Below are 72,089 nucleotides of genomic sequence, written 5' to 3'. Positions count from 1 at the left end.
ATCTTGTTCTTCTTATTAGTATTCTTGTTTTTCTTCTTATTATACTTGTTTTTCTTCCTATTGTACTTGTTCTTCTTCTTTTTCTACTTCTTCCCCTTCTTCTTTTTTGTTCTTCTTGTTTTTCTTCTTGTTCCTCTTCTTCATCTTTTTCTTTTTGTACCTCTTGTTTTTTTATTCTTGGTCTTCCTCCTCTCCTTCTTCTTCTCGTTCTCGTTTTTTTTCTTATTTTTATTTTTCTCATGTTTTTTTCTCATGTTTTTCTTCTTGTTCTTCTCATTCTTCTTCCTTTTGTTCTTATTCTTGTTCTCGTTCTTCTTCCTTTTTCTTGTTCTTTTTTTCTTTTACATCTTGTTTTTCTACTTCTTGTTTTAGTTCTCCCTCTTGTTTTTATTGTTATTCTTCTTGTTCTTCCTTATTTTCTTATTCTTCATGTTCTTGTTCTTCTTGTAGTTCTTCTTTTTGTTATTCTTGTTGTTTTTCTTTGTCTTATTCTTCTTTTTTTTCCCAATTTTCTTCATCTTCTTCTTTTTGTTCTTGTTCATTTCGTTGTTCTTGTAGTTTTTCTTTCTTTTTCTTGCTCTTTTACTTCTTATTTTTGTTTAATTTTTTTTCTTCTTGTTTTTGTTCTCTTTTTTGTTTTTCTTGTTTTTCTTCTTGTACTTGTTTTTGTGGTTGTTGTTCTTCTTTTTGTTTGTCTTCTTCACGTTATTTTTGTTCTTATAGTTCTTGCCATTTGTGCTTTGAATGTAATCTCAAAGTAGAACAGTAAGAGTTTTGATTGTTGTAGTATACCCACCCAATCCATCCATTTCCTACCGCTTGTCCCTCAGTCTCAAATTATAAAACTGCATTTTGACTCGAAATGTGTGTTTCAGGGGAAAAAAGGAGGCCTCGCTGGCATCTTCAAAAGATCATGGAGCATTGAAAACCTGTTGGATGAGGTCAGTATTCAGCCTGTGCATCAAAGTCCGTCAGAATGTAATTAAAAAAAACACAAGTGAGGCTAATTATGATTTAATGTGTTAGGGTTTATGTAGATTACACACTTGTTCAGCTTCAAGGCTTTTATTGTCAGATGTTCAACAGTAGAGGAGTTGCATGTCTGAAATGTTTCGTTCGCATGTTTTCCCCCTCAAGACGAAAGGTGGACTTAAGAAAACTCCAAAAACATCTGGAGATGACGAGACTGCAAGAGTGAGTTTGAATCGAATGGAATTGAATCTTTGCGGGGGGTTTTTTGGAAGAGAAATTGTCCTTCAACCAAAACATCACAAACTCTTTTTTGCAGGAGAAGGAGAAGTCGTCCAGTAATGACAATCTGTTTGAAACGGCCAACAAGGTACTGTTGTTTATTTATACATTTGACTAGATTTTCTTTAAACTTGTAAATTGAAAAACATTTAGTTTATAATGTTATTGTATTTTACTTTTTAAAGTAAATTACATTACATTTTAGTTACCGTATTTTTCGGACTATAAATCGCTCCGGAGTATAAGTCGCACCGGCCGAAAATGCATAATAAAGAAGGAAAAAAACATATATAAGTCGCATTTTTGGGGGAAATGTATTTAATAAAAGCCAACACCAAGAATAGACATTTGAAAGGCAATTTAAAATAAATAAAGAATAGTGAACAACAGGCTGAATAAGTGTACGTTATATGAGGCATAAATAACCAACTGAGAAGGTGCCTGGTATGTTAACGTAACATATTATGGTAAGAGTCATTCAAATAACTATAACATATAGAACATGCTATACGTTTACCAAACAATCTGTCACTCCTAATCGATGAAATCTTATACGTCTAGTCTCTTACGTGAATGAGCTAAATAATATTATTTGATATTTTACGGTAATGTGTTAATAATATCACACATAAGTCACTCCTGAGTATAAGTCGCACCCCCGGCCAAACTATGAAATAAACTGCGACTTATAGTCCGAAAAATACGGTAATTGCTTTGAATTGTATTTTATTTAAAAAAATATGATTGCATTTATTTTTTAATATTGTATTTATAGTATACATTTTGATGTAATGTAATTTATTCATAAACACAGTCTTTTTTTCCCTTTTTTAAATTTATGGTGTTTGTGCATTTTTTAAATTTATTTTGAGGAAATTCATATCCAACAATAACCTCAATAAGTGCATTGTTTTCCAGGATAAAAGCATTTTCAGTACCATGTTCAAGAAAGCTCCAAAAGTAGCCGACGAGGGCGCTGCTGAGGAGGTGCGTTCACCACGTTTGTGGCGACTCGTCATTTCCATTTTGGTTACTATAGTTTTGACTGTGCAGGAGGAAAACGCAGACAAGGAGAAGACGTTATCAATCAGCAATGAAAACCTGACCGACCAAAACACACCAAAGGTACAAATTCTGTTCTTTGTTTCTGTTACCTTTTTGTGACTCAGTCTTTGAATGTTTTGTTCTCAGGAAAAGAGCGGGGGGCTTGCTGGGTTTTTTAAAAAGTCGCCTAAACCATCACCGCGCTCCGTGTCTACCAAGGTGACGTCATCTGTTGGTGTTTTTTGCTCAATAAATCCTAAAAATAAACATTTAATCGCCTAATAGATACAGTACTAGCCCACAGACATGAATATCATCTTTTGCTTCCAGGATCCTCTCAGTGACGCCATGGATGTATCTGACAACCTCACAGTAAGTGTAAAGTTGTTTATTTAACCCATTTTCAATGTGTGCAAATCAAGATTAAAATGTATTAAATTACTATTTTGGTGTTTTTTTCCCCCTTTAAAGGGCGACATGTCAGGAGACGAACTATTAGGCAGCAATGAAAATCTTTTAGAAGTTGGAACCACCACAAAGGTGAGAGTACGCATTCACAACATTAACCAGTATCATCCCATTGCGGCCACAAATGGGTGTTCTTGTGCCTGTGGGAGTTCCCGTTTTTGCAAACTGAAACACCCCCTTTTTAACATCCATCTACAGTTTCAAAAACAAGATTCTGTAGTCCCTATGGCAGGGGTCACCAACGCGGTGCCCGCGGGCACCAGGTAGCCCGTAAGGACCAGGGGCCGTACTTATCAAGCTTCTTAGAGTGCCATTTTACACTTAAGTCCTGAGAATTTGCGAAATTTAGTCCTACTCTCAAACTTAAGAATAAAAGCTTTTTATCAACGTTCTTAAGTCTAAGTGCCTGAATTGTTCATAACATGTTCATTGGACAATTCTCTCTGTGGCTCTGCCCTCGATATGTAATACGTGTTCTCATTAGATGGCAGTCACTTATTAGGGATACGTGTAGACTTAAGGTTGCTATAAGAAGCAGAAGTGTGTATTTGCCGACATTTAATAAACATGGCTAGCTCAGACTAGCATGAACAGACACAACTTTGGTGTTATACGTACAAACGCCGTTTCCATATGAGTTGGGAAATTGTGTTAGATGTAAATATAAACGGAATACAATGATTTGCAAATCCTTTTCAAGCCATATTCAATTGAATGCACTACAAAGACAACATATTTGATGTTCAAACTCATAAACTATTGAGTGCTGTTTCACTATTTGCTCACGCAGTTGTGGACAAAGGGGTTTCTTGTTTCTTGTGAAAGACTGAGCATTTTTGGGGAAGCTGTTTTTATACCCAATCATGGCACCCACCTGTTCCCAATTAGCCTGCACACCTGTGGGATGTTCCAAATAAGTGTTTGATGAGCATTCCTCAACTTTATCAGTATTTATTGCCACCTTTCCCAACTTCTTTGTCACGTGTTGCTGCCATCAAATTCTAAAGTCTTTATTTAAAGTTAGTATTATTTGCGGATGATACAACAGCGTTTTGTTCAGGAGAGAACACACAGGAGATAATACGAATAATAACAGAAGAAATTAACAAATTAAAAAGATGGTTTGACAAAAACAGACTATCGTTGAATCTCAGTAAAACTAAAATAATGCTATTTGGTAACAGTAGAAGGGAAAGTCAAACACAAATACAAATAGACGGAATAGAAATTGAAAGAGTAAATGAAACCAAATTTCTAGGTATAATGATTGATGATAAATTGAACTGGAAATCTCACGTAAAAAATATACAACATAAAGTTGCAAGAAACACGTCAATAATGAATAAAGCAAAACATGTTCTAGACCAAAAATCCCTTCATATTCTCTACTGCTCACTAGTGTTACCATATCTGAGCTACTGTGTAGAAATATGGGGAAATAATTACAAAAGTACACTTCATTCATTAACGGTGTTACAAAAAAGATCAGTTAGAATAATACATAATGTTGGATATAGAGAACATACAAACCCTTTATTTATTTAATCAAAGATACTGAAATTCCACGACATAGTGAATTTGCAAACAGCTAAAATGATGCACAAAGCGAACTATAACCTGCTACCCAAGAATATACAACAATTCTTCTCAACAAAAGAGGAGAAATATAATCTTAGAGAAAAACGTAATTTAAAACATTTGTTTGCACGTACAACACTTAAGACCTTCAGTATATCAATATGTGGAATTAAATGATGGAATGGATTAAGCAAAGCAATCAAACAATGTACTAATATGATCCACTTCAAGAAACTCTTCAAACTTAAAGTGTTTACAAAGTACAAAGAAGAAGAACCATGACAAACATTTTCAATTTATTTCATCCATCCATTCATTCATTCTTAAAGTAATCTTACTTATCTCATCATATGAAATATGACTTACTTCACCAATTATTATTATCGAATTCTTACTATTATTTATTTATTTATTGTGATTACTTATGGAGTTTATTGTGAATAAATTGAGAACAGGAAGTGAACAAAAAGTTTTGCAACTGTTATGTAAAAGAAAAGGGGTAGGATTAAATAAGCTCTGCTTCTTCCTACTCCTTTTCGAACATGTTGAAAAGAGAAACTGGAAATTGTGATGTATCACGTTGTACGGGGACGGCGTGGCGAAGTTGGTAGAGTGGCCGGGCCAGCAATCGGAGGGTTGCTGGTTGCTGGGGTTCAATCCCCACCTTCTACCATCCTAGTCACGTCCGTTGTGTCCTTGGGCAAGACACTTTCACCCTTGCTCCTGATGGCTGCTGGTTAGCGCCTTGCATGGCAGCTCCCGCCATCAGTGTGTGCATGTGTGTGTGAATGGGTGAATGTGGAAATACTGTCTAAGCGCTTTGAGTACCTTGAAGGTAGAAAAGTGCTATACAAGTATAACCCATTTATTTATCATTTATGCTTGCATGTTCGAAATAAACTCAAACTCAAAGTTAATGATTATTTGCACACAAAAAAAATGTTTATCAGTTTGAACATCAAATATGTTGTCTTTGTAGCACATTCAACTGAATATGGGTTGAAAATGATTTGCAAATCATTGTATTCCGTTTATATTTACATCTAACACAATTTCCCAACTCATATGGAAACGGGGTTTGTAGATGAATAGAACATTAAACAAGTGAGTTGCTTGAAATAAAGGAAATTGCTCAAAGCAGTTGTCTAAGAATATACCTAAATTGAATAATAAATACATTAAAAAAAAAAGCCTGTGACATGAAAGTGGCAATATGGAAAGAGAAATGACACCATCTGGTCGATGCTATCCAGCAACACCCATTGGGCGTTCTTGTGTCACGACGGAAATGCCCAGGCCGCAGCTGGACCTTTCTCCCATCATCTCGTGAGGGCTAATACGAGAACTCTAAAGATTGTTATGAATGACTTGTTTTGTGTTTGTGTTGTTAGAAAAAAGGAGGCTTTGCTGGGAAGTTCAAGTGGACACCTAAAGCCGCTGACAAACAGGTCTGGTTGTCATTAAGAAATGTTAATAAGAGATGCTAACAAATTGTTGTACTGAAAACATTCCTAACAATGTTGTTGATGCTAAATAATCTTTATTATAACAAGCGTAACATGAATATCAAGTTACACTGAACCAAAATATAAACCCGAGACTTTTGTTTTTGCTCCAATTTTTCACAAGTTGAATTTAAAGAACTACATTTTTTTACGATATACACAAAAGACCTATTCCTCTCAAATATTGTTCACGAATCTGTCTAAACCTGCGTTAGTGAGAACTTCTTGTTTGCCAAGATAATCCATCTTACAGGTGTGGCATATCAATATGCTGATTAAACAGCATGATTATTGCACAGGTGCCCACAATAAAAGCCCACTCTGAAATGTGCAGTTTTATCACACAGCACAATGCCACAGATGTTCATTTCTCTACCATAAGCCGTCTCCAAAGGCGTTTCAGAGAATTTGGCAGTACATCCAACCGGCCTCACAACTGCAGACCACGTGTAACCACACCAGCCCAGGACCTCCACATCAGCCACCCGGACAGCTGCTGCAACAATCGGTTTGCACAACCAAAGGATTTCTGCACAAACTGTTAGAAACCGTCTCAGGGAAGCTCATCTGCGTGCTCGTCGACCTCATCGGGGTCTTGACCTGACTGCAGTTTGTTGTCGTAACCGAATTGAGTGGGCAAATGCTCACATTAATTAGTCTTCATGGATAATTCTCGGTTTTCACTGTTCAGTGCAGATGGCAGACAGTGTGTGGTGTAGTGTGGGAAAGCGATTTGCTGATGTCAACGTTGTAAATCAAGTGGCCCGTGGTGGGGGTGGGGTTATGGTATGTGCAGGCGTATGTTGCGGACAACGAACGCAAGTGCATTTTATTGATGGCATTTTGAATGCACAGAGATACCGTGACGAGATGCTGAGGCCCATTGCTGTGTCACTCACCCGAGACCATCACCTCATGTTGCAGCATGACAATGCACGGCCCCATGTTGCAAGGATCTGTACACAATTCCCCGAATCTGAAAACATACCAGTTCTTGCATGGCCAGCATACTCCGACTAGACATGTCACCCATTGAGTATGTTTGGGATGCCGTGGATCAGAGGATACGACCGCGTGTTCCAGTTCCTGCCAATATCCAGCAACTTGGCACAGCCATTGAGAGGAGTGGACTAGAGATGCTTTAAATGCTTTAAAATGTAATATCGGAAATGATCGGTATCGGTTCGGAAATTATCAGTATCGGTTTCAAAAAGTAAAATGTATGACTTTTTAAAACACCGCTGTGTACACGGACGTAGGGAGAAGTACAGAGCGCCAATAAACCTTAAAGGCACTGCCTTTGCGTGCCGGCCCAGTCACATAATATCTACGGCTTTTCACACACACAAGTGAATGCAAGGCATACTTGGTCAACAGCCATACAGGTCACACTGAGGGTGTGACCGTATAAACAACTTTAACACTGTTACAAATATGCGCCACACTGTGAACCCACACCAAACAAGAATGACAAACACATTTCGGGAGAACATCCGCACCGTAACACAACATAAACACAACAGAACAAATACCCAGAACCCCTTGCAGCACTAACTCTTCCGGGACGCTACAATATACACCCCCCCCCCCGCTAACCCCTACCCCCTCCCCCTCAACCCCGCCCACCAAAAACCTCCTCATGCTCTCTCAGGGAGAGCATGTCCCAAATTCCAAGCTGCTGTTTAGAGGCATGTTAAAAAAAAAAAAAAGCACTTTGTGACTTCAATAATAAATATGGCAGTGCCATGTTGGCATTTTTTGCCATAACTTGAGTTGATTTATTTTCGGAAAACCTTGTTACGTTGTTTAATGCATCCAGCGGGGGCACCACAACAAAATTAGACATAATAATGTGTTACCGTATTTTCCGCACTATAAGGCGCACTTAAAAACCTCCAATTTTCTCAAAAGCTGACAGTGCGCCTTATAATCCGCTGCGCCTTATATATGGACCGATATTGAGCCACAACAGGTCTCGCAACCCCAGCCTCTACTGTAGCGTCAATTCTATGCGCCTTATAATGTGGTTCGCCTTATAATGCGGTGCGCCTTATATATGAACAAAGTTTTAAAATAAGCCATTCATTGAAGGTGCGCCTTATAATGCGGTTCGCCTTATAATGCGGTGCGCCTTATATATGAACAAAGTTTTAAAATAGGCCATTCATTGAAGGTGCGCCTTATATTGCGGTTCGCCTTATAATGCGGTGCGCCTTATATATGAACAAAGTTTTAAAATAGGTCATTCATTGAAGGTGCGCCTTATAATGCGGTTCGCCTTATAATGCGGTGCGCCTTATATATGAACAAAGTTTTAAAATAGGCCATTCATTGAAGGTGCGCCTTATAATGGCGGCATGGCGTAGTGGGTAGAGCGGCCTTGCCAGAAACCTGAGGGTTGCAGGTTCGCTCCCCGCCTCTTACCATCCAAAAATCGCTGCCGTTGTGTCCTTGGGCAGGACACTTCACCCTTGCCCCCGGTGCCGCTCACACCGGAGAATGAATGATGAATGAATGAGTTGTAAAAATGAATGATGGGTTCTCTGTGAAGCGCTTTGAGTGTCTAGAAAAGCGCTATATAAATCTAATCCATTATTATTATAATGCGGTTCGCCTTATAATGCGGTGCGCCTTATATATGAACAAAGTTTTAAAATAGGCCATTCATTGAAGGTGCGCCTTATAATGCGGTTCGCCTTATAATGCGGTGCGCCTTATATATGAACAAAGTTTTAAAATAGGCCATTCATTGAAGGTGCGCCTTATAATGCGGTTCGCCTTATAATGCGGTGCGCCTTATATATGAACGAAGTTTTAAAATAGGCCATTCATTGAAGGTGCGCCTTATAATGCGGTTCGCCTTATAATGCGGTGCGCCTTATATATGAACAAAGTTTTAAAATAGGCCATTCATTGAAGGTGCGCCTTATAATGCGGTGCGCCTTATATATGAACAAAGTTTTAAAATAGGCCATTCGTTGAAGGTGCGCCTTATAATGCGGTTCGCCTTATAATGCGGTGCGCCTTATATATGAACAAAGTTTTAAAATAGGCCATTCGTTGAAGGTGCGCCTTATAATGCGGTTCGCCTTATAATGCGGTGCGCCTTATATATGAACAAAGTTTTAAAATAGGCCATTCATTGAAGGTGCGCCTTATAATGCGGTTCGCCTTATAATGCGGTGCGCCTTATATATGAACAAAGTTTTAAAATAGGCCATTCATTGAAGGTGCGCCTTATAATGCGGTGCGCCTTATATATGAACAAAGTTTTAAAATAGGCCATTCATTGAAGGTGCGCCTTATAATGCGGTTCGCCTTATAATGCGGTGCGCCTTGTATATGAACAAAGTTTTAAAATAGGCCATTCATTGAAGGTGCGCCTTACAATGCGGTTCGCCTTATAATGCGGTGCGCCTTATATATGAACAAAGTTTTAAAATAGGCCATTCATTGAAGGTGCGCCTTATAATGCGGTTCGCCTTATAATGCGGTGCGCCTTATATATGAACAAAGTTTTAAAATAGGCCATTCATTAAAGGTGCGCCTTATAATGCGGTTCGCCTTATAATGCGGTGCGCCTTATATATGAACAAAGTTTTAAAATAGGCCATTCATTGAAGGTGCGCCTTATAATGCGGTGCGCCTTATATATGAACAAAGTTTTAAAATAGGCCATTCATTGAAGGTGCGCCTTATAATGCGGTTCGCCTTATAATGCAGTGCGCCTTATATATGAACAAAGTTTTAAAATAGGCCATTCATTAAAGGTGCGCCTTATAATGCGGTTCGCTTTATAATGCGGTGCGCCTTATATTTGAACAAAGTTTTAAAATAGGCCATTCATTAAAGGTGCGCCTTATAATTCGGTGCGCCTAATGTGCGGAAAATACGGTAATTCCACTACTGTATATGTCGTATCGGTTGATATCGGAATCGGTAATTAAGAGTTGGACAATATCGGAATATCGGATATCGGCAAAAAAAAGCCATTATCGGACATCTCTAGAGTGGACCAACATTCCACAAGCCACAATCAACAACCTGATCAACTCTATGCGAAGGAGATTTGTTGCACTGCGTAAGGTAAATGGTGGTCACAGCTGATACTGACTGCTTTTCTGACCCGCCCAGATAAAGCAAAACTGCACATTTCAGATTGTGGCCTTCAATTGTGGGCAGTCTAAGACACACCTGCGCAATAATCATGCAATTAGTTATCAGCATCTTAATATTATCTTGGCAAAGAAAGAATCGCTCACTAAAACAGATTTAGACAGATTTGTGAACCATATTTGAGAGGAATAGTTTTTTGTGTGTGTATCTAGTAAAAGTTTTAGATTCTTGACTTCAACTCATGAAAAATGGGAGCAAAGACGAAAACGTTGTGTTTGTATTTTTGTTCAGTTTATTTTAACAATGTTGTTCATGCTAACAGAGTTGTTATGCTTACAAAGTCGGTTGTGGTAACAAAGTTGTCACGCTAACAAAGTTGTTATGCTAACAAAGCTGTTAATGCTAACAACATTGTTTACGCTAAAAGAGATGTCATGCTAACAACGTTGTTGATGCTAACAGAGTTGTTATGCTCACAAAGTCGGTTGTGGTAACAAAGTTGTCACGCTAACAAAGTTGTTGATGCTAACTAGTTGTTCTGCTAACAAAGCTGTTAATGCTAACAACATTGTTTACGCTAAAAGAGATGTCATGCTAACAACGTTGTTGATGCTAACAGAGTTGTTATGCTCACAAAGTCGGTTGTGGTAACAAAGTTGTCACGCTAACAAAGTTGTTGATGCTAACTAGTTGTTCTGCTAACAAAGCTGTTAATGCTAACAACATTGTTTACGCTAAAAGAGATGTCATGCTAACAACGTTGTTGATGCTAACAAAGTTGTTATGCTTACAAGTTACATTGGTCATGGTAACAACGTTGTTGATGGCAACAAGTTGTTATGCTAACAAAGGTTTTGAATAGAGATGTCGATAAAGGCTTTAAAATGTAATATCGGAAATTATCTGTATCGTTTTTTTTATTATCGGTATCGGTTATTTTTTTATTTTTTTTATTTAATCAACATAAAAAACACAAGATACACTTTTAATTAGTGCACCAACCCAAAAAACCTCCCCCATTTACACTCATTCACACAAAAGGGTTGTTTCTTTCTGTTATTAATATTCTGGTTCCTACATTATATATCAATATATATCAATACAGTCTGCAAGGGATACAGTCCGTAAGCACACATGATTGTGCGTGCTGCTGCTCCACTAATAGTACTAACCTTTAACACTTAATTTTACTCATTTTCATTCATTACTAGTTTCTATGTAACTGATTTTATATTGTTGTACTTTCTTTTTTATTCAAGAAAATGTTTTTAATTTATTTATCTTATTTTATTTTATTAATTTAAAAAAAAAAAGGACTTTATCTTCACCATACCTGGTTGTCCAAATTAGGCATAATAATGTGTTAATTCCACGACTGTATATATCGGTATCGGTTGATATCGGTATCGGTAATTAAAGAGTTGGACAATATCGGATATCGGCAAAAAGCCATTGTCGGACATCTCTAGTTTTGATGCTAACAAAGTTGTCATGCTTACAGTGTTGTTGATGCTAACAAGGTGGTTGATGCTTGCAGGACAACGAAGGGGCAGAGCCACCACTAGGGGGCGGGCTGAAACGCAGGAGGACCATCAAAAAGAAAAGAAGAGTGAGTGTTCGCTCCTACAGATTGACCAAAGAGTTCTCTGACGGATGGATGTCACTGTCGTTCTAACGCCCCCTTCAGGTCACATCGTTCCGAGTCAAAACGACTCTTCCCAGGATACCCAAACTTACCGCGTCATCACAGGTAGACACTCCCTTGTCATCATCAAAGATGAACGTTGATGTCTTCTTTAAAAATGCTTGAGGTCTACAACATTAATTTTTGTTATTTTGTTTTTGCTTTTGCGCCACAGGCCGAAGAAAAGATGCCCATCATTGAGGAGAGTATGGAGCTGCAGGAGATGACCCCGGCCCAGGTTAGCAAGAGTAACTGTTCCCATGGAAACCAATGGAAACACATTTAAAGGGGTCATTTTATGATTTTTTTTCCCCACATTCAAAACACCTCCTTATGGTCTACATCTGTGTTTTTCAACCTTTTTTTAACCAAGGCACATTTTTTGCGTTGAAAAACTCCGGAGGCACACCACCAGCAGAAATCATAAACTCAGTTGACAGTTAAAAGTCATTGTCGCAATTGTTGCATATGACTTTACCATAACCAAGCATGCATCACTATAGCCCTTGTCTCAAAGTAGGTGTACTGTCACCACCTGTCACATCACACCCTGACTTATTAGGGTCCGCCCTGTAACCAGTACAAAGGACTCCCTCAGGGAGTCCTTTGTACTGGTTACAAAGGAACCTATTGTTATTGTACATGCAGACCCTAATAAACCTTACAATAACAATAGGTTCCTTTGTACAGGTACAAAGGAACCTATTGCAATTGTAAGGTTGATTATTATTCCGCAGCTTTGCGCACTACGTTGCCCCCCTTAACATGCTTCAAAACTCACCAAATTTTATACACACATAGAAAAACTGGGACAGCACACTTTAGTAAAAAAACCAAACCCCAAAAATCAAAATTGCGCTCTAGTGCCCCCTAGGAAAAAAAAAAAAAAAACTGCCTGTAACTCCCACTAAAAAGGTCGTAAAGACATGAAACAAAAACCTGTACGTAGGTCTCACTTAGACCTACAATTCATAATTTCACATCCTCGGGCAAAAACCAACAGGAAGTTGGCAATTTCCCCTTCAAGACAAAAAATGACTAAAAACACTAATTTTTGCCTCTTTGAGCTGTAATTTGACCCCCTTAAAATACTTCAAAACTCACCAAAATTTTTACACACATCGGGACTGGTGGGAATTGCGATCTAAATAAAAAACCGAACCCTAAAACTCAAAAATGCGCTCTAGCGCAATTTTTGAATAAAACAGAGACAAAACTGCTTCTCAGAGGAAAACACAGACAAAACTGCTTGTAAATTCCGGTAGGAACGTCTTAGAGACATGAAATAAAAACCTCTACGTAGGTCTCACTTAGACCTACATTTCATAGATTGACATCCTTCAGAAAAAATCAACAGGAAGTTTGCTATCCCTCCTTCAAAACAAACTTTTCTTAAAACCGGTCACCAAACATCAAACATTATCTCCTCCGAGCGCGTTTGTCGTTTCGGCTTCAAACTTCTACAGAAGAGAGATTGAAACCTTCTGATTAAAAGTTGGCAAAAGCGTTGTAATAAGTGCTACGGTTTTGATTTTACGAGCCTTCAAAGAAAACAACCACTGTGCCGCAGCACCTAGGAAAAAAACACAGACACAACTTCCTCTAACTCCCAGTACGAATATTGTAGAGACATGCAACAAAAACCTCTATGTAGGTCTGACTTAGAGCTACATTTCATACACTGACATCCTTCAGCAAAAATCAACAGGAAGTTGGCAATCACCCCTTCAAAACAAAAGTTTAATAAAAACACTCATTTGTGCCTCTTTGCGCTGTAATTTGACCCCCTTAAAATACTTCAAAACTCACCAAACTTTTTACACACATCAGGACTGGCGGAAATTGCCATCTAATTAGGACTAGCACCTGCCAAAATGCGGACCCGACCAACGCTGCTTGCAGCTTTAATTATTATTCTTCTACCGGCCGCCTCTTCGAGCAGCAATTTGACCCACTTAACATGCTCCAAAACTCACCAAATTTGACACACAAATCAGGACCTGCGAAAATTGCAAGTTAATAACAAAACCAAACCCCAAAAATAAAAATTGCGCTCTAGCGCCCCCTAAGAAAAAATAAAAACAAATTGCCTGTAACTCCCACTATGTAGGTCAGACTTAGACCTACATTTCATAATTTTACATCCTCGGGCAAAAACCAACAGGAAGTTGGCAATTTCCCCTTCAAGACAAATTTGTACTAAAAAAACTCGTTTTTGCCTCCTTGAGCTGTAATTTGACCCCCTTAAAATACTTCAAAACTCACCAAACTTCTCACACACATCGGGACTGCTAGAAATTGCGATCTCAAAAAATAACCGAACCCCGAAACTCAAAATTGTGCTCTAGAGCAATTTTTTAATAAAACAGAGAAAAAACTGCTTTTTAGAGGAAAACTCAGACAAAACTGCTTATAACTTCCGGTAGGAACGTCTTAGAGACATGAAACAAATACCTCTATGTAGGTCTCGCCTAGACCTACATTTCATAGATTGACATCTTTCAGCGAAAATCAACAGGAAGTTAGCTATTCCTCCTTCAAAACAAAATTTTTGTTACAACCGGTCACCAAACATCAAACGTTATCTCCTCTGAGCCCGTTTGTCGTTTCGGCTTCAACATCTACATCAACATCATCTTTGATATCATCGTACATCATACATCATCATCATCATACATCATACATCGTACATCATGATGTACATCATACATCATCATCATCATACATCATACATCGTACATCATGATGTACATCATACATCATCATCATCATACATCATACATCGTACATCATGATGTACATCATACATCATCATCATCATACATCATACATCGTACATCAGCATCATCATACATCAACATCATCTACAGGAGAGAGATTGAACCCTTCTGATTAAAAGTTGACGAAAGAGTTGTGATTAGTGCTACCGTTTTGATTTTACGAGCCTTCAAAGACCCGCAGCACTGATGCTGCTCCGGTGCCAAAAATGACAACGAAAATGTGATTACTCCTTTCTTTGTCCTCAATACACACAATAGCCTATAATGACAATGTGAACTCAGACACAACTTCCTCTAACTCCCAGTACGAATATCGTAGAGACACGAAACAAAACCTCTATGTAGGTCTCACTCAGGACTACCACTGGACAAAAGTATTGGGACACCTAGGACTAGCACCTGCCAAAAAGCGGACCCGTCCAATGCTGCTTGCAGCTTTAATTTTGACTGTTTTGCTGTTTTCCTGTGTGTAGTGTTTTAGTTCTTGTCTTGCGCTCCTATTTTGGTGGCTTTTTCTCTTTTTTTTTGGTATTTTCCTGTAGCAGTTTCATGTCTTCCTTTGAGCGATATTTCCCGCATCTACTTTGTTTTAGCAATCAAGAATATTTCAGTTGTTTTTATCCTTCTTTGTGGGGACATTGTTGATTGTCATGTCATGTTCGGACGTACATTGTGGACGCCGTCTTTGCTCCGCAGTAAGTCTTTGCTGTCGTCCAGCATCCTGTTTTTGTTTACTTTGTAGCCAGTTCAATTTTAATTTTGTTCTGCGTAGCCTTCCCTAAGCTTCAATGCCTTTTGTTAGGGGCACTTACCTTTTGTTTACTTTTGGTTTTAGCATCACACTCCTTTTTACCTGCATTTACAAAGCAATTAGCCACCGGCTGCCACCTACTGAGATGGAAGAGTATTACACGGTTACTCTGCCGAGCTCTAGACAGCACCGACACTCAACAACAACACATCATTTGTAGACTATAAATACTGGTTTTTAACCCAAATAGGTGAAATTAGATAATCTCCCACGGCACACCAGACTGTATCTCACGGCACACTGGTGTGCCGCGGCACAGTGGTTGAAAAACACTGGTCTACATAACATGTAATGGTGGTTCTTTGGTTGAAATGTTGCATAGATTATGTTTTACAGACCTACACAGTTGCCTAGTGGTTAGATTGTCCGCCCTGAGATGGGTAGGTTGTGAGTTCAAACCCCGGCCGAGTCATACCAAAGACTATAAAAATGGGACCCATTACCTCCCTGCTTGGCACTCAGCATCAAGGGTTGGGGGTTAAAACACCAAAAATGATTCCCGGGCGCGGCAACGCTGCTGCCCACTGCTCCCCTCACCTCCTAGGGGGTGATCAAGGGGATGGGTCAAATGCAGAGGACAAATTTCACCACAATCATTGGTACTTTAACTTAACTTTTTCGAACCTCAGTCTTATCGTCTCTTCAGGATGTGCCTTTTTGTAGGTGGTCTTATTTCATACTTGCCAACTTTGAGACCTCCGAATTTGAGTTTGAGTTTATTTCGAACATGCAAGCATACAACATGATACATCACATAATTTCCAGTTTCTCTTTTCAACATGTTCGAAAAGGAGTAGGAAGAAGCAGAGCTGATTTAATCCTACCCCTTTTCTTTTACATAACAGTTGCTAAAACTTTTGTTCACTTCCTGTTCTCAATTTATTCACAATATACTACTTTGGGAGCTGGGGGGTGGGGGGGGGGTTTGGGAGGGGGCGGGGTTTGGTGGTAGCGGGGGGTGTATATTGTAGCGTCCCGGAAGAGTTAGTGCTGCAAGGGGTTCTGGGTATTTGTTCTGTTGTGTTTATGTTGTGTTACAGTGCGGATGTTCTCCCGAAATGTGTTTGTCATTCTTGTTTGGTGTGGGTTCACAGTGTGGCGCATATTCGTAACAGTGTTAAAGTTGTTTATCCGGACACCCTCAGTGTGACCTGTATGGCTGTTGATCAAGTATGCCTTGCATTCACTTATGTGTGTGTAAAAGCAGCATATATTATGTGAGTGGGCCGGCACGCTGTTTGTATGGAGGAAAAGCGGACGTGACGACAGGTTGTAGAGGACGCTAAAGGCAACGCCCCCAATATTGTTGTCCGTGTGGAAATTGGGAGAAATTCGGGAGAATGGTTGCCCCGGGAGATTTTTGGGAGGGGTATTGAAATTCGGGAGTCTCCCAATCCAATCCACTTTATTTATATAGCACATTTACACAACAAGAATGTTTCCAAAGTGCTGCACAGCCATGTTAAAAACAATATTATGCTCCACCAATGACTGAATAAAAACAACAAATAAATGAATAGAAAACCAATATAAAAAATAAATGATTAAAAAAACGATTTCAACAGTAAAATAGAAATCAAAATGTATTTAAAAAAAACACAGAGGACAACAGAGGACAGAAGACCACACAACTCACGTAGTGTTAAAAGCCAAAGAATAAAAGTGGGTCTTAAGACGAGACTTAAAACACTCCACTGTGGAAGCAGTTTGAACATGGAGGGGCAGAGTGTTCCAGAGCTTAGGGCCGACCACAACATCGTTTCACTGTGCCGCCCTCGATATGTAGAAATATCTTGGCTTTACCCTAACACCTTTTCTTGATCAAACACTCTGAAAAACGTCTTCTTGTCCCCAGGTTTATCGACCCTAAAAAGGGTAAAACTGAAAGCATACAAGCAGAAAGGATGCTTACATTACAGACATGCACACACAGCCTTATTACACACACACAATCCCATTACGATAAAACGTGCATTATGCTGTGTATTGAACTTAAATGGACAAATAAATGCCACAAAATATGTAATATAAGTGCTTTATAGCAAACTAGCTTACTATGCTAACATTCACTTCACTGTATGAATTCCGAAAATTAGCATGACTGACTTTTGGCCATAAAACGTCCCAAATTACATCACAACCAACAAATAATACAACTCAATCAAATATTAGCATACTACTCAACAATACATACCGATGATACTTTGTTTGGCATGAGATTCGAGCAGATGAAAACGTTTGCGATCGTCACTGAACTAGCTTAAAGTCTACTTGAGAGGAACTCCTTGTTGTGCCCTGCTATCATGGACATTACTGTAAACTAGGCAATGCTGCCTCCTGCTGTCTAAAGGAGGAAGTGCACCTCACTGTTGAATTCCAAAGTGAACTTAAACACTGGTTTTACATATATTATTAATAAATTCAACAAACAAGACAGAACAGACCTGTCTCCCCTGGTTTTAAGTCTCGTCCTGGGCACCACGAGCTGGGAAAATCGGGAGTGTTGGCAAGTATGTCTTATTTACGTGACTCCGGTTTGACAGCGTCTTCTCCCCGCCATCCATTTTATAGTTTTTAGAGTTTCCATATTGAGAGTACTGACAGATACAAGTTAGAAATATACGCTACTTTGAATTAGAAATGGCCACAGTGGAGGATGCATGTGCATGTACGAGCCCCGCTACAGGAGGACAGATAAAAAGATGGAACTTATTGACTACAGCATCGGACCACAACAGCGGACTCGCGCAAAGCTCTTCGGATAAATCTCTACCATATGTAGAGATATCCGCTCACGTCACACTTGAGAAAAACGTCACAATGTGGCCGAATTTAAATGGTTTGTTTGTACACCGCAAAAAGTCGGTGTTCAAAAACAAGAAAAAAAATACAAAAATGAGGGGTATTTTATTTGAACTAAGCAAAATTATCTGCCAATAGAACAAGAAAATTCGGCTTGTCAAGACTTTCCAAAACAAGTCAAATTAGCTAACCTCATTGAACCCAAAAATACCTTAAAATAAGTATATTCTCACTAATAACAAGTGCACTTTTCTTGGTAGAAGAAAAAAAAGGGACCTTTTTGCTCAATATGTTGAAAAATGTTCTTAAATTAAGTAAATGCTAGTGCCATTATCTTGACATAATGGTATGCGCTCGGAATCATGATTTTTTTTTTTCATGCTTGAAATAAGAAATTATTACTTTAAAAAAGTAGTTTTATACTTGTGAGTGTTGATGACACAGCTTTGCAACAGTTGATATTCTAGTTTCAAGCATGTTTTACTCAATATACACTACCATTCAAAAGTTTGGGGTCACATTGAAATGTCCTTATTTTTGAAGGAAAAGCACTGTACTTTTCAATGAAGATAACTTTAAACTAGTCTTAACTTGAAAGAAATACACTCTATACATTGCTAATGTGGTAAATGACTATTCTAGCTGCAAATGTCTGGTTTTTGCTGCAATATCTACATAGGTGTATAGAGGCCCATTTCCAGCAACTATCACTCCAGTGTTCTAATGGTACAATGTGTTTGCTCATTGGCTCAGAAGGCTAATTGAGGATTAGAAAACCCTTGTGCAACCATGTTCACACATCTGAAAACAGTTTAGCTCGTTACAGAAGCTACAAAACTGACCTGCCTTTGAGCAGCTTGAGTTTCTGGAGCATCACATTTGTGGGGTCAATTAAACGCTCAAAATGGCCAGAAAAAGAGAACTTTCATCTGAAACTCGACAGTCTATTCTTGTTCTTAGAAATGAAGGCTATTCCACTAAATTGTTTGGGTGACCCAAACTTTTGAACGGTAGTGTAGGTCATAGCATCTCAGCAACAAGCTGTACTGACATAATTTAGGACCAAAACCCTTAAAACAAGTAAAACACTACCATAAAATCTGCTTAGTGAGGGGAATTATCTTATCAGACAGAAAATAAGCAAATATCACCCTTATTTGAGATATTTACTAACTTAGATTTCAGTTTTTGCAGTGTAGGAAGTATAAAGGAAGGCAAGATAGTTTTATAAATGTCTCCATGGTTTAATTTCACATTTTCAGGACTTGCGGAGATCCCAAATACACAAAAAACAGGTACCGTTAGGTATAAAAAGTTGGTTTTGCATAACTGGTTCCCTTTAAAGGTCACATATGGAAGTTGAAGCTGCTTATGTCGGTCCCGCTTTTGTTGACAACCACTCATGTGGAAGCAAGTCAGGCATAAACGTGTTCCACTCTAGAGTACTTTTTAATCCTATTCCACTTTTGATGTATCTTTAGGAGAGCACAGTGGAGGTCCAGCCGGTGGAGATGGCAGCGTTCCCGACTGATGGCAGCCTGCTCGAATCAGGGGTGTGTGTGTGTGTGTGTGTGTGTGTGTGTGTGTGTGTGTGTGTGTGTGTGTGTGTGTGTGTGTGTGTGTGTGTGTGTGTGTGTGTGTGTGTGTGTGTGTGTGTGTGTGTGTGTGTGTGTGTGTGTGTGTGTGTGTGTGTGTGTGTGTGTGCACATTGCAATATACCTGTGTGTGTTTAGACTGCCATGTTTTCCCTGCAGGAGAGCAACGGCCTGTTGGATTGGTGGAAGAACGTTGAAGGTGAAGTTTGACATCACAGGCTTTAATTGTAAAACCTCTGTCTGGTGCGCCTGACATCTATTCCCTGTCCTCCAGGCTGGTCCACATGGAACGAGACAGCCAATTTCCAAGAGGACGAGGAGCAGATGTACGTGGATTGCAAACCCCGTTTCCATATGAGTTGGGAAATTGTGTTAGATGTAAATATAAACGGAATACAATGATTTGCGAATCATTGTCAACCCATATTCAGTTGAATATGCTACAAAGACAACATATTTGATGTTCAAACTCATAAACTTTTTTTTTTTTTGCAAATAATCATTAACTTTACAATTTGATGGCAGCAACACGTGACAAAGAAGTTGGGAAATGTGGCAATAAATACTGATAAAGTTGAGGAATGCTCATCAAACACTTATTTGGAACATCCCACAGGTGTGCAGGCTAATTGGGAACAGGTGGGTGCCATGATTGAGTATAAAAGAAGCTTCCATGAAATGCTCAGTCATTCACAAACAAGGATGGGGCGAGGGTCACCACTTTGTCAACAAATGCCTGAGCAAATTGTTGAACAGTTTAAGAAAAACCTTTCTCAACCAGCTATTGCAAGGAATTTAGGGATTTCACCATCTACGCTCCGTAATATCATCAAAGGGTTCAGAGAATCTGGAGAAATCACTGCAGGTAAGCAGCTAAGCCCGTGACCTTCCATCCCTCAGGCTGTACTGCATCAACAAGCGACATCAGTGTGTAAAGGATATCACCACATGGGCTCAGGAACACTTCAGAAACCCACTGTCAGTAACTACAGTTGGTCGCTACATCTGTAAATGCAAGTTAAAACTCTCCTATGCAAGGCCAAAACCGTTTATCAACAACACCCAGAAACGCCGTCGGCTTAAGATGGACTGATACAAAGTGGAAAAGTGTTCTGTGGTCTGAAGAGTCCACATTTCAAATTTTTTTTGGAAACTGTGGACGTCGTGTCCTCCGGACCAAAGAGGAAAAGAACCACCCGGATTGTTCTAGGCGCAAAGTGTAAAAGCCAGCATGTGTGATGGTATGGGGGTGTATTAGTGGCCAAGACATGGGTAACTTACACATCTGTGAAGGCGCCATTAATGCTGAAAGGTACATACAGCTTTTGGAGCAACATATGTTGCCATCCAAGCAACGTTACCATGGACGCCCCTGCTTATTTCAGCAAGACAATGCCAAGCCACGTGTTACATCAACGTGGCTTCATAGTAAAAGAGTGCGGGTACTAGACTGGCCTGCCTGTAGTCCAGACATTGAAAATGTGTGGCGCATTATGAAGCCTAAAATAGCACAAGGGAGACCCCCGGACTGTTGAACAACTTAAGCTGTACATCAAGCAAGAATGGGAAAGAATTCCACCTGAGAAGCTTCAAAAATGTGTCTCCTCAGTTCCCAAACCTTTACTGAGTGTTGTTAAAAGGAAAGGCCATGTAACACAGTGGTGAACATGCCCTTTCACAACTACTTTGGCACGTGTTGCAGCCATGAAATTCTAAGTTAAATATTATTTGCAAATCAAAACATCAAATATGTTGTCTTTGTAGTGCATTCAACTGAATATGGGGTGAAAAGGATTTGCAAATCATTGTATTCCGTTTATATTTACATCTAACACAATTTCCCAACTCGTATGGAAACGGGGTTTGTACTTGATAGACGCATAGGTGTGTCTAATGAAGTGGTCAATGAGCGTCCTCTTCCTCCCTGCAGAGCGATGGAGGAGGCAGCTGACCGCGTCTACATGGGCGCGCGTCTGTTTGTGCACCTCTTCAACAAGCGGGGGGCTTCCCTGCAGAAATCCATTCTTGAGCTTTTGTCCGTGGCCGACGGCGCTGACCAATTCCACAAGAAGACCGTGTCAGTTGCGGTGGGAGGAGGCGTGGCCAGCGTGGCCGGCAGCCTGGCCACCATCACGGGCCTCATCCTGGCGCCGTTCACCTTCGGCGCCTCCATCATCGTCACGGCGGTCGGCATCGGCGTGGCCACGGCGGGCAGCATCACCTCGGCTACGGCCAACATCACGGACGCGGTCCACTCCAATATGGACCGCAAGAAGATAGAGAAGATGATCCAGGCCTACCAGGAGAAAATTAAGGACATCCGGGAATGTTTGGAGTTTGTGCAGGCGGGCATGGACACGCTGCAGGAGTGGGACTTTGAGAAGTACTGCGAGAGCACCACTAAGAAGGCACTGAACCACAACATCAAGCATGTGATGAAGGAGGGCGGCCGGGCCGGTAAAGCCCTCATGATCAACACGGACAAGCTCATCAGCACCGTGCAGGTCTTGGGTGCGGCGGGTGGCGCTGCCAAGGCCGTGCAGGCTGTCAGCGTCACCACGGGGGTGATGTCGGCGCTCTTCCTGCTGCTCGACGTCTTCTTCCTTGCCAAGGATTCCCACGAGCTCCACAAAGGTGCCAAAACCAAATTTGCCACCAAAATCAGGGAAGTGTGCAAAGAGCTGCAGGCTGGCCTCCTGGAGCTGAACAAGGTCAAGACGCAACTGCAGAAGACCATGGATGGCATCGAGGTGGAGGAGTACGAGGCCATTGAGGAGGTGGAGGTAGAAGTGGATGACGACCTAGAGTTGGATCCCAATAAGATGACAGAGCTGGATCAGGAGTTGGACCTTATAGAGAAGAAACTGGACAAGAAGATTGAGGAGGAGAAGAGGATTAAAGATGAGGAAACTCGAAGCATCAGGGAAAAGGAGGAGGAAAAAGAGGAGGAGTCAGGAGAAAAGAAGAAGAAGGAGGGGACCAAGAAGAAGGACAAAGAGGCCGAGAACCGAGTCGCAGCTGGGAAAGAGAAACGGGAAAAAGACGAAACAAGTTTGCGTAAAAAGGCTGTTGAGAAAACAAAAGAGAGCGACGAACCTCCCAGCAAGACCGGAGACTCTAAAAGGAGCAACAATCCGGAAAAGGAACGCGGCCGCAGAGAAGACGGAGGGATGACTTGGAATGCAGCAGGACGAGCAGACAGCGGGAGCACCGGCACGCAGGGGAGCGAGTCTGCCGACCCGGAGCCAGGACCTGCCAAAAACCAGAGCGACTCGAAGGACGGTCGAAAGAAGCCGTTTTGGGAGAAGGGACTCAAAGACTGGAAGAAAGAAATGACAGGAAGCAGAGACGACACTGGAGCACGCCAAGAGAGAAGCTACTCTTCGGAGCGGGGAGGGGCGGAGCAGCAGGTGGCGACCAGGGAAGAGCAGGGGAAAAGCCAGGTTAGGAGGGAGTCGCATCGGGAGTCGCTTAGGGAGTCGCATCGGGAGTCGCATCGGGAGTCGCTTAGGGAGTCGCTTAGGGAGTCGCTTAGGGAGTCGCTCTGGGGCCACGAAAGCAGCCAGAGGGAGCACGCGGAGGAGAGGACATCTGACAACCACAAGACTCACCACCAAAGAGCGGAGGAGAGCGCTGAGGAAAGACAAGGAACCCGAATCGACAGCACCCGCAAGAAGTTTGAGGGAGAGAAGGAGGGGGAGCACAAAGAGAGAGGAGAGAGGAGAGGAAGTGACCGAGAGAGGAGAGGAAGTGACCGTGAACAAAGTCGCCGAGAGTCTCGCCATCTTTCCAGTAAGCAGCTTGATGATGGACTCTACATTTAGGTTTGAAGCCGTTTACACTGTTGATCCTGTTCTCATCAGCATTTAGTTGCATTTTAGACAAAAAGTCACACACTGATTAGTAGAGAACTCACATTTTGGGAGTTAGTTGATAAAAGCGTTTTTATGTGCCTTTGTTGTTTGTCCCAACTCTTGACTTTTTGGGGGGATACACTTTTTTTTACTGAATTCTGATGTGAACTCACCAGATGGCAAATGTTCAGGAGACCACTGGTTTTTATGTTTTAGTGCAATATATGATCTCCTGAGCCCTAAATCCTCAAACACAAATAATCTTGTGAGCACAACAATCCCTCAGAGGCGTTATTTTACATTACAACATTTGTGCTTTTATACAAATGTTAAAACATGCCAGTGTGGGAACTTCAACTGTGCATCTTGTACTGTGTGTGTGTGTGTGTGTGTGTGTGTGTGTGTGTGTGTGTGTGTGTGTGTGTGTGTGTGTGTGTGTGTGTTCTTACTTATGTCCAAATTGGGGATTTTCATCTGCTCACACACCAGTTGATTGCCATTGGGGACCAACACCACGGTGCCCAATTAGAGTTCATTTCAGTTGCATTCAGCATGCTCAAATATGGGTGTCTGTCTTAAAGGCCTACTGAAATGATTTTTTTTTATTTAAACGGGAATAGCAGATCCATTCTATGTGTCATACTTGATCATTTCGCGATATTGCCATATTTTTGCTGAAAGGATTTAGTAGAGAACGACGACGATAAAGTTCGCAACTTTTGGTCGCTGCCTGTAGCGGAAGTAGCGTGACGTCACAGGAGCTAGTATTCCTCACAATTCCCCGTTGTTTACAATGGAGCGAGAGAGATTCGGACCGAGGAAGTGACGATTACCCCATTAATTTGAGCGAGGATGAAAGATTCGTGGATGAGGAACGTTAGAGTGAAGGACTAGAGAGGCAGTGCAGGGTGTATCTTTTTTCGCTCTGACCATAACTTAGGTACAAGGTCTCCTTGGATTCCACACACTCTCCTTTTTCTATTGTGGATCACGGATTTGTATTTTAAACCACCTCGGAGACTATATCCTCTTGAAAATGAGAGTCGAGAACGCGAAATGGACATTCACAGTGACTTTTATCTCCACGACAATACATCGTTGACGCACTTTAGCTACGGAGCTAACGTGATAGCATCAGGCTCAAATGCAGATAGAAACAAAATTAACAAAAACCCTGACTGGAAGGATAGACAGAAGATCAACAATACTATTAAACCATGAACATGTAAATACACGGTTAATAATTTCCAGCTTGGCGAAGCTTAACAATTGAAGCTAACTACGGAGCGGCGGCGGGCGTTGTGTGTGGAACTGTCCACGACCCCAGAAGTGGGCTACGTCAGAAGTGTATCATAGAAGGGAAATAGTAAATGATAACTTGGCAAACAATAACTTAACATAAAATAAAGTCTGACTGTGAAATGAATATTCTTAAGGATTTATCTAGTTCTGTCCATAGCTAGAAATGTAGTTGGCACTTTAGTAGCATGCATATACCAGTGCTACATGCTATCTGCTGAAGTGATGTGGATTTGTCTTGGGGTTTTTTCAACTTTAAATAAACCTAACTTGCTTAAAGTTAAGTGCAAGTGTGAGACACTGTCAATTTTGTGAAACCTAATTTTTTTTTACAAACTTGCACGAACCAAGTGCAAGTTTAATCAAGTTGCTCTTACTTGAAGACCATGTTGGCATCATTAGCTAAGTCAGGGGTCGGCAACCCAAAATGTTGAAAGAGCCATATGGGTGAGGGCGGACCTACGTCACTTCCGCCTACCAATCCCCTAGCAACCGGGAATTCGTTGAAAACAAAGCAGCTCACAGCGAACACAGCATTGACAGAAAAAGCATTTAACGAGCGTTGTGGCTCTGAAGTCGGCGTTAAATCCTTCATTTAAGCATTTTTACTTATTCGCATATCGTGTGAAAAAACGAAAATGTATTATTTGCGTCAGACTCGTCTCTGAACTTTAAAGCTTCTCAGGCTTAGCTTAGCTTGCTAGTTAGCTTAGCCTGCGCGCTACTAAGAAAGAGACGCGGAAGTTATCAACAACAAGATCAAGTGTTAGTGTATAAAATATTGAGAGATTTGAGGGCTACATGTATTGAATGGCAACATGAAAGTTATAGGGTTTATTGGTTTTTAAAAACCCAACTGTTAAGTGCAAATTTAAATGAAACCGGTTTTCGAAAATAGCTAGCTAGGCTATAGACTATATAGTATATTACTTACTTAACTTAATCCTCTTCTTCCCGGATGGGAAATAAGGCTTCGACGACTCGACGCCATTCATCTCGCTGCTGTGCTCGTCTCTGTGCCTCGCCCCATGTAAGCTTCATCTCTTTCAGCTCCCCTTCAACTGTTCTTCGCCAGGTGTTCTTTGGCCGCCCTGCCCTGGCTTATGTTTTCCCGGTGGTGTCCATCTTAACGCTGCCTTTGGTATCCTCTCGTTGTCCGGTTTTCGAAAATAGCTAGCTAGGCTATAGACTATATAGTATATACCGCATGTTATTTTTGTACAACAACAACTTCAGCTGTCGAACGTTATAAGGTACAAATTCAACAAGTACAACATTAGCACGGACGTATAGCCATGTTGTGGTTAAGAAGGTGGATTTTTGTTCCTTATATTTACCAGAAACGAAGTGATCCCAACACACGACCCGGGACTTTGGGGGACTCCAGTGAGAACCGTCCTCGTTTTCCCAGTGTAAAGCTGCGAGCCATTTGTCTCGTCTCTGTGGGCTTTTATCGCGCTTTGGCAGAACAAAATACAACCTTTGTTTTCCCTGTTTCCAGTTGTGGTTAGCACAACCAAAAACAACACCGTTTTTCGGCATTTTGGAGGCAGAATGACGGGTTTAACCAGCGTAGGTCGACAGGTTAAAGAGTAATGGCAACGGTTTGTTTTCAACGCCAGTCTGGTTGCTATGGCTCGAAGAACCCGTATGTAGCTCAGTTGCCCGGATGTCCGCCCTCACCCATCAGACCAAAAATACAAAAACAAATCTGTCTGGAGCCGCAAAAAATTAAAAGCCATATTACATACAGATAGTGTGTCATGAGATATAAATTGAATTAAGAGGACTTAAAGGAAACTAAATGAGCTCAAATATACCTCCAGATGAGGCATAATGATGCAATATGTACATATAGCTAGCCCAGGGGTCAGCAACCCGCGGCTCTTTAGCGCCGCCCTAGTGGCTCCCTGGACCTCTTTCAGAGATGTGTGAAAATGGAAAAAGATGAAGAAAAAACTAAATTTTTCGTTTTAATATATTTTCTGTAGGAGAACAAACATGACGCAAACCTTCCTAATTGTTAGAAATCCCACTGTTTATGTTATACGTGCTTCACTGATGAGAGTATTTGGCCAGCACCGTTTTGTCCTACTAGTTTCAGCGATCCTTGAACTCATCGTAGTTTGTTTACATGTACAAATTTCTCTGATGCCGCCACAGAAAGACGTGTTTTATGCCACTCCTCCTTTGTCTCATTTTGTCCACCAAACATTTTATACTGTGCGGGAATGCACAAACGTGTGTTTTGTTGATGTTATTGTGTTGGAGTGCTAATCAGGCATATTTGATCAATCCATGACCGCAAGCTAATCGATGCTAACATGCTATTTAGGCGAGCTGTGTGTACATATTGCATCATTATGCCTCATTTGTAGCTATATTTGAGCTCAATTAATTTCCTTTACTCATGTCCTTTGTCTCATGACACATTATCTGTATGTAATATTGGCTGCATTTCTCATAGTTGTTTGTGTGCCATGTTGTTCCAGACCACAGCAAACGTTACCCAGCTTGCAAAGATTGTAATAAATCCATTAGAAGAAGTTTTGTTTAACTTGGACACACACATCTATACCTTTGGCCATTCCGAGTCAGTCATTACCAGAAGTTATCTCATGCTGTCAGAAGCCTCCATTTTACTTTTTTTTTTTTCAATGTTGCAAAAATGTGTAGAATAAAAGTTAAAGTACAACATTTCTGTCAACGAAGATTTGCGTCAGCCTTTGATAGTAGGCTAATATAGCTAATACAGACACTTACATCATGTGTTGCCTTCATTATAAGGCTTTTAATTTTTTGCGGCTCCACACAGATTTATTTTGGTATTTTTGGTCCAATGTGGCTCTTTCAGCATTTTGGGTTGCCGACCCCTGAGCTAGCCTAAATAGCATGTTAGCATCGATTAGCTTGCAGTCATGCAGTGACCAAATATGTCTGATTAGCACTGCACGCAAGTCAATAACATCAACAAAACTCACCTTTGTGCATTCATGCACAACGTTAAAAGTTTGGTGGACAAAATGAGACAGAAAAAGAAGTGGCATAATAAAACACGTCCTAGAAAGTCGGAGAAAGTTGTACATGTAAACAAACTACGGTGAGTTCAAGGACCGCCAAAATTAGTAGGCCAAAACGGCGCTCCCCAAATACTCGAATCAGTGAAGCATGTTTAATATAAACAGTGTGATTTATAACAATTAGGGAGGTTTGTGTCATGTTTGTCCTCCTACAGCAGTCTGAGTGGATGAGAGTACAGCAGGGATGTCCAAAGTGCGGCCCGCAGGTCATTTTTTAACGGACCCACGGCGCATTCTAAAAATACGATAAAAAAGAACATAAAAAGTAGTATAAAAGAGTAAACAGGTGACAATAAAATGTTGCTATGTTGACTCTAATAACACTAAGCTGTCATGCAGGCTGTTTCTTTCTTTAAAGCATAATAATGAATCAATCAAAAACAATGTTATTATGAATGATTGACCTATTCAGGGCTCCAATTAGGTCACATTAAATATTCCACTTTGAGATATTTTTTGGGGAAAATGTTGCATATTTTGTGTTTGCCATATAAAAAACTATGTTTTGGTTTTTTTAAAGAAGGGCCTACAATGAACAAACAAGGAACATAATAAACAACAATACAAGTTACAATTGACGGATAGATCTGAAGTTGATCTCGAGACTATTGTGTTAACAGTTTTTTTTTTAAATTACGATTTATTTTTTAACACTTTACTGAGCAGGACCCTTTTGGATCCCCAATAATTTTAGTGGGAACTTTTTTTTTTTTTTTTTAAGTGTCATTGCTCAAAAAATAATAATACATTAAAATCAATGTTATGAGTTATGTTATGAACTCCAATTATTTTATAATCTGAAATGTTCCACTTTAAAATTTTATTGGGGGAAAATATTTCATATTTTGTGTTTTTTTCCATAAAAAACTTGGTTTTCTTTGACAAAAAGGGCATACAACTTAAATCTAAAAATAAAAAATAAAAAAACATATTGACAGATATACCTAATGTTGATCTAGATCAGGGGTCACCAACGCGGTGCCCGCGGGCACCAGGTAGCCCGTAAGGACCAGATGAGTAGCCCGCTGGCCTGTTCTAAAAATAGCTCAAATAGCAGCACTTACCAGTGAGCTGCCTCTATTTTTTAAATTGTATTTATTTACTAGCAAGCTGGTCTCGCTTTGCTCGACATTTTTAATTCTAAGAGAGACAAAACTCAAATAGAATTTGAAAATCCAAGAAAATATTTTAAAGACTTGGTTTTCACTTGTTAAAATAAATTCATTAATTATTTTACTTTGCTTCTTATAACTTTCAGAAAGACAATTTTAGAGAAAAAATACAACCTTAAAAATGATTTTAGGATTTTTAAACACATATACCTTTTTACCTTTTAAATTCCTTCCTCTTCTTTCCTGACAATTTAAATCAATGTTCAAGTAAAAAAAAAATTTTATTGTAAAGAATAATAAATACATTTTAATTTAATTCTTCATTTTAGCTTCTGTTTTTTCAACGAAGAATATTTGTGAAATATTTCTTCAAACTTATTATGATTAAAATTCAATCTAGAAAATCTGTAGAATCAAAATTAAATCTTATTTCAAAGTCTTTTGAATTTCTTTATAAATTTTGTTCTGGAAAATATAGAAGAAATAATGATTTGTCTTTGTTAGAAATATAGCTTGGTCCAATTTGTTATATATTCTAGCAAAGTGCAGATTGGATTTTAACCTATTTAAAACATGTCATCAAAATTCTAAAATTAATCGTAATCAGGAAAAATTACTAATGATGTTCCATAAATTATTTTTTTAATTTTTTCAAAAAGATTCGATCTAGCTAGTTTTTGTCTTCTTTTTTTCGGTTGAATTTTGAATTTTAAAGAGTCGAAATTGAAGATAAACTATGTTTCCAAATGTAATTGTCATTTTTTTTGTGTTTTCTCCTCTTTTAAACCGTTCAATTAAGTGTAAATATCATTAATTATTAATAATAACATAGAGTTAAAGGTAAATTGAGCAAATTGGCTATTTCTGGCAATTTATTTAAGTGTGTATCAAACTGGTAGCCCTTCGCATTAATCACTACCCAAGAAGTAGCTCTTGCTTTCAAAAAGGTTGGTGACCCCTGGTATAGACATTTAAACTTTGAATAATAATAATACTAAATAATGACTTTTTTTTTTTTTTTTTGAACCTAAACCCTTTGGAGTCCCCGGTATCAAGCTTGAGTGGAGGCCTGAATGTATATTTTTTATACATATATTGTATTGGTTTTTAAAATAAAAAATATCAAAATGGCCCCCGCTTGCTTTGATTTTTCAGTGTGCGGCCCTCGGTGGAAAAAGAGAGTCTGGTGCCTCATGACCGTATAATCATTTAGCCAAATGATCTATGCCTACCAAGCAATCACACACTGGTATGCATCAGTGTTCAAATTCCATACCAACGCTTGATATGATACTTGATACCATTTTAGATACCGCAAGGGAGAAATGAATACATATTAAAGGTATAAAGAAATGTTTTTTAGAGTAAGAACAATGCTGAATGTCATTATATGAAGGTTATTAGTTCTTGTATCTCTCTGGTTTATCTACATGCACAACAGTCATGCATTTATGCATGAATTTGTTTAGGAAATGTTGTCTATGCAAGTAGATCTATTTTTATTATGTTTAACATTGATATGGATCTACTGCTCTTAAAGTACTAGACATTTATTGTGGTTTGTATTTAATTATTTCAGACTGCTATTACCAGTGTGTAACAATACTGAATATCAACTTGGAACAATACAGATTCCAGTCCACCATCTTCATTGTGTCGTGACTATTACACCATCTTTTTTACTTGTGCTACTTGTCCATCACAAACTAGTGCCTCCACATGACCTCCCCGATATTAAGTCTCCTTACGTTGTTTCTAAGCTAGTCACGTACAACAAAGTTCTCCTCACCATCCGCCGGCTGTCTGTCCTCGGACTATACTGTGAACAACCTTCACTGACTGCGGGGATTTGGACTTTGCATTTTTTTGATATGGCTGACGCAGGACAAAAAAAAAGGAGATGTTCAGATGCTGGTCTGGCCAAGGACAGGGAGACTAAGAAGGAACAAGTCAAGTCCTGTATTTATGTGTTCTAACCCTCATGTCAGGGAGTATGAGAGGGGGATAGGTGGAGATGCGGAGGGCAAGCAGCTAGCATCAACTTTTAACCTTCTGAAACAAAAGCAATATCCTGAACCTACACCATTGTTATTATATTATTACACATTGTCTACTGCCCACAGCCTGAACCTACACAAGTTATTACATTGTTATTACACATTGTCTACTGCCCACAGCCTGAACCTACACCATTGTTATTACATTGCTATTACATTGTAATTACTTATTGTCTACTGCCCACAGCCTGAACCTACACCATTGTTATTACACTGTCATTACATTGTTATTACACATTGTCTACTGCCCACAGCCTGAACCTACACCATTGTTATTACACTGTTATTACATTGTTATTACACATTGTCTATTGCCCACAGCCTGAACCTACACCATTGTTATTACACTGTTATTACACATTGTCTATTGCCCACAGCCTGAGCCTACACCATTATTATTACACTGTTATTACACTGTTATCACATTATTATTACATATTGTCTATTGCCCACAGCCTGAACCTACACCATTGTTATTACACTGTTATCACATTGTTATTACACATTGTCTACTGCCCACAGCCTGAACCTACACCATTGTTATTATATTATTACACATTGTCTACTGCCCACAGCCTGAACCTACACAAGTTATTACATTGTTATCACACATTGTCTACTGCCCACAGCCTGAACCTACACCATTGTTATTACACTGTTATTACATTGTTATTACACACTGTCTACTACCCACAGCCTGAACCTACACCATTGTTATTACACATTATCTACTGCCCACAGCCTGAACCTACACAAGTTATTACACTGTTATTACACATTGTCTACTGCCCACAGCCTGAACCTACACCATTGTTATAACACTGTTATCGCATTGTTATTACACATTGTCTACTACCAACAGCCTGAACCTACACCATTGTTATTACACTGTTATTACATTGTTATTACACGTTGTCTATTGCCCACAGCCTGAACCTACACCATTGTTATTACACTATCACATTGTTATTACACATTGTCTACTGCCCACAGCCTCAACCTACACCATTGTTATTATATAATTACACATTGTCTACTGCCCACAGCCTGAACCTACACAAGTTATTACATTGTTATTACACATTGTCTACTGCCCACAGCCTGAACCTACACCATTGTTATAACACTGTTATCGCATTGTTATTACACATTGTCTACTACCAACAGCCTGAACCTACACCATTGTTTTTACACTGTTATTACATTGCTATTACAATGTTATTACACATTGTCTTGTGCCCACAGCCAGAACCTACACCATTGTTATTACACTGTTATTACATTATTACACATTGTCTACTGCCCACAGCCTGAACCTACACCATTATTACACTGTTATTACACATTGTCTACTGCCCACAGCCTGAACCTACACCATTGTTATTACACTGTTATTACATTGTTATTACACATCGTCTACTGCCCACAGCCTGAACCTACACCATTGGGGTTGTATGTAGTATAATTATTAATAATAAGGTATAGAAGACAACACATAGTGATAGTAGTACGTGGCGGCCGCAGCCACCTTCTAAGTTATGGCTGCAACCCACCAGAAAACTCAAAATGTACAAATAAGGAATGCGGCCGCGGTCCGCAGAGATGTTGCCAGTTTGATATTTTCCTCCGACACGAAAGCGTTGGTTGTCACTTCCTGAGCCCGCACTGCTGTGTCATGGCGCAGGGAGCACTCGACACAAGTGCCCCTCTGAACGCTGGTCTTCTACTTGTGAGAATGCACCCGTAAAGTGTCTCTTTTCAGCAACTTCTCCATATTTCCGTGAATAAAAGTCGTTTTTTTCCGGCGCAATATAGCTGGTTCCTCTCGCTTGCAGTAAAGGCGGCCGCCCGTCAGTCATGATAGTGATTTTAAATTGTTTTTTTTAATTGAATATCATCTGCCTCTTTTTCTCAGCATTGTCCTTCACAGTCACTTTCTCAATTCCTATCGTTTGAAAACAAAGGTAAGTCGATCTATAGCTAAAGGCTAATCCTGGCAAGGAGACCGGCCCTTTTGAGGCGGATCTTCCAGCATTCATTCCACATTTACTCCGCCCTCTAGCGGTGTGGAGGCTCAGGATGTTACTGACGTCACCACCAGCTCACGTCTCCTTAGCTTGGTCGACCACCACAGCTTTTTACTTCCGGGAAAAAGTAATGTGTCGGAATACCAGCTATTCTTGCGGGTTAATCATAAAAAACATATTTTCCGGGTTTTCCTTCACTGCAGTTTTCTGCCTTGACGCCGTCGCACAAAATGATTAGTTACAGTCCCGACAAGAATGGTTGCCATTGTTTACTACAACTACTGAGCACAAAAAGTCAGCACGTGTTGTGGTCACTCACACAGGAAAACATTGCACGGTAGCGTTTTAGAAGAAAATTGCAAGTCGAGCTTCAACACCCGTGGAAGAGCTTTAGACGAATCAAGACCCTATTACAGTGCACGTTACAATCAAACAACTCTTGTGTAATAAGTACAATACTTACAGTATAAAAACTTTGTAGGGTTCAACAAAAGACAACTTCCTGGCTAGGGCAGCACAATACATTAGGTGGCAGTAGTGTGTAGACTACTGAATGATCTACACACTACTGCCATCTAAAGTCTTGGAATTGCAATGTATTAAAGGCCTACTGAAATGAATTTTTTTTAGCAGATCCATTCTGTGTGTCATACTTGATCATTTCGCGATATTGCCATATTTTTGCTGAAAGGATTTAGTAGAGAACATCGACGATAAAGTTCGCAACTTTTGGTCGCTGATTAAAAAAAGGCCTTCCCTGTACCGGAAGTAGCGTGACGTCGCAGGTTGAAAGGCTCCTCACATTTCCCCATTGTTTACACCAGCAGCGAGAGCGATTCGGACCAAGCAAGCGACGATTACCCCATTAATTTGAGCCAGGATGAAAGATTCGTGGAAGAGGACTTGAGAGTGAAGGACTAGAGTGCAGTGCAGGACGTATCTTTTTTCGCTCTGACCGTAACTTAGGTACAAGCTGGCTCATTGGATTCCACACTTTCTCCTTTTTCTATTGTGGATCACAGATTTGTATTTTAAACCACCTCGGATACTATATCCTCTTGAAAATGAGAGTCGAGAACGCGAAATGGACATTCACAGTGACTTTTATCTCCACGACAATACATCGGCGAAGCTCTTTAGCTACGAGCTAACGTGATAGCATCGGGCTTAAATGCAGATAGAAACAAAATAAATAAACCCCTGACTGGAAGGATAGACAGAAAATCAACAATACTATTAAACCATGGACATGTAACTACACGGTTAATGCTTTCCAGGCTGGTGAAGCTTAACAATGCTGTTGCTAACGACGCCATTGAAGCTAACTTAGCAACGGGACCTCACAGAGCTATGCTAAAAACATTAGCTATCCACCTACGCCAGCCCTCATCTGCTCATCAACACCCGTGCTCACCTGCGTTCCAGCGATCGACGGAGTGAAGAAGGACTTCACCCGATCATCGATGCGGTCGGCGGCCCGGAGACGGAGGAAGTCAAGGTGAGGTTGGCGGCTAGCGCGTCTGCTATCCATCTCAAAGTCCTCCTGGTTGTGTTGCTGTAGACCGCCGCTAATACACGATCCCACCTACAACTTTCTTCTTTGCAGTCTCCATTGTTCATGAAACAAATTGCAAAAGATTCACCAACACAGATGTCCAGAATACTGTGGAATTTTGAGATAAAAACAGAGCTTTTTGCATTGGATTCAATGGTGTCCGAATACTTTCGTTTCAACCATTGACGTCACGCGCATACGTCATCATACATAGACGTTTTCAACCGGAAGTTTCGCGGGAAATTTAAAATTGCACTTTATGAGTTAACCCGGCCCTATTGGCATGTGTTGCAATGTTAAGATTTCATCATTGATGTATAAACTATCAGACTGCGTGGTCGGTAGTAGTGGCTTTCAGTAGGCCTTTAAGAGTCTGCTATTTAACACAGTACAGTACAATACTTGCAAATGAGACACAGAAGTTTAAGAAAACAAGATAAGAATTTTTTGTACGGAATATGTACTTCACTGTGCAACCTACTAACAGGGCCGGCCCGTGGCATAGGCCGTATAGGCAAATGCTAAGGGCGCCGTCCATCAGGGGGCGCCACGCCAGTGCCACAAATGTTGGATTTTAAAAAAAAGAAAAAGTTGGTACTATTATTTCTAAATACAAAAAATAATCCCACGTTAATTAAAATGCAAAGTAAAGCCTATTTAATAGAAATATTATTTGTTACATGTTACATTTGTATCATGACTCTTACCACATCAAAAAATCAACACAAGATGTCAAAACGGCCAAAACTGTCAGGTGCCCAGGGAAGAAAAAATAGAAAAGAAGAGGAGGAGAAACGAGAAAAAGACAGAGGTAGCAGGTAGGTAACGTTAGCCTACATGAAATTATTTGTCTGTTACAGAATGTGATAGTAACCTGGCTTTTTAGCATTAAGCTAATGTTACATGATTTGGCAATTGCTAATCAATAAATAGCTAGTTTTGTTTTAACGTCGGGTTAATATTGTGGAGGGGGCTAAATTGTTATGGAAAATAATAATGTAACGTTAGGTAATTACAGTACTCCCACCTTACATTCCTCTGGGACATTTGTATTAGATCTTTTAAGCAGGTGTTTTTTGTTTACATTGTTATTGCCTTCTGGTTAGCTAATGTTTGCCCTGCAGGTAATAGTCACTTTTCCACCCCTTTATATATTAGGTATAGTTGTAAGCCTAGTTGTTAAAGTGCACATCATTAATGTTAATTAAGCAATATCACATGAGAGGGAATGCTGTTTTTTTAATTTGAGCACTGCTGTGATTCGGTTAAAGATAATCATAACATAACATTCTCATATAATATGTTAATTTGCTTTCTTTAAGTAAAAAAAAAGTCAAAGACAAAGCTATTCGGTTTCTTGTGAGTATATACACTTCACTGCCGATGTGGGGGGGCGCCACCTAAAATCTTGCCTAGGGCCAGCCCTGCCTACTAATAAAAGTTTCAATCAATCAATCAATTGGACAGCACAGCTCAGTGTTAAATGTTAAATTAAAAAGGTGAGATATTTTTAAACAATTAACATTTATTAACACATTGAACACACATAACAGTACCAAAATTTGGTACCTTTGTGTACAAGCATCGATTCCCAATTGGTACCATATCAATTTAAATGTGAAAGTCACCCATCCCTCGAATGGACGCAAGCTACGTGATGCGAGAGCATATTTCAGCTGTAAGTGTTGACCTGTTTAACACATGCTGTAAAGGAATGATCAGTAACAGGCAAGGAGAAGGGGGAGGATTAAATGCGATCTTCTTCCTACTTTTTGGACATGTTGAATTGTGTGAGCATAAACGTGATGCTCTCAGGGTAACTTCTTAACATGTCCGAAACAAACATACCCTTCTGTACCATACTAAAGTACTTGGCTCGTAAATGTCTTAATACTTTTCCACATAAAAACGATGCCTAGGAAATGTCCTAATCTTTAACCTTCCTCTTTTTATGAGATTAAAAATAACTGTCCATACTGTCATATTTTACTTGTACGACCAAAGAAAATCTTCATGATTCCAAAATAAGTTCATTGGACTTCTGCCCAATCTCGCTGCCTTTCCCTCTCGCACTCTTTCTCCTTTCCCCGCCTCAGGGTAGCTATGGCAACGGCCTCGTCAAAACACATGCTGAGCGGGCTGTCTCGGAGCGAGTCCCTACTGGCGACGCCATCGTCGCTGTCCTTCCTGTGCACACTCTCTTTCTTCACCCTGGCTTCTTCGTCCGACACGTCAGCGTCTCTCCGCTCTCGCTGCTGCTGCTGCTGTCGGAGGTTCAGGGCCGCTAGCTTGCAGTGTTGGGGTTTTGGGGGCACCACCGGCACAGCTTTGACTTGATAAACTCTTGGTGATTTGGAGATGACCAGCTTCCTTGCGGCTGCTCCTTGGCTGGCGCCTCGCATCTCATAGGTCATGGGTTCTTTGGACTGCGGAACATCACAACTGACCTCTTGGAGTTGTGTCTCTTTAAGACTTGGCATCACTTCCTCAAGGCTGCGTTTCTTCTCTTTTGCCGCCTTTTGATCGCCCTTCTCTGCTAAGTTGGTCTTATCCTGAACGTCCTTCCCTACATTTGTCTCCATCTCTGCTAAGGTGGTCTTATCCTGAAGGTCCTTCCCTACATTCGTCTCCATCTCTGCTAAGTTGGTCTTATCCTGAACGTCCTTCCCTACATTTGTCTCCATCTCTGCTAAGTTGGTCTTATCCTGAACGTCCTTCCCTACATTTGTCTCCATCTCTGCTAAGTTGGTCTTATCCTGAACGTCCTTCCCTACATTTGTCTCCATCTCTGCTAAGGTGGTCTTATCCTGAAGGTCCTTCCCTACATTCGTCTCCATCTCTGCTAAGTTGGTCTTATCCTGAACGTCCTTCCCTACATTTGTCTCCATCTCTGCTAAGTTGGTCTTATCCTGAACGTCCTTCCCTACATTTGTCTCCATCTCGTCTTCCGTAGCTTCCATGTCACACTTGCTCTTGTTTGTCACTTCTTCCTCAAAGTGCACAAGATTCTCAAATGAGACCTGAGTATCCTCACAATCGCCAACCTGTCTTGCACCCATCTTTTTTTCTTCATCTTCGATCAGTTCACAGATGACCTCCTCAATCTCATCCCAGATTTTCTTGATTGTGTCATCAAGCCCTGAGTGGCACTCCTCCATCTTTTCATTGTACAATCCTAAAGGCAGTTCTTCGCTATTTTCATTTGCGAGAGCTTCTGAGATGCTTCTTTTGGTTTCAAGCTTATTTTGCTCAAGTGAGTATCCTGTTTCTTCTCTGTCTTGTCCAGTGTCTTCTGTCCATTCACTCTCTTGCCCCCCATCCTGGTCTGCCTTAAACACCCCTCCTGCTCCTCGAGAAACATCTTTGGTCTCCTCCGTTTCTTTCTGGGCGCCACAAAAGATGGAGACTTGAGGTTGACGGACTCCTTCTTCTTCGTCCTCCTGTTGTCCCGTGTCCACCAGTACATCAGAGGCCACAACGTTGGACTCATCTGTGTCCTCCTCCTTTGAGAGGTCCACACTTTGGTGTGACGGTGCTTCTAAAGGGAGAGGTTTTAAATCATGATACAGACCAGTTTCCATGACATTGTGATCTTTGTTTGTTGTTCTGTAAAGAGAAGAATGCAGAAGGTTATAGCTTGTAAATAAAAGTCAAATGAGACCTGAGCATACGGGTCATATCAGGCCTACCAAATCTGGCTTGCCAAACATTACCCGGATATCTAAACCATACAGTTTTCGGTAAACTGCTCATTTAAAGGCATACTTGATCATTTCACGATATTGCCCTATTTTTGCTGAAAGGATTTAGTAGAGAACATCAACGATAAAGTTCGCAACTTTTGGTCGCTGATTAAAAAAGGCCTTGCCTGTACCGGTAGTAGCGTGACGTTACAAGTTGAAAGGCTCCTCACATTTCCCCATTGTTTTCAATGCAGCGAGAGCGATTCGGACCGAGAAAGCGACGATTACCCCATTAATTTGAGCCACGATGAAAGATTCGTGGATGAGGAACGTGAGAGTGAAGGATTCAGGACGCATCTTTGTTTGCTCTGACCGTAACTTAGGTACAAGCTGGCTCATTGGATTCCACACTCTCTCCTTTTTCTATTGTGGATCATGGATTTGTATTTTAAACCACCTCGGATACTATATCCTCTTGAAAATGAGAGTCGAGAACGCGAAATGGACATTCACAGTGATTTTTATCTCCACGACAATACATCCGCGAAGCACTTTAGCTACGGAGCTAACGTGATAGCATCGGGCTTAACTGCAGATAGAAACAAAAGAAATAAACCCCTGACTGGAAGGGTAGACAGAAAATCAACAATACTATTAAACCATGGACCTGTAACTACACGGTTAATGCTTTCCAGCCTGGCGAAGCTTGACAATGCTGTTGCTAACGACGCCATTGAAGCTAACTTAGCTACGGGACCTCACAGAGCTATGCTAAAAACATTAGCTATCCACCTACGCCAGCCAGCCCTCATCTGCTCATCAACACCCGTGCTCACCTGTGTTCCAGCGATCGGCGGAGCGACGAAGGACTTCACCCGATCATCGATGCGGTCGGCGGCTAGCGTCGGATAGCGCGTCTGCTATCCAAGTCCAAGTCCTCCTGGTTGTGTTGCTGCAGCCAGCCGCTAATACACCGATCCCACCTACAACTTTCTTCTTTGCAGTCTTCATTGTTCATTAAACAAATTGCAAAAGATTCACCAACACAGATGTCCAGAATACTGTGGAATTTTGCGAAGAAAACAGAGCTTTTTGTATTGGATACAATGGTGTCCGAATACTTCCGTTTCAACGATTGACGTCACGCGCATACGTCATCATACATAGACGTTTTCAACCGGAAGTTTCGCGGGAAATTTAAAATGTCACTTTATAAGTTAACCCGGCCGTATTGGCATGTGTTGCAATGTTAAGATTTCATCATTGATATATAAACTATCAGACTGCGTGGTCGCTAGTAGTGGCTTTCAGTAGGCCTTTAAGAGGGGATAAACTATACTACAGTCTGGAGAGCTCAGTAGGTAATTACGCTTTCTCTCTGAACAAGGGCACCATGGTTAATGGTGTATCATGACCATTACCATTTGTATTATTGTAGGTATATTTATATTGTGTTTTTAGTATTATTATCATTTTTTTTAGATGTCCATAATTCTCAGCAGACACGTCATAGAGACATGTCACAAAAGCAACGTGGAGAAGCAAATCCTTTTCACCTTAGGCTGTTCTCATCGTAGTCAACGTTGTCATTGTTTTGCGGTATCTCCTCTCGCTCCTGTCCGTCTTCCATGTCCCCTCGGATCTCTTCTCCATCATTTAGTTGCTTACTAGTAGAACAATCAAGATGACGTTCACTCACTTCACATCTCTGTGACTGATCTACCTGAGCGCTAACATCATCACTGGTAGTGCAGCTGGCCTCGAATTGAAGATCACACAAATTGTTTAAAAAGAAATCCGGAGGGAGGCTTTTAACAAACAAGCTGTCCTCTTCCTCACTGCTGTAATTAAAGGTGACTTCGTCATCTGTGATGTCTTCGTCAGAGCAGCTGTCTGGTTCGCACACCGGCGAGGTCATGTGAGGCAAGCTGAGGGATTTTGCCTGTCGCTCGTTTGACTTGACGCTGAGCTGTCGGTGGGGCTTTGGTTGGTTTTGACTGCCTGTTTCAGGACTTGTATTTGGGCTTATGTCAGTCCCAGTGGAATGATGTGACGCTTGCTCCATGAGTTCATACTCGTCATCCGAATGTCCAGGAGGTTCTACTGAGAATTCATTTAAGTGGAGAGGAACCTGAAAAGAAAGGATGATGTTGCTTATGTAAAACAAAGCAGTTTTACTAATCAAGAAACAAATGGGTGGAAAGACAAAAATCAAGAAAAATACGGGAACCTAACAAGAAGCATTGACACTTAAGTACGGCTTAACTCTTCTAATTCCCAAGCATGACCTATCTTTTGGTTTAGTTTTTTGGGCCAAAGTTGTAAGATATACCTTTGTGTTTCTGGAGCAGGTCTGATGCAATGTTTGGGTAATGTTGCTTAAGTCTTAAACAAGATGTCAGAGTTCAATGGATAGGCCACCGCCTGGTTTTTGGACACACTCTGAGGTCCTCAGAATGTCTAAGTCTCCAACAAGGCCTGTCTTTAGGTCTTAGTCTCTTGACCAAGGTTTTAGGCTAGAACAGGGGTGTCCAAACTTTTTCCATTGAGGGCCGCACACGGAAAAATTAAAGCATGCGGGGGCCATTTTGATATTTTTAATTTTCAAACCATAACAAAATATATGGATTTTGTTTGTTTTTTTACCTTTAGGGCTCCCGGGGACCATAAAGGGTCTAAGTCATTAAAAAGTTAAAGACAAGTCAAATTATTATTTATTTATTTATTTAACGCTTACAGTAAATCTCTACAGTATATCAACTTCAGGTTGATATAAAGATTAAAAAAACAAAAAGGTTTTATGCCTTTTCTGTCAAAGACAACTTAGTTTTTTATAATAAAACTGAAATATGCAGTATTTCCCCCACTGCCCAAAACATTCAGAAAGCAATGTTTGATGTGAAGTAATTAGAGCCTTAAAAAGATCAATAATGCAGGACACCATTGATTTTAATTCATTATTATTTTTGAGTAATCACAGTGAAAAGATAAATAAAATCCCATTAAATATATTTGGGATCCAAAAGGTGCCCCACTCCGAAAGTGATACATTTTTATTATTAGTTTGTTTTTTTACTTTCAACGCTTACGTTACGAGCTCAACTTCAGCTATATCTGTCCATTTTACGTTTGAACTATTTTGTTTGTTTTATGCTCTTTTGTCAAATAAAATGTTGATGTTTTTGTATGGCAACCACACAATATATGCAATATTTCCCAGAAAACATTTCAAAGTGAAATATTTGAAATAATTGGAGCCTTGAATAGGTCAATAATTCATTATAACATTGATTTTTTTTTTTTTTGGAGCAATGGCAAAAAAAGAAAAAGAGACAAAAGAAAGAAAAAACAGCCTGCATGGCAGCTTTGTGTCAACATTGCAACTTTTTCTAGTTAGATTTCCCCTCATTCCACTTTTTTCAATGTTTTTTTAAATTTTTGCAGAATGTGTGGCGGGCCGGTAAACAATTAGCTGCGGGCTGCAAATGCCCCCCGGGCCACACTTTGGACACCCCTGGGCTAGAAGAAGGTGTTTTCGTAGCAAATCTTGAGCCAGACTACAATCATTTGATCTTAGTCTCAAAAAATGTTTATTGCCCAATTCACCATCTGGTTTTCTAAAATCTTCTGACATGATTCTGATGATCTAGTTACTCTAAGATGTGTTACTTCCTTCTGATCTGATACGAACAGGAGTTATGAACATACAAAATCAAATACCTGACAGGAAACACTGCCATCCATGTGATCCAGGACGCTACAGTCCATTTGGTCCAGAAATTCAAAGTTGTCTTGAACATAGCCCGACAGCTCCTGGTCATCTGGCTCCACCTCTGTGGAGTTGAGTACGTCGGAAGAATCAAAAACATTGTTGTCCTCAGGTTCAGTTGCTTCCCGCTGAATTTCATCTGATGCCTCTCCTTGCATTTCTAAGTGAGAAATGTTTTGATTATCCATGAGTAAGCATGATGATATCTTCTGACCTTACCCTTGAGATCATGCTTGCCCTCAACATCTTCATCTGCATTGGAGTTCAGGCTTTTGGCGTGTGTCTCTTTAGGCACACATTGATCTTCTGTCACTATTTCCCATCCACAAACCATTCTCTCCTTTTTGTCCTCCTCTTTTTTGTCAACTAAAGTAAGTACGTCCTCATCCAAGACTTCTTTCCTGTTAGTCACTGCTTCAGTTTCTATCTTCCCTTGCACTTGTCCACTGTCTTTCCTCTCCACTTTGTCTACTCTGTCCCTAACCTCCACCTTTTCACCTTCCTTATCCCTGCCACGGTGGACGACCCTATCACAGCCGCCTCCTTGAAGCACACCTAACGCCAAGTTTGAGGTGATATGAAGCGGTACGGTTACTATGGTAGGCCCCGTGATGTGCATTGCTGCTCTTCGACCCACTTTTGTGGTGAGTCCCGGTGACCTGGACAGTACGGTGTCAGTGTCTGTGCTTCCTAAACCTTCAGGGTCAAGGGCTGTGTAAATTCCTTGTGTGCCCCCGCTTACAAGTCCTGTCCCCCTGCGATAGGTCACGGCATATTCGCTTCCGCCAATTTGACCAGGAGATGCCGCAGCCTCCAAACCCGACATTTTGGTGGAATTAGACGTTTGGAGAAGTTGTTTAGAACCTGGAATTAAAGTAACAATGAAACTGAATGCAATGAATCAACCACATGTGGCCAATGACGTTTAAGAAGAACCGCACCTTCTTTTGAATATAACGGGATGCTGAGGGAGTCCATGCTTCTCGCCGGCCTCAACGATGGTCTGTCTTTTTCTGAATTGGAAATAAACAAATTTAATCCAGCCATTGACTGCGTCCCAATGACCAACTAAAATGGTGGTTCTGCTTGGTTATCCCAAAACGTGTACCTTTGCCTGAGTGTTTATGGCGTCGTCTTGGGTCATGGAACCGACCGCCGATATTGAAGATGGACATCCACTTCCTTTGTTTAAACGAGCCTTTCCTCCTGGGATAAACAACCATGACATGAAAACCTCTTTGCGTAATTGCCACGGTGCAATTACTGTATTTTGGAAATTCTACAGATGTAAACATGCCTGTGAATATTCTCATATATCCAGGTCATTGTATTCTCAGAACACTGAATCAAGTGGAACTGGACTGTTCATATTGTCTTAGAAGAGGTTTCACCTCTCATCCGAGGAGGCTTCATTGGTTCATGCTCATAGACTTAGGGCCGCTCTGAGGACCTGGTGCAGGATCTTAAGTGTTTATCCTCCATGAAGCATATTCTAAGACAATCCGCACAGTTGGGATTGATTTAATACCCTGAGTCTACCAATGAACTTCACAAGGTTCCAGGAAGGACGCTTTTTCCTGAACATCCATGGAAATACCGTATCCATATGTGGGTCTACTCACTTGTCAGTGCCTTCTATGATAGCGTGGTAAGGTCTTATTGGAAGAGGACCATCCCCTGGACTGATGTTTCCAAAGTTGGCAGGAGGGTGAGCCTTTAACGAAGGTTCTTCCTGACTTAAAATGGCTGTTGGGGAGGGAAGAGACTTCCTCCTGTTGCACGATATACCTAAATGAAGTGCATGTGTTATATTCCATGTGGAAGACACATGATCTGGCTTAGGGGGTGAGTCATTACTTGGTTCAGGAAAGAGCTGAGCGGCGTGAGTGAGGATGAACTCCACCACGATGGACTGAATCCTGACCTCCATGAAGGCGGCGGTGCCATTGAACCCAGACACCTCGATATCCTTTGACCTAAAGAAAGATTAGAGTATTTGAACACTACATAAGGATGAGAACGTGTGATCTAGATAGGAAGAGTCATGTCACCTGAGAAGATTTGGTGCCCAGACGATGGCCAGGTTTCTGGCATGCATGTTAGTCTCAGGTGAGTATGATGCCATCTTGGCGAGGTGGGACATCAGAAACTCAAGAGTCCTGAAGAGAGTCAGGCAAAGACACTAAGTAGTACAAGAAAATCTGTGATTCTGTGCGCACCAATAGGTTTTCAAGGAATGAACCTGTAATGTGGCGCTGAAAGTTCTTTCAGGACATCTCTGATTTTTACCAGACGCTCCTCTTCCAGCTGGACAGCTACCGCCTCCTGTAGCGTATGAAAGGAATTTCAGTGTTCGTCGTTCACTAGAGACTAGGAAATATCTGCAGTGGTTGGCACAGGCAGATGTAGTCAAGTCACTCAACAGCAAACTTGTCGTAAAGCTGGTAGGTTAGCAGCGGGTTGGGCAGCTCTCGGAAATAGGCTTTGCAGAGCGAGCTGACGCAGTGGATGTCCTGCAGGTACACTTCCTTGTTGAGTTCGGGTGTCCCGTCACTCTCAAACTCGCTCCTGGAGGCAACAGAGGTAGAAAGTTGCCTCTGATAAAAATGTGTTCAAGATGGTGAGGAAAAACTCACCTGAGTTTCTGGATGTTGGACGAAACCCCGGACAACCTGTAAATTCCGTCCACGATGCCGTGTTGCTCAACAAACTCAGTGCAACAACGCAGCACCTGTGGAACTACATGCGAAAAAGTCACATTTGCATATTTACTCTTACTTTTACCTAAGTAGCGAGCATAATCTACTTGAATGTGACATACCATCCTGACTGGAGGCGTTCAGGTGCTCCAGAAGATCACAACCAAACACCTTCTCCTTGTTGGCCACTTTCCTGCGGACTCTCCTCATGGTTCCCTCAGGCTTTCACACCAGGGTTGTCCTCCTGTGACCTGCTAAGTCCAGACCCGTGTTCGAGCAGATGAGACTGGACTATGAGAGTGTGGATGCCTTGCTGCTTCTGCCTTCTTCAATGCAAGTTGCAAGTTGTTGAAACATTTTTAGTTCCAATGGACTTAGGTCTGCAAAAGCCAACACAAGGACTGCAAATGATCACACAGTCAATATCCTTTTTTTTTTGCGTAAGCGCTTTGCCACTTCCTCTCCGATGCATTTGATTTATTTTCAAATGGAAGGCCACACCCATGCCTTAAACTTACTCTACCTAGGTAAGCAAGCATCTAAATGTCCATACTCGTCCAAGCTCAACCCACTTAAACCATGGACCAAACACTTGCAGGCCTAGTGTGACCCCCCTGCTTTGCATTAGCATATTACGGATGATCGCAGGCCTCCCAGTGTAGCGGAAGTCTTAACAACCTGAACAGTTAAGTCACTTAGAACTTCACCCGTCTTAAATTCGCCGTCCTCCTGGCCCCTACTCACTTAACTCCATTATTACATCCCAAATAAGAGAATTAAAGTTCAACTATTATTAATAAAGTTCTGTTCTTACCTTTACTGTGCATCGGCACAGGCGTTGAGGAGCACAAACAAAAAAAGTGACGCAAGAAACCACCAAACTTCCTCTGTCGACTTCCTGAATGTCACTGCCTTTGGTGTGCACTTGCTGCGATTGGCGGAGAGATGCTTCTACTATGCGTCCATTTCTCTTCTGTCAAGCCGCTGAGGTTTCAAAAACTTTCACAACTTCAAAGTCAGTCCTAAAGTTTTATTGAGCGAAACTTAAATGAAACTCTTGAGAATAGCTTTATTTCAATGAGCAGACGAAAAACTTCAGTCTGTAGTCAACAACCTTTTTACACAAATATACAAAGAAGGTAAGACTTTTTTGATTCTGCTCAACAGTGAAAATGGTTTTGCATAGAAATGGTCACAAAGATCACAAAAATAGTGCATTTTAGTTCCTATTGCGGCAAACTCCTTAATCTCTTAATTGCATTTATACAAACACTGACAGCTGTTTAGATGTAAAAATAAACAAAAACCCAACAAAAAACGGTTTTGTGAGATTGAATATTGTCTCTGAAAGAAGACACGGCGTGACTGCTGGTAAAAGTGTGGATAGGCATCAAGCTGCGCACGCCAAACACAATCAATGCTGGCATTGGGGATGTTAATGTACATGAAAAAAGGATGAAGGTCCGATCAAAGATTAGCTAAACATGACGCTTTTGGGGGGTGGGGGGGTTCATGTCAGGAAAACAAAAATCAGTCAAATGTGGACTTGAAAGGATTTCTACAACAAAACAACTGCTGACAACGCAAAATGATCTTTTAACAATGGAAATCCTTTTTAAAAGCAAAACAACCAGTCATCCCAAAATATCAATAAATATCAACAATATTAGCATGTGGGTTTATTGTGACCTTTTGTGTCACAGCTGCGTCATAAAAGCTTCAACGTCTTTAACCGCTTTCTTTGAAATATTCAACTTAATTTCATTACGTTCACTTTCTTTCTGTACAGAGGCCAGAGGATCCACACCGCCCCCTTCAGTCCCTAGGTGGCATTACATGGGTCAATGCGTGTTGATCCTCCAGGGTGCTCGAGCACTCCATGGCCTCCACGGCAGGGACAGTCGGAGAACAGTTCTCCCCAAACACATCATCCTCACCTTCCTCCGTCCTACAATCGTCCTCCTCTGGCCCGCAGTAAGGTGGGATCTCTACCACTACATACTTTTTGGCCCAGCCGCTCAGCACCGCCTTCTGCCGAACTTCGTGTCCCGGCAGGTCGGCCTCGGACCAAAAGGGGGCTGCTGGGAAGAATGTAGGACTTTGGTTTATTGTCTTTAAATACATTATATGGAGACATTTGACGTGTAGCTCAAGTCAGTTTACTGCACAAGTTGACAAAAATACACAAAATGAGTACTTAAAACCAAAAAATTGATCTGTTGATTACCTTTTAAATAGTCAAACTGTTAGGTGGTGCTCTAACAAAAGTAGTGTGTGTACACCGTAAATGGGGGTGCCCACAATGTTACATTGTTGTAGATTTGTAAATTAGCTCAATTATGCACCAACTACCGTATTTTTCGGACTATAAGTCGCAGTTTTTTTCATAGTTTGGCCGGGGGTGCGACTTATACTCAGGAGCGACTTATGTGTGAAATGATTAACACATTAGCGTAAAATATCAAATAATATTATTTAGCTCATTCACGTAAGAGACTAGACGTATAAGATTTCATGGGATTTAGCGATTAGGAGTGACAGATTGTTTGGTAAACGTAGGCAAGGCAAGGCAAGGCAAGGCAACTTTATTTGTATAGCGCTTTTCATACACAAGGCAGACTCAAAGTATAGCATGTTCTATATGTTATAGTTATTTGAATGACTCTTACCATAATATGTTACGTTAACATACCAGGCATGTTCTCAGTTGGTTATTTATGCCTCATATAACGTACACTTATTCAGCCTGTTGTTCACTATTCTTTATTTATTTTAAATTGCCTTTCAAATGTCTATTCTTGGTGTTGGCTTTTATCAAATAAATTTCCCCAAAAAATGCGACTTATACTCCAATGCGACTTATATGTTTTTTTCCTTCTTTATTATGCATTTTCGTCTGGTGCGACTTATACTCCGAAAAATGCGGTACTTAAAACCAAAAAATGTATCTGTCGATTACCTTTTAAATAGTCGAAAACTGTTAGGTGGTGCTCTAACAAAAGTACCGTATTTTCCGCACTATAAGGCGCACCGGGTTATAAGGCGCACCTTCAATGAATGGCCTATTTTAAAACTTTGTTCATATATAAGGCGCACAGAATAGACCAGGGGTCGGCAACCCGCGGCTCTAGAGCCGCATGCGGCTCTTTAGCGCCGCCCTAGTGGCTCTCTGGAGCTTTTTCATAAATGTATGAAAAATTGAAAAAGATGAGGGGAAAAAAAAATAAAATTTGTTTTATTATGGTTTCTGTAGGAGTACAAACATGACACAAACCTCCCTAATTGTTATAAATCACACTGTTTATATTAAACATGCTTCACTGATTCGAGTATTTGGCGAGCACCGTTTTGTCCTACTAATTTTGGCGGTCCTTGAACTCACCGTAGTTTGTTTACATGTACAACTTTCTCAGACTTTCTAGGACGTGTTTTATGCCACTTCTTTTTCTGTCTCATTTTGTCCACCAAACTTTTAACGTTGTGCATGAATGCACAAAGGTGAGTTTTGTTGATGTTATTGACTTGTGTGGAGTGCTAATCAGACATATTTGGTCACTGAATGACTGCAAGCTAATCGATGCTAACATGCTATTTAGGCTATCTATATGTACATATTGCATCATTATGCCTCATTTGTAGGTATATTTGAGGTCATTTAGTTTCCTTTAAGTCATATTAATTCAATTTATATCTCATGACACACTATCTGTATGTTATATGGCTTTTAACTTTTTGCGGCTCCAGACAGATTTGTTTTTGTATTTTTGGTCCAATATGGCTCTTTCAACATTTTGGGTTGCCGACCCCTGGAATAGACGCTACAGTAGAGGCTGGGGTTACGTTATGCATCCCGTAGTTGCGAGACCTGTTGTGGCTCAATATATGTCCATATATAAGGCGCACCGGATTATAAGGCGCACTGTCAGCTTTTGAGAAAATTGGAGGTTTTTAGGTGCGCCTTATAGTGCGGAAAATACGGTAGTGTGTGTACACCGTAAATGGGGGTGCCCACAATGTTAGATTGTTGTTGATTTGTAAATTAGCTCATTTATGCACCAACTACTAAAGTTTGTGAAAGTATAAAAAAAAAAAAAGCAGAGCATCATTCCATTGTTAGTTTGTGCGACATGAGTCTTTACTTACACGACATGGTGGAGGTCCGCTGGTATGTGCTGCAGGGCGTGAGGCCGTTGTGGGCGGCCGAGGCGGCGTACAAGAACTCTGAGCGAGGCAGTTGGGGTGACACCGGCAATGAGTGACACTGTCGCCCTGGCAACTGCTGCCAGCAGTAGGACGACGCCTGCTGGGGCCCGGCGGCGGTGTGCGCAAGGGGCCGGCTGGTGAAGGCGCTGCCAGGGGGCGAGTGCAGGTCGAAGACCAGCGAGAAGACCGACTTGCTGGGCACGTCAAAGAACTTGATCTTGCCCCCACACAGGTCCTCTCGCGCTGTGAAGGGGTTGACTTTTTGGGCCTTGGGGGCTCGCTGGGAAGGCGGCGGCTCATAGTACGGGTCCTGGACGTTCACCTTCCTTCCCGCTTTGCAGGAGAAGAGGTCCGACTGGCTGCGGCTGAGCCAAATGTTGCGGCGGGGCCGGGGAGATTTCGGGGGGATTTTGTCATCGTGGAAGATGAGGGGGTTGAGTCGCTTTAGGCCCTGAATCTTCTCCCCTTGGATAAAGACCCAGAAAATTTAATATTTTTGTAATTAAATGACACAGTTAACCACTAGGTGGCAGCAGAGGCTAAGGAAACATTATTGCTTCAATGTCAAATTTCTATATACCGTATTTCCTTGAATTGCCGCCGGGAATATAGTATTCGCCTGCCTAGAATTACAGCCGGGTCAAACTCGTTTCGCAAATTAATTAGCGCATGCTTGGCACTTCCGCCGGGTCAAATATGAGCCATTAAATGACTCCCGCCTCCTGGTGGTAGAGGGCGCTAGTGATCCTTCTTGTGACTACTGGTACTGCAGAAGACCTGTGCTGCAGAAGAAGACAACAAGCAGCAAGCATGAGCAGCGATCGTTTGCTTGCACTTTTAACATGGAGGATTACATATCTAAAATAAAACAGTTTTCTAAACTGGACTTTCAATCGAAGCAGGAGGTAATACTTAAAGGAATATCTCCATTGAGACTTTTAAAACTGAAGAAAGATAAGGAAGACTGCTTTTGCTCAGAAGCAGCTGCACATGGACTCATTTATAAGTGAAGGTAAGACCATAATAACGTTTTTTTTTATTAAATGTGCTTTTCATGATAAGGTAAGCGCTGGAGTGAGAAGAGGTTTTAATATAAATAGCGCATGCTTGCCCATTCCGTATGCTTTTGGTAAGCGCAGGAGTGAGAAGAGGTTTTAAATTAATTAGCGCCCCGGCGGCTATTCAAGGAAATACGGTATAATTAAGCAAATTAATAGTTTCAAATGTTACCTTTGTTGGCGTTTGTCTTGTTGCCGCCCTCTCCGCCCAGTGAGGGGGGGCACACGTGTTCCACGTATTCCACCTTGAGGCGCGCCAGAATCTCATCCAGGTGCCGCATGATGTCTGTGAAGGAGGGACGGAGTGTGGGGTCCATCTGGACAGAGACAAAGTGTAGAAATGTCTTTCACACAGAGATCCAATGGCCAAAAGTGAGGCAGGAAGTGATTGTAAATCAATTGAAATGATTTGATTGATCGGTTCCATTGTTCACATTAGGAAAGATAAAAACCGAACTAACATTGCAGCAGTTGAAGGCCAGCTGGAGGAAGTCCGGTGGACAGTCGCCAACCATGTGCTGGAAGGTGTGATAGTCCAGGCCAAAGTTCTGCTCAAAAGCACAACAAAGAATATGTGAAAATATAAAAAGTGTGTGTTGGGTAATTTTCATCATGTAAAATTTACTATCATCCTCTGGAAATGTACATGTTCTCAAAAACTATTTCTACAAAACATCAGTGAGCAGTTCTGCCACCTCCAGGACAGGAGTAGAACAGCATGGCCAGGCAGGTGACAGTTTTATGCTCAATTACTGTATTTTTCGGAGTATAAGTCGCACCTGCCGAAAATGCATAATAAAGAAGGAAAAAAACATATATAAGTCGCACTGGAGCCCGGCCAAACTATGAAAAAAACTGCGCCTTATAGTCCGAAAAATACTGTAAGTGGAATGGACATGTTTAGGATTGTTGCTCCTTGAGGGAGGTGAGCTGGATGTGGTACTCACCTCTGTGCGGGGGAGAAAGTCAGGGTCAGCCTGGATCCTGGCAATGACCTCACACAGGATGATGCCGTAAGAGAAGACGTCTGCCTGAGAGACACAACAGAGATGCGTTCCTAACACTCTTCTTGCTGCATCTAGTGGATTTCCTCAGTGAATACATAGCAGACATGACGACTACTAACCTTCTCGTTGTAAGGTTCATCTCTCAGAACCTCAGGAGCCATCCAGAAAGGAGAACCAACCACTGAAAGCTTCTCTCTCTCCGCGCTGCATGTAACGAGAAAGAAAACATTATTTTGCTACTTTCTTTAAGTTCTCAGTGGATAACACGTCATGACAAAACAATTGTATACGAGGAGAGTGTCTTTGTTGGAGTTCTGCTCTCTATAGGTTGTATTCACCGGATGTCACGTCCGATTCATTAGATATGCGAGGCTCAAAGTGCTGGGCCAGCGAGCGTCTGTTGTCAAGGCGTTCTGGGCGGCAAAAACTGCATATTTATCCGGGAGAGTCTTGATAGCAATTTCCTTGACCCAGCCACATGCAAAGAAGTTGTAGACCTCCATGCTTTTCCACAATTGTATCTGTTGTGTTGTGATGTCTGGAGGACCAGATAGTTCGACATGTCTGGGAACGCGACCGACTGATAATCTTTGGGATCATTCGACAAATCTATTTTTTTGATAACGTAAAAGGGATAGATTCCATTACACAGCTAGATTTTTTTTGCTCGTATCTGCTTTTAGTGGTAAGATCTAGGCTGCTTGCGTACTCAGTTCACACGGTTTGCTGCACAACAGCCATGTGGGTTTGGTGGCCCGCCACTCTGTGTACTTCCAGTCAAAAGTCGTGTGACGAAATACATGTTTGGTCTTTCCACTTTGACATGAAAAAATGAATGTACTGTATGCAATTGCATATCTTCTAAACTGTACTATTATCTAATGATGCAACAAATATTATATGATCATACATTCCAAAACATTTTTTGTTAAAGTATCTGCTTGACTTAGGATTTCAAAGCAAGTTATCCATTAAGTTTTACACTGTAAAAATGACAATATGGTAAAATTCTGGCGACTGAGCTGCCATTTTTTGTGGGGGTTTTTTACCATAAAAACAACATTGTTTCTGTTTTTCCATTTACATTTCTATAAAAACAACAATTAGAGTTAATGGCTTTTTTGCCGATATCTGATATTCCAATATTGTCCAACTCTTAATTACCGATTCCGATATCAACCGATACCGATATATACAGTCGTGGAATTAACACATTATTATGCCTAATTTTGTTGTGATGCACCGCTGGATGCATTAAACAATGTAACAAGGTTTTCCAAAATGAATCAACTCAAGTTATGGGAAAAAAATGCCAACATGGCACTGCCATATTTATTATTGAAGTCACAAAGTGCATTATTTTTTTTAACATGCCTCAAAACAGCAACTTGGAATTTGGGACATGCTCTCCCTGAGAGAGCATAAGGAGGTTGAGGTGGGCGTGGTTGAGGTGGGGCAGGGGGTGTATATTGTAGCGTCCCGGAAGAGTTAGTGCTGCAAGGGGTTCTGGGTATTTGTTCTGTTGTGTTAATGTTGTGTTACGGTGCGGATGTTCTCCCGAAATGTGTTTGTCATTCTTGTTTGGTGTGGGTTCACAGTGTGGCGCATATTTGTAACAGTGTTAAAGTTGTTTATACGGCAACCCTCAGTGTGACCTGTATGGCTGTTGACCAAGTATGCCTTGCATTCACTTGTGTGTGTGAAAAGCCGTAGATATTATGTGACTGGGCCGGCACGCAAAGGCAGTGCCTTCAAGGTTTATTGGCGCTCTGTACTTCTCCCTATGTCCGTGTACATAGCGGTGTTTTAAAAAGTCATAAATTTATACCGATAATTTTGAAACCGATACCGATAATTTCCGATATTACATTTTAAAGCATTTATCGGTCGATAATATCGGCAGTCCGATATTATCTGACATCCCTAACAAAAATCCAGTGCTATATGCTTAGCCGTTTACTACTAGTGCTACTAATTTTTTTTAGCGCAGAACATTTTTTCTCTACATATTTAATTTTGAAGTGCAACTTTGTCAATACTTTATTTAGCCATTGTAATTATTGTTTGGTTGTGTATAGTTGAGGGCCACCCAACCGTTTTTAAATGTGATTTTGCTTACAAACTATATTTATTGTTTTTTTATTTAACTTGAAAATGGTTAAGTTTACGTTCCAATTCAAATGTTAAAATATACGAGAAATAAAAGTTTATTGCATTTAAAAGGATATACATGCATTATTTTTTATGTATTATCATTACATAAGAGGTTAATTTGGTATAAACAATATAATGGCAATATTGTTTATCTGCAATAATTTGTAGGTCAATATATCGTTAAGCAAAATGTGTTATCAGCCAAGGCCTATCTATGTACAGTATCCAAACAACAGAAGAGTAAGTGTTTATTACATTTTAACAGAAGTGTAGATAGAACATGTTAAAAGAGAAAGTAATCAGATATTAACAGTAAGTGAACAAGTAGATTAATAATCCAATCATCCGTCCAAATTTTCTACCGCTTGTCCCTCACAGTCTAGTCAAAGTAATGTGCTGTTAAAATAAAGCCAATAATGACTTTTTAGTGGTCCCCTTTATTTTGAAATGTATCGAAGTAGATTTAGGTACATGTACCAAAATATTGGTATCCGACAAGCCTAGTGTGAAAGCACAATAAATAATGAAACATTTTATTCAATCTTAACCTGAGTTTAGTGGTTGCTAAGGTGGGAGTAATGTGGAGCACTTACAAGTTAGTAGGGATCTTCTCAGCCAATCCAAAGTCTCCCACCACTGCCGTGTAGCTGTTGTCGTCACATTTGATCAAGCAGTTCTGTAAAGAGGACACCATTGTCATGATTACCTCTGCCAGGAGGTTATGTATTAGTTGCCATTGGTTTGTCTGTCTGTCTGTCAGTTAGCAAGCAAAATAATTCTAAAAGTTAGAAGCAGATTTTTATAAAATTTCCGGAAATGTCCAAAACAGGATAAGGAACAAGTCAGTGTTTACTATATAGTCATTTACTCACAAGTACATTTAAGGCTGCCACAAGTTAAAAGAAAATACAAAAAAAACTATATATATACAGTAATATATATATATATATATATATATATATATATATATATATATATATATATATATATATATATACACATATATATATACACATATATATATATATATATATATATATATACATATATATATATACACATATATATATATATATATATATATACATATATATATATATATATATATATATATATACATATATATATACACATATATATATATATATATATATATATATATATATATATATATATATATATATATATATATATATATATATATATATATACACACACACATATATATATATATATATATATATATATATATATATATATATATATATATATATATATATATACACATATATATATATATATATATATATATATATATATATATATATATATATATATATATATATATATATACACATATATATATATATATATATATATATATATATATATATATATATATATATATATATATATATATATATATATATATATATATATATATATATATATATATATAATTTATTTTTCTTTTCTTATTGTTTTTTTTTATTATTATAATTCTGTAAGTTTTTTTTAATTTAGATTTTGCGATACAGTAAGTAACAATTCACCTTCCAGGTGATGTATGTGCTCTCCTGCAATTATGTTCCACAAAATAACACACTTATCTTTGGGCAGTTATCTTTCCCTCTATCCTGACAAGTCTCATTTCCTGCAGCTGAAAACCATCCCCACAGCATGATGCTGCCACCATCATGGTTCACTGTAGGCAATGTATTGGCCTGGTGATGAGCAGTGCCTGATTTCCTCCAAACATGATGCCTGACATTCATGCAAAAAGCCACGAGTACATAGGCAAAATGTATTTAATGTGATCATAATTCGGATTAGAATGTTACTGTGTGGACATGGACTTTGAACAAATTATCCAACTATGACGTGCATTTTTATGCATCACACCTAAAATCGGAATACTTTAACATGCGCAGCACATAGCGTAAACGTGAAAGTTGTGTTATTGTTTGTGCTATGGCGCCATCTTTTGGACGAGTTCCCTGCAGATGCTGAAGAAGAAGCAGTGACTTTATATACAAATAAGGCTATGTGTATTTCTGCTTGTCTTACATTGTCACTTCATTTATTCATCAATTTTTCCTTCTGTTCGCTACTTTTGTTTTACCTCTCTTTTTGAAATCTAGCTATTCTGTGCCCTCCATCTTGCGATATGTACGGGTGTCTGCACGCCTTCATATTATGACGTTCAGTATACATGCCTGAGGCTAGCAATTAGCACTTGGAGTAGCAGTAAGGTCGTGAATAAAACAGCTTGTTGAGACGACAACTGGACCCCTTCTTTTATTGTTACATCAACACATGACACTCCAGACCATACTTTTGTTTTTGCTAGTTTCAGTTTTGGAGCAACAAACTCAACAGCATATAACGCTGCCTCTGTACATGTTGGATGGGAGGAGAAAATAATCGCTTCATTCCGAGAGTATTAAATTTAGGCCCGCCTTTAGCACTGAAGTATAGCCAACGTCAAAGACATGCAAAGTAAAAATAATTTTGACTTGAATTTCGGAAGCAGTGTTTTCATGCGCTCTAATCTGAATGACTATCGGCATAAACCACCCGTCTCGATTGGAATTAAATTTTGATCCGAACGTGTGTGATCGGGTCAGAATATTCCAGATAGGCTTTTATCCGAATACCTGTGTCCATGTGCACATAGCTACTGAGTTCAAGCTTTGTCTCATCAGACCCGTTAATTTGGTTTATCATGGTCTAAGGGTATTTCAGGTGCCTTTTGGCAAACTTTTTTAATAAGAGATGGCTTCCGTCTGGCCACTCTACCATAAAAGCCTGATTGATGGTTTGCTGCAGTTGGTTCTCCTTCTGGAGGATTCTCCTCTCTCCACAGAGGAATGCTGTAACTCGGACAGACGATCAGGTTCCTGGCCACCTCCCCGACTACACTAAGAACAATGCAGCAATGTACAGTGACATCCTGGATGAAAACCAACACTTCCCATCCAATCTGGTGGCGCTTGAGAGGTGCTGAAAAAAGGAATGGGCGAAACTGCCTAAAAGATACTGTAGGTGTGCCAAGCTTGTGGCATCATATTCAAAAATACTTGAGGATGTAATTGCTGCTAAAGGTGCATCAACAAAATATTGAGCAAAGGGTCTGAATACTTACGTACATGAGATTCTTAATTTTTTTTTATTTGTAATAATTTTGCAAAAATGTCAAAATGTATTTTTTTTCTGTCAATATGTGGTGCTGAGTATACATTATTGAGAAATAAAATAATAATAATAACTGGGATTTATATAGCGCTTTTCTAAGTACCCAAAGTCGCTTTACATGTTAAAAACCCATCATTCATTCACACCTGGTGGTGGTAAGCTACTTTCGTAGCCACAGCTGCCCTGGGGTAGACTGACGGAAAATGAACTTTGATTTTAGCAAATGGCTGCAATGAAACGGAGAGTGAAATATCTAAAAGGGGTTTGAATACTTTCCCTATCCACTGTATGTGTAACATTTTTAAAGCATCTTTAAAGAAAATACATGCATTATAGCTGATTATGCGAATTATATGATGACATCATATTGACTCTGACATTTCCCCCCACCACTGGGACTCCAAGTGATTAGATTTTAAACCTGATCTGGATTATTTATACTATGTTACCTTATGCTTCGGTGTGTGTGTGTGTGTGTGTGTGTGCAGAGACAAAAACAGTGAATGACTGACAGGAGTGTTCACTTGGTGTTCTTTCATTCTTCTATAGGTTTCTTACAAAGTAATTGGGGGATTTTCATTTATCTTACAGGAAATGGAATGAGGCAATAATGATTACATTGTGGGACTGATCCAGATCATTAGCTGAATTTGGGACTTTTTTTTTTTTTTTTAACTATCGGGAAGTAAGGCCTGATGGGGTCTGTGCTCTTTAAGTACTTTATTAGTCACTATTATTATTATTTACAGTAATTGTTTAAATTATGTCATGACCACTTCACATCCATGCCTTGCTGTGATGGTTGGTAGGGGTCAGTATTTAGCCAAATAGCCTGCCAATGACATGTTTGTGTTGCATGGAGCACACCCACCTTGGAGGTGAGGTCCCGGTGGAAGATGCCTTTGGCGTGCAGATAGGCCAGTCCGCTGGCGATGTCGCTGCCCAGTTTTATCCTGACCGGCCAGCTTAGGTGCTTGTTGCTGTCCAGAAGCTGCTCTAGGTTGCCACCGTTGATGTACTGGACCAAAACAACACAAAATAAATATCAACATAGTGACATACACAAAATATTTAAGGTTTATCTTGGACACTCATGCTGACAAACAGTAGGTCCTGGGTCACGATTGGCATGGCAGAAGGACAAGATGTATACTCTGCTGACTGACTGACAGCAGTCTTTGCCTCTGCCGGCTCGAGTCGAAAAGAACTTGCGTGACCTCGCCGCTCGCATGCAAACGCACAAAGACGGGCTAATCCCATGTGAACGTGTCACGGAACACCAGTAGTTAACTGGAAAAGAGCTGAGATGGGATCAAGACCTGGGTCTAAGTTGGTGATCAGGTGCAGAATTAGGCCATGAGAGGCTGATGGCTATTAAATGGCACAAAAGGAAATCAATTCAGTGACACCAAAGCATCCTCTAAAACTGTGTTTTTCAACCACTTTGCCACAGCACACTAGTGTGCCGTGAGATACAGTCTGGTGTGCCGTGGGAGATGATCTAATTTCACCTGTTTGGGTTAAAAATATTTTTTGCAAACCAGTAATTATAATCTGAAAATAAGGTGTTGTTGTTGAGTGTCAGTGCTGTCTAGAACCATGCAATACCCTTCCATATCAGTAGGTGGCAGCAGGTAGCTAATTGCTTTGCAGATGTCGGAAACAGCGGGAGGCAGCGTGCAGGTAAAAAGGTGTCTAATGCTTAAACCAAAAATAAACAAAAGGTGAGTGCCCCTAAGAAAAGGCATTGAAGGTTAGGGAAGGCTATGCAGAATGAAACTAAAACTGAACTGGCTACAAAGTAAACAAAAACAGAATGCTGGACGACAGCAAAGACTTACTGTGGAGCAAAGACGGCGTCCACAGAGTACATCCGAACATGACATGACAATCAACAATGTCCCCACAAAGGATAAAAACAACTGAAATACTCTTGATTGCTAAAACAAAGTAGATGCGGGAAATATCGCTCAAAGGAAGACATGAGACTGCTACAGGAAAATACCAAAAAAGGAGAAAAAGCCACCAAAATAGGAGCGCAAGACAAGAACTAAAACCCTACACACAGGAAAACAGCAAAATAGTCAAAATAAGTCATGATGTGATGTGACAGGTGGTGACAGTACACCTTCTTTGAGACAACAGCTATATTGATGCATGCTTGGTTATGATTTAAAGTCGTATCCAACAATTGCGACAACGACTTTTTACTGTCAACAGAGTTTCGTTTTTTAATGATTTCTGCTGGTGGTGTGCCTCCGGATTTTGTTGAAAAACACTGCTCTAAAATACAACATTTGAAAAATTCTGAATGTTCTCCAGTGTCATTCATAGGAACTTAAGTAGGTAGCTATGCCAAAAAAGATGCATTGCACTTGTTTATACATCACAGCCTATCATAGCAATCACAATATATCAGGAGTCATGCAATTGTAAATTACTCCTTTTTGGCAACATATGATGTGGACCACAAAAGAGGTGAATTAGTGGAGGTGTCGCAGAACATTGGCCTGCTCAAGTTAATGGTGAAAACTACTGCATTGCAGTCTGTGTGCCTGTTTAAGAAAAGAAACAAAAGGCACGTTGTTTGAGAGCAGCTTCAAAAACTAGTGTAATCCTCCAATAGTTTGTGAGTTACTGTTAGAGCAGATTATGATTTAAACCAATCAGAAGCCAAAAGAAAGAGGAAAAACTAAATCAACAGAAATGTGGCATCAGTTTTCCAACACATCCTATGAAGAGGCCACACTTCATGGGAGCCGTGTGCCCCTCGCCCTTCCGAGTCTATTTGGGGGTCAAATGACAAAACAGCTAAACAGCATGAGGCCGCCACTTGAGTTCAGTTTGGTCGTGACGTAACACAACAAGATCTGTTTACTTGCCAGACCCACTGCAGTGTGTGTCCATCAATGATGCCATTCACACTTGTAAATGTGTGTGTGTTAAATATAGGCTGTGTGCTCAAAATCCTCAAGTCGTTTGTGTAACTAACTATTTTAAGGGAAATTAGAAAAGGCTACAGAAATATGATGTATTATAGTTATTATTATTATTATTAAAGTAGGCATCAGAGTTCTAGCCACATTATGTAAGATATTTAATTACACATCTATTTTGGGTGCAAATGTTTACCTGCTGGGATGCCAAATAACATTCTGAGCTTTAATGGCCAGATGGCAAAGTGAACCGCATTCGCTGCCTCCATCACATTCCTGCTCGCGGCAAAGATGTCCTGAGGACAACCGAGTTTCCTTTTATATTCCACAGGAGCAAAGCTAGTTTGCTGCCGTGTTGCGTCAATCGCTGATGGCGTCATACAGAAAGCTAGGAAGTAAAATGTCTTACCTCCGTCAAAGCGTGCAGCTGGCCCTCATGCACACACACTCCCTTGAACCTGCAACAGTAGAAGCAGTGGTAAATGCATGTTAGCACATAATAAAACACACATTTGGTTGTGACCTTCAAGAAAAGCTATAGGAATCAACTAGGATCCTTTAAAGCAGTAAGGTTGCTGTCCATTTTGGTTTCAGTTTTAAGACTAGTAAGCCAATTGGTAAATATAAGTAGACATGCAGTTGTTGCTTTTTAATGACAAGATTGTTGACACTCATTCAATGAACTTAAGGTAAAGCGAGAGAGCACAGGAGTTTCCATCAGACAAGACCAGACATATACCCCCTGCAGGTATGATATTGCTGCTGTTGATAGTTTCACCTGCATTGCTTACATTTCCCCCTGCAGCCTAAAAACACTCGTAATCTTTCGCCCTCCTTCCACCAACAACACGTTACATTCTTGAGGTTGGAAAACATCTCTAATGGAGGGAAAGACCAACATGTGAGCAAGCGACATTACACAGAGTCATGAAGGGTCTCCCACGGGCGGAGAAAAGGCCGACTTGTTTGGATTTGAGCAAACAATGACCACCCTTCTGTGTCTGCTGACAACACACAGAAACACACACTCTGCTGCAGAAGGCGTGCACCACAAAGATGGCATTGTAAAAGATACACACATTTATGCATGCACATACACACAGACACACAAGCCCACTGCACACTGCAATAAAACACCCTGTGGGGGATGAAAGTCAGTGCTGCTTCACATCTACACAACTACTGGTATATTGCAGGGTTGTAACCATTAACGGTATTAATCCTAACCCAGGTAAAACTTCCGACTAAAGATGTCCGATAATATCGGACTGCCGATATTATCGGCCGATAAATGCTTTAAAATGTAATATCGGAAATGATCGGTATCGGTTTCAAAAAGTAAAATGTATGACTTTTTAAAACGCCGCTGTACGGAGTGGTACACGGACGTAGGGAGAAGTACAGAGCAGTTGCGTCTCCCAGTCATACTTGCCAACCCTCACTATTTTCCCGGGAAACTCCTGAATTTCAGTGCCCCTCCCGAGGCAACCATTCTCCCGAATTTGTCCCGATTTCCACCCAGACAACAATTTTGGGGGCGTGCCTTAAGGCACTGCATTTGCGTGCCGGCCCAATCACATAATATTTACGGCTTTTCACACACAAAAGTGAATGCAAGGCATACTTGGTCAACAGCCATACAGGTCACACTGAGGGTGACCGTATAAACAACTTTAACACTGTTACAAATATGCGCCACACTGTGAACCCACACCAAACAAGAATGACAAACACATTTCGGGAAAACATCCGCACCGTAACACAACATAAACACAACAGAACAAATACCCAGAACCCCTTGCAGCACTAACTCTTCCGGGACACTACAATATACACCCCCCGCTACTCCCTACAAAACCCCGCCCCCCCCCAACCCCGCCCACCTCAACCTCCTCATGCTCTCTCAGGGAGAGCATGTCCCAAATTCCAAGCTACTGTTTTGAGGCATGTTAAAAAAAATAATGCACTTTGTGACTTCAATAATAAATATGGCAGTGCCATGTTGGCTTTTTTTCCATAACTTGAGTTGATTTATTTTGGAAAACCTTGTTACATTGTTTAATGCATCCAGCGGGGCATCACAACACAATTAGGCATAATAATGTGTTAATTCCACGACTGTATATATCGGTATCGGTAGATATCGGAATCGGTAATTAAGAGTTGGACAATACCGGAATATCGGCAAAAAATCCATTATCGGACAGCTCTACTTCCGACAGTTAGTATTACCATTTTAAATCAAAATGAGTAAAAAATCATGATTGATATATAGAGATGGGAATGGAAAACCAGTTCTTGTTCAGAACCGGTTCCCAGTGTATCAATTTGTTGGAATCGCTTGTCATTTTTTCAAACGGTTACCTTTATTGATTCTTCCGGGTGGGGATGATGTCATTACGCAATGTGCGTAGTGATGTCAGATCGCAAAATGCCGGTGCCCAGGCGCAACAAACGCTCGAAAGTTGACTACATTTAACAAGAAAAGATTGCAACAGTGCTACTTGGAGCAATTATAAGAGAAGAACACACAATACCTATAAAAGAATGTCGCGTTTTTAACCGCTTTTATCTAATCCCAGCAGCATTAACACTAGCACTTCATCTGAATACAACTAGTAAACTAACTAACACAGCCTATCATGTTATGCCTTCTCATTTAGATGAGCTTGACGAGAAACAGATTCTGACAGGCCCCATGGCGGGCCGCCCCCGTTCACATCTGCCGCTAGACAAATGTCACCAAGCAGCGACTAACTTTGTGGTCAAATGCTTGCATTTTTGGTAGGTGAATGTTCAATTGTGGTCAGAGAAAAGTTTTGCATGTTTTCCTGCAACCAGATTTTCTCTCAGTCATTATATTATACATGTGATACTCGTAAAATTTGAATATGGTGTAAAAGTCCATTCATGTCAGCAATTAACTTCAAATTTGAAACTATCCATCCAATTGCTACTGCTTGTCCCTATAATCTCTGATATTAACTCATTATATGCAACGTAAGATATGTCAAGTCTTTATTTGTTATAATTTTGATCATCATGGTTTACACTTTTTGAAACGTTACATTTTCTGAGATCTTCAATACAAAGTTGTCATAAACCATAATCATAGCCATAATCATCAAAATATATAACCATGCATGTAATAAGTTAATATCACATGTTACTAAATGTGTAATTTGCACACGATTAAATTCTACAGAATAATATTATATTTATTTACAAAAAAAATGTTTTTCTTCTATGTGACTCTTGAGACCTCACTGTAGGCTTAATAAGGTCATGTTACCTCTAGACTAAACAACATTTTAGCTAATCTACCCTTTTTTGCTGCGAGTGTTTCGTGAACCACCAACTCGGCGAGTCTAAATAAAAGAAAGCAAATGTGGGCAAAACCTAAAAGAGTTAAGCTTTTACCAATGGCAGTAATCTTAAATGAAGCTTTCAGCACATACACAACGTTGAGAGCTATAGTTATATTTTGATACAGACGAGGAAAAACACATATACTCGTAAACAGCGTGTGCAACAACAATAATTAAGGCATCAAACATGGCTGTGGACGCAAAGTTAAATCATGAAATGCAACCTTACCCGAGCAAAAATGATGCATGATTTATCTGGGAGTCTTGATACCAAACTCCTTGACCGAGTCACAAACAAAGAAGTTGTAGACCTCCATGCTTTTCCCAGTTTTAATCTGTTTTTTTCAAACAAAGAAGTTGTAGACCTCCATGCTTTTCCAAGTTTTAATCTGTTTTTTTGTGTAGAATGATGTCTGGAGCACCAGATAGTTCGACATGTCTGGGAACGCAACCGACGGATAATCCTTGTGATCACTCGACAAATCTTTTTTTGCTCGTATATGCTTTTAATGGTAAGATTTAGGTCCGTTGCGTACTCAGTTCGAACTGTTTGCTGCACAGTAGCCATGTTGGTTTGGTGGCCCACCACTTTGTTTACTTCCGTTCAAAAGTCAAGTGACGGACTATAACCTATAAAAGCGTAGCCATTAAAACAGATAAAATAATAAGACTAATACACTATCAGTGAAACAAACACAAAACATGTAAAATTGTGGATTTTCTAACAGTATGTCTATTTATTTTAATTATTTAAAAAAGAAAATAACTTGTTTAAACAATTTCCATGTGTATAAGTATTTTTTGAGCACATTAAACAATACAGTGGTAAAGATATCTGTGATCATTTTGGTAACGATAACTGTGATATTTAAATTTTCATATCGTTATATCCCTAGTTAATTGCATTTTTGACAGAAATATACTCTATTCAAAGTTCTGAATAAGAATGAGAAATCACGAAAAATAAAACATTTTACCTCAATTTCAGTTGATGCAGGATTACCCCACTCTATAAACTACTACTCTACTTTTTGGTCGACCTCATCCATTTTGTAGCCAAAGTGTGTCCAGAAAACTAACATAGAATTCCTTTTAGGTACGCGCTGCTCATGTTGATATGTTGGCTCGGTGAGTAATTTTTCCTCCATGACGCTATCATGAAGATAAGTAGACAAATAGAAGAAAATATGAGACAGTATAAAAACATTTGAATGACTCAGTGGTGAATGGAAGGCAATTTTAAAAACACCACCTGACCAAAGTGGCTGTCCATCTGAGGACTTGGAAGGCAGTCAGTGTTGCATATTATCATGTTGCTACTGGTGAAGTTGGAGATTTATGGTACAAATCTTTCAAACGAGAGCGTTGAGGCGAGCATTCTTGCAACAGAACGAGGCCTCTTCGCTTGCTTTTAGTCGCAGCTGACGCCTGCGGGCTAACGAGAGCTAACAGGCGGCAACGTTTGTGGATGGGAAGTTTGACATCGCGTGCAGCTATTAGAAGGGCTGGCTAAGATTTAATTGTCAAATAGGATTACTTAGATTTACCTTCAATCAATGATAGGCAAAACTTTTTTTTTTTTTTAAAAGAGCACAGTTAATGGGATTCCCGCAAATAAACACACAATTTGCTACTTTTTCGACCTTAAAGAAAAAGGCTCAAGACTCATAAACAAATAAAAAGAGTAGAGATTGGATAATTAAGTGAGGTCCCCGGATCGACAGTGCCGTGCCGTTGCCCTGGCTTCGGGAGCTGGCATGCATCAGGAGGGGTGGAGCTATACTTCCGTGTTTGGAACCTTTTGGTGTATTAATAAAATAAAATGTGATTTGTTACAATCATGCTTTTCCTGTGAAAGTGTTTAGTAATGTAACATGTGACATTTCTGCTTCCATAAATGATGTTACTACTTGGAAAAATGTAAGTTAAGTTATCCACCGGAGCAATGAAGCTAGACTATAAGCTACAGAAAAATTGCGAGAAGAGCTTAATTTTTTTTTTCTCTTTTTTTTTTCTCATTGTTTTATTCCAATATCAATTAAACTGTAACAAACATATCAGATCAATTGATTTTCCAATTGTGTAACTTTATCATTAAGGCATAAATGAAGGATAACATGAACGAGACAGGGGATTCAATACCCTCCAGACGTCAACAACCCCCCCAACCCATGAAAAAAAAAAAAACATGGTTTCACTCAACAGCACAGCAACAATGCAAAAATATCACCCATTTTTTAATACTGTAATTTCCGGACTATAAGCCGCACCTGACTATAAGCCGCACCAGCTAAATTTAGGGGAAAATACAGATTGCGCCATATATAAGCCGCACCCGACTATAAGCCGCAGGGTTTTGATGTGTAATTAGCGTAGTATATAGGGGTTCCTGCTACCACGGAGGGGATTGTCGGGACAGAGATGACTGTTTGGGAACGCAAAGCGTCCCATTTATTAACAATAAATCTTTCAATCATTCAATCAAACTTTCACATCTTTGACATGGCGAACAGCATTCGTGCAGAGTACAAATAATACAACGGTGCAAAGTAATACAAAGTGCACGCCTGTACGTTATCAAAATAACCAGCCTACCGGTATATGAAAAGTCAGTCTTTAATCATTGTGTCATCGTCTTCCTCCTGTGTACTAAAACCACCGAAATCCTCTTCGTCGGTGTCGGAGAAGAACAGGCCGTAAATAAGCTGCACCCTTGTATAAACCGCAGGGGAAAAAGTAGCGGCTTATAGTCCGGAAATTACGGTAATTTCGTTTACAAATACATCCCCTCCGCGACAGGGGCTTGCAGGTCTGTGCAAGTGTAATTGAAGCCAGTGATTTTATTTTATTATTATTTATTTATTTATTTATTTATTTTTTTAATAAATACATTTAATAAAGTCAAAATACAAGTAAGGCAACAAGAGAAGTATCCTACACTTCTCTTTTGTAAAGTAAATCTGAACAGCCGATATGGGCATCTACATCTGCTATATGATTTGCCCGAGAAGCTGGGCAGGACATTATAAAAAAATAAAAAATAAAAAATTTTTTTTAAAAAAGAAGCCAGTGATTTTGAAGTACAGTGGTGCTACACTGGTCTCTTGCACAGGCGATGTGGATTTGAGCCTCGCTCTGAGCAGTAGGAAAAAACAACGCAGCCCAAAAAGAGAGTACACAATTGCATAATGAAGGTGAGCTGTTAGTGATTGACAGCTTTTGACCCCAATCATTGCATTCCGCCATCAAAATCGGGGGCCCCTGATTAGGTAAGCCCGTGCATTAGGGCTGTTTTTGGCGACTGGACCTACCTGAGAATGTTGGGATGCGAAAGGCGGTTCATTAGCTGGACTTCTCGCAGCATGTTGGCTCTGTTGCTGCTCAGCTTGTTCATCTTAAGCGCCATCACCTGATCCGATGCTCGGTGCCACACCTGCAAAGCCATCAAGCTAATGATCGGTAACAATCATCGGCTGGAAACATTGCACTTATATGTGAGCTCAAAACTGTTCAGTGTTTCTTGGAAGACGCTTCAAACACCTCTCATATGAGCAGTCTTTACCAGTTTATGCTCATTAGACTTAAATTGGTCAGATCTAGTCAGAGACTAGACGTCTTCTAAGACAAACTCAACAGTCCGGTTTCAATCGATTGAATGCCCTGAGAAAACAATGAGAATATCTATATGGACTTATATGTGAGGCTCGTGCAGCAGGAAAGGAAAAACAGGTAATAGAAACAGAAAGGAGGTCATTCAAAGCAGAGCTGTGTGATCAATTTGCTATTATCGGGATTTTTTAGTTTCCATCTAGCTGTTAGGTAATGGTGACATAACTCCCCCATGGCTGGCTGAAGCTCAAACTGTGGCGTACACGACATGTCACTCAACACAATCTTAGCATTACACAAGCATCACAAAAGGTCAGCTAACGGAAATAAACAGCGGTTAACTCAAGTAATTTTTTAAATTTTCCTACTTAATTGTTTTCCTGGCAAACTCTCAGCATGCAAATCTGAGGAAACCACCCCTTCTTGTGTCACAAATGTTTCTGCGATCATGCATTACGAAGTGCTAGGTTTAACTTCAAAGGGGGGTGAGTTGACAGCAGGAACGACAGATGGTCAGTCTTCAGAAGGCCCCCACACCCACGTTCATCACTCTTTATATCCCCCATCTTCTTCTTCATTCAGTAGCAATGTGACCTCCATGATTCAGGACTAAGTATTCTCTGTCCTGATACTTTATTTCTGCCAAACCTTCCAAATCCCTCCCCCCTTTTCTGCAGGCTAAAATCTCAAACGCTGCTGGTCGTTATTTCAAAGCCTGTCATGCTTATTTTTGTTGAATTAGACTTTTGTGTTTCCACATACTAGAAAGAGCAGGTGGTTGTTGATGGAAAGGCATTAATTCTGCAAGGCCAGACTAATCATGCTTGGGCATGCTCGCGTGACTCAGATCCTGAGGACGGGTGGCTAAGGCGAGAAACTGACAGCAATAACAACCCCCCCACCTTCTTCAAGTGACTGCTGTCCAACTTGGCCTCAAAATGTCAGAGGAGGACAAAAGAAACGCATCTCAAGGACTTTCAATCTACAATTTAAAATCTCTGCCTAACCCAACTGGTCATTGATACATTGTTGTAAATATTGTAAATAATCAAATGTATATACTTGTTCTTATGCTTTCTGAGCTCACTAGGTTCACTGCTCGCTGTACATATCCTACAAAGTCAGACCTACACTGTTTCAATGTCCATTTCTCAGATTTAATAATTGTTGATGACTGAAGTGCTGATATCAACCAAACCTACCCCCCCCCCGCCCCAACCCCCTCCACATCCCACCCCCCGGATTGTAAATAATGTAAATAATTCAATGTATATACTCTGATGATTAACTTGTGTGATGACTGTATTATGCTGATAGTATATGTGTACAGCTCCACTAATGGACATTGGAGTGTTACTTTCAAAGGCAAAATTAAAGTATTGCTAGAAACATAATTTTATATGGGACTTTATTGTATTATATGTATAGTACATGTTCCAAAAAGAAAAAAGCATGAAACACCACCAGAATTAGAGATATTACAAGTCAAAGTGATGAAGCTTAGTGTTACGCTCATGACTTGGTGTAACTAAACATTACCCTATAAGAAGACGGCAATTGCAATTTATTGATATTTGAAATGTATTCAATGTTTATAAATGAATATTTAAATATACTAAATGTAAAAAAGGGAATAAATATTCAAAATAAGATCATTAAATGAAATCTAATTTGGTTACGCCATCATGAGCGCAACACAAAGTTGTAAAAGTTTCAACTACAATTCTAAATAAGATGTCAAAAGCAAACTGAAATCAAATACACACAGTTTAAAGATTGATCAATACCTATTTAAATTTAGTAATACATAAATATGATGATTTATCAAAATATAAAAGAAATATACCTGAACAGAACGCTCATGATGGTTACACCAAAAAGTAACGCTATGAATCGCGTTTTTCAAATTTTTTGGGGCATTTTTATGCTATTTCCAAGAATCTCCTTTTTATTATCGTTGATTTTAAAAGGTCAAACTAATGCATATTATGTATGCATGCTCTAGTTAACAAACAAAAAAGTCATATTTATTTTGATTGTTACATTTTGAAGTACATTTGTGCAGGTGGGTGCAAATGTACCCATTACCAGAGCTGTACACATATTTTGGTACCATGAATTGATTAACGTGGACCCCGACTTAAACAAGTTGAAAAACGTATTCGGGTGTTACCATTTAGTGGTCAATTGCACGGAATATGTACTGTACTGTGCAATGTCCTAATAAAAGTCTCAATCAATAAAAGTCTCAATCAATACAAGGAGGGAGGAGCCAGGTAGGATCAGGTGACCCACCTTGTAAACGTCGGAGAAGAAGCCTGAGCCGATCCACTCGCAGGTGAAGTCGTCCAGGCGAGTAAGGCAGGAGAAGGCACTGATAAGGGCTCTGTAGGAGGATGGCCACACCCTGCCCACCTGGAGGGGAATACCATGAATACGTTAGTTAGCAGACCACTTGCTTCAATTGATGCCATGGTAACGAAATGCTGATCAATGAGGTTATATATCATGTTTCTAATGTAGATTTTTATCAAGTCCTTCCCATGAAGTGCACTATCATCAATTACCCTAGTGAGTGTTTCCTGTCTTTCATGAGCGTGACGAACTAACCTGCGATGGCGGCCCCATGCCCATCTCACACACGCCTACGCCGCCAAGGCCGTCTCTGTCCTCAGCGAGGCGCTCGGGCCGCACGGGAAACCCAGCGATGGAGTTGCGTTTATTCCGGTCCATAGCGTTGATGACAGTGACGATAAAGATGGCGACACCAGAGAGGTTAACGGGAGTCTTGTTCTGGATGTTATTGTCCACATGACAAGCGCACAGGGTTGGAGCAAAGAGGTCGAGGGCTCAGTGGGTGGGGGGGTCGACGAGGACGGGTGAGGGGGGGGATCTCACATGTCGGACAGAACCTGGAAGGAATGAAGGAATGACCATGAACACAGATGAATCAATGAATCGTGGAGTCATTTTTCTACTCTAGACAGTCTTTAACATTTATTAGTGGCAGCCTGCCAAAAATAGATTTGGTGCTACTTTGCTCATACACACTTCTCAGCTCAGTGGCCTTGTGGTTAGAGTGTCCGCCCTGAGACTGGGAGGTTGTGAGTTCAAACCCCGGCCGAGTCATACCAAAGACTCCAAAAAATGGGACCCATTGCCTCCCTGCTTGGCACTCAGCATCAGGGGTTGGAATTGGGGGTTAAATCACCAAATGATTCCCAAGCGTGGCACACGCTGCTGCTCACTGCTCCCCTCACCTCCCAGAGGGTGAACATGGGGATGGGTCAACTGCAGAGGACACATTTCACCACACCTAGTGTGTGTGTGACAACCATTGGAACTTTAACGTTAACTTCTGTCTGCCACAGAATAAGAAAATGTTTCAGTGTTTCCAACTATTTAGCTAGTAATCAGACCCTCTATATACTCTTTCACAAAAAGATGCCACTAGCAACAAATCTAGTGACGTCTTTTGTTGAATTGGTCCTCTCCACGAGCAGCGGGTGCCAATATAGGCCCTTCCTCCATCTAAAACAGTGGTTCTTAACCTGGCTTCGATCAAACCCTAGGGGTTCGGTGAGTCGGGCTCGGGGGTTCGGCGGAGGTCAAGACACACCCGACTCATCGTGTAAATAAAAACTTCTCCCTATCGGCGTATTACGGATACGGCAACAGCAGAAGTCACACTGATTTGCAGGTGTGTAATTTGTTGTGATTTTATGCACTGTGTTGGTTTTGTTGTTTGAACAAGGTGATGTTCATGCACGGTTCATTTTGTGCACCAGTAAAAAAACATGGTAACACTTTAGTATGGGGAACATATTCACCATTAATTAGTTGCTTATTAACATGCAAATTAGTAACATATTGGCTTTTAACTAGTCATTATTAAGTACTTATTAATGCCTTATTCAGCATGGCCTTATTATAACCCTAACCCTCTAACCCTGGCCCTAACCCTCTAACCCTGGCCCTAACCCTCTAACCCTAACCCTAACCAAATAACTCTAAATTAAGTCTTTGTTACTTAGAATATGTTCCTCTAGTGTCCAAAAAACTCTAAATTAAGTCTTTGTAACTTAGAATATGTTCCCCATACTAAAGTGTTACCAAAAACAAATAACTTTGTCTTGAATTTGAAAAAAAAAAAACATTTTATTTTTCACTAAAGAAGGGTTCAGTGAATGCGCATATGAAACTGGTGGGGTTCGGTACCTCCAACAAGGTTAAGAACCACTGATCTAAAAGTACATAAGGTGGCTCAGTTTTGTTTATGGCATTAAAAAAAAAAAAGACAAAAATAAGCACCAGAATAATTCACTGTAAATAATCCCCTCGCTACTTAGCAGTTCACTTACTTCGGTTTTACGCATCACACTTTAAAAAGGTACCTTTAATTAGATTTGAGGACAATTTAAGTGTCATGTTAAAATGACGTAGGTCACAGGTGACAAATTCAAGACCCGGGGGCTAGAGCTGAACTGTCACATCATTTTATGTGGCCCGCAAAAGTCTGGAAATAATATGTGTCAATAAAGTACTTTATCTTTTCTTATTAAATGTACTCGTTCTTTCCATTTTAACGAAAAAATACATGTACTGCGCACATCTGCATATATTTTCTTATAATCCAACAAATATTATATTATCAGACATTTCAAACATTGGTTTAAAAAAATAAAAATAAATACTTAAATATCTCCTAGACTAAAGAGGTATGATTTCACAGCAAGGTATCCGTCAAATTTTACACATTGAAAAAAACTAGCAGCTCAGTTGTCAGAATTTTACCGTCAAATACAATGGTGACGTTTTTCAATTTACAGTAACATGCTATAAAAAACACCTTAAATTTGATGCTAAAATTCTGGCAAATGAGCTTCCAGTTTTTTACTGTAAAATCTGCAGATTTCTTTTACTGTATGAAAAAAAACAATCAAATACATAGGCAATTGTGTAAATATATCATGAGATAAATCTTTACACATTTATATTCATAGACTATTCACTGTGACAGCCATAACTGCTATGTGGCCCCCAATGAAAACAAATTTGATATCCCTGACGTAAGTTTCAGTGTATGACGTGTTTTGAGAGCAGAGGAAGTGTTTATAAGTGTGCGTGAAAGCTATGTGGAGTTTGTGAATAAAGGCTTATAAAGACTTAAAAAGCCTTTAATATTCATAAAGGGGTTTGGAACCTAACCCCAGCGATAATCGAGGGAACACTGTAGCTCTAATAATTGTTTTTATTCTTTTAATGTTGTTACTCATGTATTGCAGATGCACGTTGGCCAATCATGCAATTTCGATGAGTACGTCACCCCCCATCAAACAATCAGCACCACAAAAAAATCACAGTCCTGTGGAAAACAATACTAGCATTGCTAAACATGCCTTTTTTTTAAAAAATTTTAGGAGATTGGAACATTCTGGAACCTGTGTTCCATTAATTTATCAGGATGCAACGTGGATGTGAGAGAAAGTTGGAAGACAAAGTTCATTTTTAAATGCACTAATAAACACGATCAAGAAAATATAGATTATTTCTAAAAGGAGATTTTAATTTAGAAAAAGACACAGACTCTAACTACATTCTTTTTTCCCAACATTTATTTTTTCTCAAACAAAACAATACAGGACAACTACTTAGTAAGACTTTGTTTACCTTTACAACTTTATCGTAACTTTAAAATATGGGCCAGTCATGTTCTTTCACATTATTTTCAGTAGTTTTTGAAAATTTTAGGCCAATATATGATGTCTATTCATAAGTGAGGAAGTCAGA

General features: G+C 40.2%; 3 protein-coding genes across 5 annotated transcripts in view; 1 reads left to right on the top strand and 2 right to left on the bottom strand.

Annotated features, from left to right (window-relative positions):
• LOC133631138 (uncharacterized) overlaps nt 1-25,201 on the top strand; it is a 31,025-nt gene extending 5,824 nt beyond the window's left edge. Inside the window, exons 11-26 of the mRNA XM_062023228.1 lie at nt 876-941; nt 1,138-1,194; nt 1,289-1,339; nt 2,170-2,238; nt 2,305-2,376; nt 2,443-2,514; nt 2,626-2,667; nt 2,767-2,835; nt 5,733-5,789; nt 11,500-11,571; nt 11,650-11,712; nt 11,822-11,884; nt 19,521-19,592; nt 19,794-19,833; nt 19,909-19,960; nt 21,565-25,201. Coding sequence (XP_061879212.1) covers nt 2,191-2,238; nt 2,305-2,376; nt 2,443-2,514; nt 2,626-2,667; nt 2,767-2,835; nt 5,733-5,789; nt 11,500-11,571; nt 11,650-11,712; nt 11,822-11,884; nt 19,521-19,592; nt 19,794-19,833; nt 19,909-19,960; nt 21,565-23,458 — 2,616 coding nt within the window. The 5' untranslated portion in view covers nt 876-941; nt 1,138-1,194; nt 1,289-1,339; nt 2,170-2,190 and the 3' untranslated portion in view covers nt 23,459-25,201. The remainder of the gene's footprint in view (nt 1-875; nt 942-1,137; nt 1,195-1,288; nt 1,340-2,169; nt 2,239-2,304; nt 2,377-2,442; nt 2,515-2,625; nt 2,668-2,766; nt 2,836-5,732; nt 5,790-11,499; nt 11,572-11,649; nt 11,713-11,821; nt 11,885-19,520; nt 19,593-19,793; nt 19,834-19,908; nt 19,961-21,564) is intronic.
• A 10,892-nt stretch (nt 25,202-36,093) lies between these two features.
• Nucleotides 36,094-45,612, bottom strand: LOC133631135 (probable serine/threonine-protein kinase kinX). Of its 2 annotated transcripts, none has more exons than XM_062023225.1 (14): nt 45,584-45,612; nt 44,892-45,170; nt 44,707-44,809; nt 44,494-44,638; nt 44,313-44,395; nt 44,122-44,229; nt 43,928-44,046; nt 43,693-43,858; nt 43,179-43,276; nt 43,012-43,083; nt 42,290-42,934; nt 42,022-42,230; nt 39,858-40,432; nt 36,094-38,224 (listed from the first exon to the last, which is right to left on the bottom strand). In XM_062023225.1, exons 2-14 carry the CDS (start codon nt 44,977-44,979, stop codon nt 36,649-36,651), a joined length of 3,987 nt encoding a protein of 1,328 aa, XP_061879209.1. In that variant the 5' UTR covers nt 44,980-45,170; nt 45,584-45,612; the 3' UTR covers nt 36,094-36,648. The 2 variants fall into 2 exon arrangements, with proteins under 2 accessions (XP_061879209.1, XP_061879208.1); XM_062023224.1 differs by having other exon boundaries at nt 44,892-45,149; nt 45,584-45,609.
• A 179-nt stretch (nt 45,613-45,791) lies between these two features.
• LOC133631136 (dual specificity testis-specific protein kinase 2-like) lies at nt 45,792-69,202 on the bottom strand. 2 transcript variants are annotated; one of them, XM_062023226.1, is made up of 12 exons: nt 68,910-69,202; nt 68,595-68,714; nt 66,002-66,123; nt 59,732-59,780; nt 57,258-57,404; nt 53,785-53,867; nt 51,157-51,241; nt 50,978-51,061; nt 50,492-50,578; nt 50,203-50,347; nt 48,913-49,437; nt 45,792-46,850 (listed from the first exon to the last, which is right to left on the bottom strand). In XM_062023226.1, exons 1-12 carry the CDS (start codon nt 69,030-69,032, stop codon nt 46,585-46,587), a joined length of 1,836 nt encoding a protein of 611 aa, XP_061879210.1. In that variant the 5' UTR covers nt 69,033-69,202; the 3' UTR covers nt 45,792-46,584. The 2 variants fall into 2 exon arrangements, with proteins under 2 accessions (XP_061879210.1, XP_061879211.1); XM_062023227.1 differs by having other exon boundaries at nt 45,793-46,847; nt 68,910-69,201.
• Nucleotides 69,203-72,089: the final 2,887 nt, after the last annotated feature.

This window comes from Entelurus aequoreus, linkage group LG16 (genome assembly GCF_033978785.1).
Source record: "Entelurus aequoreus isolate RoL-2023_Sb linkage group LG16, RoL_Eaeq_v1.1, whole genome shotgun sequence".
Lineage (NCBI taxonomy): Eukaryota > Metazoa > Chordata > Actinopteri > Syngnathiformes > Syngnathidae > Entelurus > Entelurus aequoreus.
This window is presented reverse-complemented; position numbering and strand designations above follow the sequence as displayed.

What these genes read in the sequence shown, in the direction of transcription:
- LOC133631135 (XM_062023225.1), bottom strand. Translation starts at nt 44,979, where the DNA reads ATGAGGAGAGTCCGCAGGAAAGTGGCCAACAAGGAGAAGGTGTTTGGT. An exon ending in CTTTCAGCGCCACATTACAG is followed by an intron (nt 44,230 to 44,312) that starts GTTCATTCCTTG and finishes GACTCTCTTCAG; the next exon opens with GACTCTTGAGTTTCTGATGT. An exon ending in CCATAAACACTCAGGCAAAG is followed by an intron (nt 43,084 to 43,178) that starts GTACACGTTTTG and finishes TTTCCAATTCAG; the next exon opens with AAAAAGACAGACCATCGTTG.
- LOC133631136 (XM_062023226.1), bottom strand. Translation starts at nt 69,032, where the DNA reads ATGGACCGGAATAAACGCAACTCCATCGCTGGGTTTCCCGTGCGGCCC. An exon ending in TCTTCTCCGACGTTTACAAG is followed by an intron (nt 66,124 to 68,594) that starts GTGGGTCACCTG and finishes ATGGCTTTGCAG; the next exon opens with GTGTGGCACCGAGCATCGGA. An exon ending in CAAGACAAACGCCAACAAAG is followed by an intron (nt 49,438 to 50,202) that starts GTAACATTTGAA and finishes TCTTTATCCAAG; the next exon opens with GGGAGAAGATTCAGGGCCTA.